At 35.7% G+C, this 72,089-nt stretch overlaps 2 protein-coding genes and 2 pseudogenes across 4 annotated transcripts; 2 read left to right on the plus strand and 2 right to left on the minus strand.

Annotated features, from left to right (window-relative positions):
- Positions 1-7,234: 7,234 nt before the first annotated feature.
- On the minus strand, positions 7,235-9,733 carry LOC143602436 (heat shock factor protein HSF30-like; annotated as a pseudogene).
- Positions 9,734-21,460: 11,727 nt separating this feature from the next.
- LOC143609885 (uncharacterized) lies at positions 21,461-22,597 on the plus strand. Its single transcript, XM_077084537.1, has one exon. The coding sequence runs from the start codon at positions 21,461-21,463 to the stop codon at positions 22,595-22,597; it is 1,137 nt and encodes a 378-aa protein (XP_076940652.1).
- Positions 22,598-32,579: 9,982 nt separating this feature from the next.
- Positions 32,580-37,267, minus strand: LOC143613632 (protein FAR1-RELATED SEQUENCE 7 pseudogene; annotated as a pseudogene). The gene is made up of 2 exons (XR_013150161.1): positions 37,154-37,267; positions 32,580-35,548 (listed from the first exon to the last, which is right to left on the minus strand). The product of XR_013150161.1 is annotated as a protein FAR1-RELATED SEQUENCE 7 pseudogene (transcript).
- Positions 37,268-49,458: 12,191 nt separating this feature from the next.
- LOC143613727 (cysteine-tryptophan domain-containing zinc finger protein 3-like) lies at positions 49,459-55,843 on the plus strand. 2 transcript variants are annotated; one of them, XM_077087430.1, is made up of 11 exons: positions 49,459-49,865; positions 50,418-50,490; positions 50,562-50,686; positions 50,769-51,089; positions 51,171-52,183; positions 52,263-52,519; positions 52,595-53,937; positions 54,020-54,177; positions 54,264-54,415; positions 55,171-55,319; positions 55,400-55,843. In XM_077087430.1, exons 1-11 carry the CDS (start codon positions 49,800-49,802, stop codon positions 55,616-55,618), a joined length of 3,876 nt encoding a protein of 1,291 aa, XP_076943545.1. In that variant the 5' UTR covers positions 49,459-49,799; the 3' UTR covers positions 55,619-55,843. The 2 variants fall into 2 exon arrangements, with proteins under 2 accessions (XP_076943545.1, XP_076943496.1); XM_077087381.1 differs by having other exon boundaries at positions 52,263-53,937.
- Positions 55,844-72,089: the final 16,246 nt, after the last annotated feature.

A 72,089-nucleotide genomic window follows, 5' to 3' on the forward strand; every position in this document is an offset into this window, starting at 1 on the left:
CAACTTTGCAAGCACCGCATGGATGAAATCAGACATATGGTTTCCAGGCATACTGGAGGAGGAAGCTCGGGATATGCCTTTAAATATCTCTGCGAGTGTAGAAGGACATCGGGTGGCTCGAGTCCACGTGGATGGAGGCAGTGGGGTAGAAGTAATGTATGAACATTGTTTTGTTAGGCTCCAAAAGGAAATACGAAGCAGGTTGGAGGAAGATATATGTCCATTAATGGGGTTCTCAAGGGAGGTGGTGGAGCCCCTGGGATATCTAACCCTGCCATTTACCCTCAGAGACGATGATAAAACCCAAACGGTCTACCGACGTTTCTCCGTGGTTCGAGCTCCATCAAAATACAACATCATATTGGGTAGGCCCGGGAGGAGAGCACTCCGAGCAGTCCCGTCCCTAGTACACGGGTATATGAGGTTCCCGACCCCTAAGGGAATAGCAACCATCCGGTCATCCACAGAGATAGTGGCAAGCATTGGAAAAGGGGTCAAGATGAAGAAAGGAACGGAGGAATGGGTCATCAACGGGGAACACCCGGACCAAACAGTAAGGATCGGGTCCCAATTTTCCGAAAGGGGTAAGGCGAGGCTGAAGGAAATGTTACTACGAAACACCGATGTGTTCGCCTGGAAACACGAAGACATGACGGGGGTTCCACGAAATTTGGTGCAACACAGCCTGGACGAGTTCCATTGGATGGAACCGGTCAGACGGAAGAAAAGGAGTCTGGGCCCACAAAAAAGCAGGGCAGTCCGAGAAGAAACGTCCAAGCTTGTGCAAGTGGGGATCGTTAGAGAAGTCAAGTATCCACAGTGGATTTCAAACCCGGTTATGATCGAGAAGTCAGATAACAGTTGGCATATGTGTATCGATTTTAAAGACCTGAACAAGGCCTGCCCGAAGGACTCATACCCCCTCCCGGAGATAGAGAAGAAGATAGAGTCCCTCACTAGGTACCCTCTTAGGTGTTCCTAGACGCATTAAGGGGTACCATCAAATCCAAATGGACCCCAAAGATGAAGAGAAAACGATGTTCTACACTAACGAGAGAACTTTTTGCTATACCAAGATGCCTTTAGGGTTGAAGACTGCGGGGGCAACGTATCAGCGGTTCATGGATAAAGTCTTCGATCAACAAAGGGAAAGAAACGTAGAGATATATGTAGACGACTTGGTCATTAAAAGCACAGACGAAGACCGGATGCTGAATGATATAAGGGAAACTTTCAACACCCTCAGGAGGGCTAACATGAAGCTCAACCCAGGCAAGTGCTCATTCGGGGTCGAGGAGGGGAAGTTCTTGGGAGTGTTGGTAACTAAGGAGGGGTTCAAAGCCAACCTAGAGAAGGTTGAAGCCTTGATCGAGATGGAGTCCCCAAGAAATATAAAGGAGATGGAAAGATTAAATGGAAGGCCAGTGGCCCTCAATCGGTTCCTCTCCAAGATAGCGGATAGGACGCTCCCGTTTATGGCAGTCCTGAGAAGGTGCGTGAAGAAGAATAAGTTTTGCTAGGATACCGAGGCAGAAAAGGCTTTCCAAGACTTAAAGGCACACCTCTGTGAGCTCCCGACGATCACAGCTCCTCAACCGGGGGAAGCCCTCATGCTCTACCTTTCGCACACCGATCAGGCGATCAGCTCGGTACTCATGGTTGAAAGGAAAGAAATTCAAATACCCATATATTTCGTTAGTCGTACGTTAAAGGGACCGGAGGAAAGATATTCTTCCATTGAGAAGACAGTGTTATCCCTCATCTACACTGCGAGAAAATTGAGGAGGTATTTCCAAGCCCATGTCATCCGGGTCTTGACAGACCAACCTCTCCAACGAATACTAATGAAGCTGGAGTTATCGGGTAGGCTCGCCAAATGGGCGATAGAACTGGGTGATCATTCCATTGAATATAGGCCGCGGACAGCTTTCAAAGGACAGGTGATAGCCGACTTCCTCACGGAAGGTCCGGCAGTTGAGCAAGAAGAACTATCGTCCCAGGAAGACCACCAGGGGAACGCGGTGGCTGACATTCTGGAAGGTCCAGAAGAGCCTTTTTGGAACCTATACACTGACGGGGTCTCCAACGAAGATGGGAGCGGGGGCGGGGCTAATACTTGTCAGCCCCGAAGGGATAGAGCTGACATATGCAGTACGACTGGGTTTCCCTAGCACTAACAACGAGGCTGAGTACGAGGCCTTATTGGCGGGGCTAAGGATGGCAAAAAAATATGCCAGTCCGACGCATCAAAGCTCACGTGGATTCGTTGCTCGTCGCCAACCAAGTGAAAGGGGAGTACGAGGCTAAGGACACCAAAATGATACAATAACTGAAGAAGACAAAGGAACTGTTACAGAGTTTTGACAAGGCTGAGGTCATTCACATCTCCAGAAGTTTGAACAAGAAAGCGTACGTCCTGAGTAAGTTAGCATCCGTAGCCTTATATCATTTGGCAAAAAACGTCAAGGTAGAAACCATCAAACAATCGTCGATATTGGAGGAGATGGTGGCCAGGGTGGAGACGCCGGAGCATTGTTGGATGACCCCGCTGCTACGATACTTGAAAGAAGGGATTGTGCCTGAAGACAAACAAGAGGCGCGCAGGCTGAGGATCCGAGCTCTCCAATATGAAATAATAGAGGGGGCTCTATACCGGAGGTCCTATTTTGGGCCTTCTCTCAAGTGCATTGATTATGGAGAAGCCGAATACGTTATACGGGAAATCTATGAAGGAATCTGTGGGATGCACATGGGGGCCAAAATGGTGGCAGCCAGAGCCATGAGTGTCGGATACTATTGGCCAGCCATGTTCATGAGTGCCTTGGGGGAAATACGAAAGTGCGACAGCTGCCAAATCTATGCCCCAGTAACCCGGAAGCCCAAACTGAACCTGGTACCGGTAAGTTCATCCTGGCCATTCCAGAAGTGGGGTATCGACATAGTGGGCCCCTTTCCTGAGGGGACCGTGAAGGCTAAGTTCCTGGTGGTGGCCATCGATTATTTTATCAAATGGGTGGAGGCCAAGCCGTTGACCACGATCACGGGGCACCAAGTAAAGAGATTCGTATGGGAAAACATTGTTTGTCGTTTCGGACTGCCCCATACGATCATAAGCGACAACGGGAAGCAATTCGCGGGAGGAACGTTCAGAGAATGGTGTAAGGAACTGAAAATCAAACAAGTCTTTACGTCGGTAGCCCATCCCCAGGCAAACGGACAAGTGCAAAGGGCTAACAGAAGCATAGTAGAAGGGATAACCGGCCGCCTGGGCCGACAACGAAGTTCATGGGTAGAAGAGCTACCTCATGTCCTATGGGCTAATCGAACCATGCCCAAAGTTAGCAACGGAGAGACGCCTTTCAACCTAACCTACGGGATGGAAGCCATGATACCCGTCGAGATCGGTGTACCGACCGGCAGAACCCGGTTAACTGAGGAAGAAAATGAAAACAATCTCAGGCTGAATTTGAATTTTGCTGAAGAAAGAAGGGAGGCAGCTGCCAGGCGAGAAACCGAGTATAAGAAAAAAATGGAAAAATACTACAATGTCAGGGTGAGAGAAGTCAGGTTCAAGGTGGGAGACCTGGTTCTTCGGAAAAATGAAGCAATCAGGCAAGAAAACCAAGGAAAACAGGGACCACACTGGGAGGGCCCTTATCAAGTTATCTGGGCAGGGGACAATGGTGCATACAAACTGGCGTACCACACAGGGGAGGAGGTACCCCGTACGTGGAACGCGATGTAACTTAGGAAATATTGTGCGTGATATCCCCAGGAGGGGGGACGCATAGGCAACACGCAAGGGGCTACTTTTTAAAATATATTTTGGAGAAAACTAGCCGCGTGTGCTCGAGAAGGTCTACAGACCCATAATAACCTCTCCGGGAGGAAACCAGCAAAATAGATCATGATTTTCATTCTTTTTGTAACTTATCCATGTAACATGATCAACAACTAATGACATGAAGTTCATTTCTTTTATGCAAAACCTCTCCGAGAGTCCCCACATAGGTCATTCGTGGCCTAAACGCTGAAGTCATCATCTAAAATACAAATTCTCGAAGAAAAACGTTCAAACAAACTCATGTCAATCACATACCTCCCATCATGAAAAGTGGGAAGGCCTCGCCGATAGGCTATCTGGTTAACCTAAACTATTAAGAGTTTCTAAAACATGCATGCGTAGTCAATACTTTAAACAAGTGAAACAGAAACATCACTTAATCATACAGCTGGCCCCCCAGGGGGAAGCAGAAACAACGTCCATATTTAGACCCACCGAGGGCTAACGACACAAATATCCATAACAAATATACAAAATATTGAAGAAAGTCTTGAAAAAGGGGACAAGCCCCTAAAAACACCAACTATGGAAGTCATGGAAGGGGGGTGGCCAGGTCTACAACGGAAGTCAAGGCTTGAATCTCACACACCGACATATCAGGGGTGGAGGAAATATGTGCCAAGATCGGGGGCTCAAAGGTGTTATAGGCAATGTAAGCCTTCTCCTCCTCCGCCTCAACAGTGTCCGAAAAGGTGGGAACCTCGAGGATAGGAACTCCCTTCACCAGATAATCATAGCCTGACTGCAACCCATGTTGAAAACCCTAAGCGAAGATAGCCCTGTTCAAAACATCCCAGACCTGACAAGTTTCTCGGCAAGATTTAGCTCGTTCGTACACTTATTTAAACCCATCTACCACCAGCCACACCCGATCAGCCTTCAAACCGTCTCGCTCCAGCTCCAAACCATCGGGTTCCAACTTCTAGCCGTCATGCTCCTGTTTCAATTCATCACACTCCTTGTGAAAGCTTTCAATCACCTGATCCTTATGAGCCTTGATCTCTTCCACGGCAAGCTTCAAACTTTCATGCTCTTCCAGTTCCCGTTTAAGCTCAGCAACCACCTACAAGCCAAATCAAAAACAGTTCATTCAGTAACCAAAAGAAAAAGAAGGGAAGGGGTCAAGAGGAGGAGAAACAGGTACCTCTTGATATTTCTCATGACTACTTTTGACTTCCACACATTGATTCTTCAAGAGGGCAAGTTGTTTCCAGGATACGGAGAGATCGGCTGTCAGGTGGGTGACCTGATCTTGGGATTTCTTCAACTCTGTCGCCAAACCCAAGCAAAGCCGTTTTGAACTTCTCAAGCGATTTTTCATGGAAGCATCAAACATAGCAGCCAGCGACTCCTTTCGTTTAGGAGTCTCCCCGATGTCAAGGGACCCATCGGGATGAGGATGTTCCAGGGAAACCGACTCCGTTCCAGAATTAGTTGCTGGTGCTACGGGAAGGAGAACAAACGCGGCAGACGTCAAAGGCCCTCTCTGCAAGGCCTCCTTCAAACTCATCTATGCAAAAAAGAAAAAAAAAAAAAGAGGGAAAATCAGTCGTTTTCAAAGCAAAGGGGGGGCTTGAGAAAGAAGAAAGTCAATAGGATGCTAAAAGACCTCGGCCATTCTCAAGTATAGTCGGCCGAGTAGACGGGTCCGACCATATCTGGCTCATTCCCACCATATACAACAATGGTTCCGGATAAGTCATGGCTTCTGTAGGGTTGTTCACAAGTAAATCATGAAGATCGTCTTGACTAGTGGGAGGGCGAGGAGCTATATCACGAATGATCGCATCCGTACAGCGGCGACCGTGAAGACCAGGAGAAAAATCGGGGGAAATAAAGAAAAAGCTATCATTCCACTCTTTAGGGCTAAACCCCGCCGGCATCTTCGAGTAACAAGACGGTTGTTTGTTCATAGGACGGTGTTCAAAAGTAAACCAATCACCATCCACCTTCAACCAATAAAACCGACGGAACAAAGGGACTGTTTCAAAACTTCCCATTGTTCGACAAGCCACCTAAAATGAGTCACTCGCAAAAAGCCTAAAGGATGGACCTGAGAGGACGCTAATTCGTGGTATTTCAGTAAAGCCGTTTGAAAGTCGGTAAAAGGGTAACGGATATTGGCGCATTCTAAGTTTTTCGTATACAGGGTAATGAGGTGGGGACAACTGATAGCCGTTTCGTGAGGTTCAGGCAAAACGGGAGATATCGATAAGGAAAGTGTGCCTAGTTTGCACGAAAGCCCGGAATACTCTAAACTACCAATTACGAGACACAAAAATAGAGGTGAAGCTGGGCTTGAAGTAAGTCTATCATCGTCGTCATAAATAACAAGATAATAGACTGGGGGACTTGAAGAGACTAGGTCGGATGAAGCCCAACAACAGCCCAAGAAACCTGGCCCAATGGCAGCCCAAGCACTCCAGACAAAGTCCAAGGTCAACCACCGACATGTCCCTATTAACCTGAATATCTCAAAGGTGAAGTGGACAAAATCTTGGAGGGAAAAGATTGTCCAGCGTATAATAGCCGGCCTCTTGCTCCAGTTAGAAGAACCAATGGTCAATAGAGAGAGCCCAAGGTGCAACGATCCTAGATGAAGATTCCTTTAGGATATTATATATATGTGTACATTCTCTTTATAAGGATCAAATTAAAACGTAATAATATAACTCTCTTTTGCCCTTTGGCCATCTCACTGAGAATCCTACTAAGAACCTCATATTCATACACTTCCACACACACACTGGTATACATCATCATTCGTGCATTTCAAGTGAGGTTTCTACATGGGGAAATGAAATATGAAATGTGGTTTGACGTAAGGTAGAGTGAAATTATCAATTATATTATTAATTAGTAACATAAGATAATAGTTTGGTCGGAGTAGGCACTAATGCTTTAGTAACATAAGAAAATAGTTTGGCCAGAGTGAGCAACGACGCTCTCCACGTTAGAGAGTGCAATAGCCTAAACACAAAAAAGAATATTGTCGTTTTAAGTTGGCACCCACGGTCCCTGATCAAATCTTTACACCTTTGTCCTTCGTGTCGCACATTTGGCAGTGTTCAGTGCCCTTGCTGCTTATGTGACGAGAATCAACACCCCGCTCACACCTCCAACAAATAAATAGCCTAACCGGAATCATTTTCGCAAGTTAAGCAAAGTCCAAAACAAAATAAAAGAAAACAAAGACTTGTAAATGAAATCCTCTACACAACATCAAGAAAAACTAAGCATTAACCATGAGGTCATAACATCTCAATAAACCCAAAAGGTTGGCCAACCTTTTGGTGGGGGTCGTCAATTTAGTAATTGTTATATCAAAGACACTTCATTGATGCTACCTCATGCCAATGCCATACACACATGAGACCCCTCATGAACCAGTACCACTGTCCTAACAACAGTGGACAAAACATTAAATAATCCTACTTAAAATCACACTCATCAGTTAAGTCTCACAAGAAACAAAGGAGTTACTTGCAAGATACAATAAAAGTTTAAACCCTAAATCATAACAAACTGGCATCCTAAAGATTTATGCACAACACCAACTTCATGTCTTTCATTCAATGCCTCCAATTTCTGATTGTTGTTCTTTGACCCCTGCATATAAAAGATGAAACAAACATAGGTGAACAATAACATAAAAGGATACAAGATAACAGCAGCTTGGCCTCCTCACAATTCCACCATCTCCCCTATAAAACACATACAAGATCAGATGCATATACAACAAATACCCATAATTCAAATACCAAAAGCGAAAACAACATACACTAGAATTGTAGAATCATATCATATGCATATGCATCATTGGCTTGTACTCCAAGAAAGAGAAGGTGGATTTGCAGAGACCCACAATATTACACTATAAAATCTCAACAATCACTTCAATTTCAATCAAGTATTTCAAGGATTTGATGACCTTAAATACTCTATCTGATCCACTAATTCCTGCAAATCTTCATCCCAGACAACCTTTTCATCATCTAAATCATCAACAACAGGTAGAGTCTGATCATCCGCGTCCACGTTAAGCAGTTCGTCCCATAGATTCTCAAGAGATTCATCGTCCACCAAGCTTGAAACATCTTGATCACCAGCATAACTACTTGAGTCAACCTCAACATTAGCCGCTGCAAGAAATGGATCTTGTAGATTCTCCAAACTTGGTGTCATTGTTAACCGCCTTTTGCGCCCCATCTCAATATGCTCATGTTCTTTCTGTGCATATTTATCCATGTATTTCTGTAAAAACTCCGGGTTGCTAAACGCTTTTGCAAGAAATACCATCATGTTTTGTTGTTTTCTCTCGGTGGTTCTTAACCTGTTCTCCATGGATATGAGTTTATCTTTTGATTGCTGTTGTAGTTGTCTTAGTCTTATGATTTCAGCCATTAATACGCTTCGGTCACGTTTAAGTGCTTCGAGTTCTTCTTCGATCCCGTATTGGCCTACTTCGATGCACGGACCGGATTCTTGCTTCTGTTGGGTTAGCGGGACCACGTTTCTTCTTCTTATTGTCTTTAGAAGATGCCTTTGACCACCAAGAAACCCTTCATTTGCAAATTCCCATCTGTCTGGATCCACTTTTCTGAAACCCTAGTTATGAACAAAATTTCATAATTTAGTAACTCATAATATTTTGTTACTTAATACATATGAGCAATGTTAGAACACTGAATCAGTTAACTCCAATTAAAGATCAAAAATTCAAAACTACTTCTAAAGCATTCAATTAAATTCATAAAATCAAGAGATCACAGACTACAAAAGTATGATAGTTATCAAAAGAAAACCTGGAACAGAGTTCAATGATGAAATCAATCATAGCATCATTTCAAACAAAAAAAATTCACAATGAATCGCGAAATCCATATATATTTCGAAAAGAAACCGCCGAAAAACTAGTTATACAGCATTGAATTGAAGTAATCTAACTGAACAATAAGATAATAATCGAAAACCTAGAACAGAGTTTAACGATAAAATCAGTAGTTGCATCATTTCAAACAAAAATACACACTGAAACATGAAAATCCGCATTCAAACGATACCGAATAACAAATAATCCTATCAATTAAGACTAGATATTACTAGCAGACTGTTCAGTCGGATGCCGCAAGTATCAAACTGAAGCAATTCATTTGAACAAAGAGAGAACAATCGAAAACCTAGAACAGAGTTCAGTGATGAAATCCGAATATAGTCGGAAGAGAAAATGCAGAAAAACTAGTTATACAGCATTGAATTAAAGTAATTCAGCTGAACAACAACAACATAATTATCGAAAACCAAACAGAAATGAATTACGAAATCAATCGTTATCCGCATTCAGTCGATAGCGAATAACAGGTGATCCGATCAATTTAATCTAGAAACTACTAACAGAAGGTTCGATCGGATGGCTCAAGTATCGAATCGAACAACAAAACAATTATCAGAAACCTAAAACAGAGTTCGACGATGAAATCAATCGCAGAATCAATTCAAACTAAAAATCACACAGAATCGTGCTAACAATTTGATACCAGAGCATTCGATCGGAAGCAAAATGAATCCCTACCTAATTATGAACAGGGATGAAATTAGGTTAACAAATAATAAATAAACACTTACATAAGTATTGAGCTGGAGAAGTTGCTATGTTTAAAGTATCTGGGAAGCAGAGTAGTGGAGAACTTATGCGAGTCCCACACAGCGAAGCTGTTTCTCCCTCTGCTCCACGAAACCACGGCATCGGTGGCCGGATCTTCCACCATATCGAATGTTTTTGTCAGGAACGGCGGTGGTCAGGCCTTCCTTTGGGCGCGGTGAGGTGGAGGATATGAATGTGATTTCTTCTTCCTTTATGGTTGGTTTTGGTTTTGTGTTGAACTCCATTGTTGGTGGTGATTAAGATTAAGGAGAAAGGATTTGGAAGGTGAGATGATAACAGAGTATTTATTAAAGAGTGAGTGGTGAAGAGATGGAAGAAGAAGAAGAGTGGGTGGAAGGTTCTAGAGACACAAGAAATGGATGCTTCTTAGAACAATCTTATATTATAAATAATATAAAATGGCAAAACTCGTCCTTTATGTTTGTACATTTTTTCAGTTATCGTCCTTTAACACAGAAAGCATCCTTTATGTTTAAAAAACTTTGCACGGTTTGTCCTTTTCATTAACGAGGATTAGTTTTTCTCGTTAAATCCAGTCATGTGCACCTCATGTGAGGGCAATTTAGTCTTTTTACTCCCTGTGGGTTATTTGTGTAATTAACTTAAAATTTTGGTCTTTGAATAAATAAACATTTTTCTCTTTTTAATCCTCATCTTTATCCCCAAGTATTCATAAACACCACAACCACACACCAGTGCACCCACCACCCACCATCATTATCAGCCACCATCATCATCATTTCAGAAACCCTAGATCTACCGGTGGTGGGTTTTTTTTTCGAGGTAAACGGAAGAGGTGGAAGAACAGTGAGGTAGTTCCAGTCGGAGTTTGGATGAAGTTTGTGGCAGCGGAGGAGAAAACATGAAATTCCCGTTATTCTAGCGTGGTCGTCTTCTCCGGCCAAAAACTAGGGCTCCGACCTGCCGTCGGCATTTTCCGGCGAGAAACGACAAAATCAAGACCCGATACTTTAGGGGAATGATAGATTGAGACTTGCACAAGCATTCCCCTCTAACCAAGTACCATTTCGAGCGTTCCAAAAACAACATCGACTTTCTGGGTTGTGGTTTCCGACGAGCGACAGTTGTTGGCCGCTGACAGTGGTAAGGTCGCCATCTTTGTCGGGGGTAGACGGTGGTGAGGTCCCTGACAGTTGTTGGTCTGGTGTGGTGAGGGAGGTTGTGGAGGTGGGTCGATTGTTTGGTTGGTGATGGTTTTGTGGTGTGAGAGAGGAAGAAGAGAATGGGTGGAAAGTGGTTGTTTAGAGATGGTGGAAGAAGATATATTTTTATTTTATATTTCTAATTATTAAATAAAATATGTAAATTTACTAAAATACCCTCATGTGTCTTGCACATGACTGGATTTAACGAGAAAAGGTTAACAGCGTTAGGATCAAAGGACGTAATGTGATAAGGGTTTTAAGCATAAAGGATGCTTTCTGTCATTATGTTTGCTAAAGGACGATAACTGAAAAAACGTGCAAACATAAAGGACGAGTTTTGCCATTTTGTCTATAAATAATGAATAATAATACTAATAATACTTCATTCACTTAAATATCTGAATAAATCTAATAGATATAGATATTTAGATACTTGCCATTTTTATAGCATAATACACGATTTATGTGTCCCGGAAAAAAAAATCTATGGAAGTGGTATAAATGAATCATAACCCGACATGTGGCAGGGACGGGTGGTTGACTGACCCTAACCTAACACCCCTATAAGCTCGAATTTTAATTTGTTTTTTAAATCATATATATTCTTTTAGGAAAAATATGTATTCTTAATATTTAAACTCAATTACTCAACTAATCTAAAGGCAAAATTTGTTTTCGTCTTCGGCTCAAAAAGTTTTCACGATTCTCAGAGATTGCCCTGATTTCGTGACCTAGCTAACTTGATATGTTCGGTTTGTCTTTTTCAAAATCGTAGTTTGCGTTTCGGAACTAGATTCTCTTCAAGATTGATTGAACTAGACGTTAACTATACATCAAAAATTGTTTTGGTAATTAAAGTAGTTATGAAACATTTTTTTTTATATTTTTAACTTTTGTTATTTTTAAATACATTATAGAAGTGTCACCTAAAATGTTTAGGTTAGGAAACTTAGGTGTAACTAGTTTAACGGATAAACTCGAACTTGATTCATATATTTATTCGTGTCACATAAATCAATTATAACTAACACATTATTAAGAAAAACATTTAACGCAAACACAATTCATATAAGCCCTTAATTTGAACAAGTCGAACAAAACAAGTAGACAATTAATCTTATAAAAATCTGTATTTGGTTTTATTTTAATTTCAAAACCTTTTGACGATTCGACTTGCTTAATAAACATGACAAACTAAAAGATCTCATTTGATTAAACCTATTAAAGAAAACATGTATGCTGAACATGTTGGATAAAGCAACCAAAAATCTTAATATTTTTATATTTGATTGATTTAAAGTTAGAAACCGAACAATTTCCTCACCTATTTCTCTATTTTTAAAAGAAACTAAAAACACGGAATTATCAAGATATTTTGGTCCCAACTCCCATGTGGAAGATATTTTCAAATCATGCTGTTCTTACTTGTACTGTATAAACACTATAGCCAGTGGGCAGTGGGCCCTTGAGGGAGTGTCATCTAGTGGGCTAGGTCCAGAACGATCTAGACGGTTCGGAACATTTTTTAATTAAAAACGGAGTATATTTTACACACTTTCTATCAATTATATAATTATATATATTTTTTTAACGGTAAACAAACATAAAATACATAGATACTTGGTACGAATTGAGTCAATGGCAAAAGGTCACTGTCAGCTGGTACGACCCAACCATACCCTTTAAACTCCTACAAGTTATCTCATATTTCGGGAAAAACCCACCCGCCTGAAGGTCCACTAGTGGTAAAATCCGGACGCCCTCAGGAACGAACTGGAGATCACTAAGTGTCAGCTTTCCTTCATTGATTCATCCATGTCCCCCCAAAGTGTTGTAAGTGGAATTGAACTTGTGTCTCGATTGAAAAACTCATGTTTCCTAGCATTACACCATATTGGAAATGACAGTTATATACTTATACTAGTTTTTATCTCTCGTATTACAGGATTGTTTTACATTATTTAATCTAATATTGATATAATTTTTTGGATTTTTTATTTTATTTATTATAAGTTAATAATATATTTAGGTTTTTTGATGAAAGGGTTTCACAAATTAATGAGATGTTGTAATATGATTTAAAAGTTATGGGCTTAGTGAGACCCATGAGCCCCATATTTTTTACAATAAAATAGTTTCTTAATTATAAATAATAGCATTTTTTTAATTGAATATTAATTTTTAGTGTATCCATGTTTTATAGGATTTTCATATCAAATATTTGGCGAAATTAATATTTAATTAATGAGATGTTATAACCCGTTTAATGACTATTTGGGTTTGATGAGACTCATACCTATGAATACGGGTCAAATGCATAAGAAAACTCCATTTACAAATAAAGCAATCATGTGACTTAAAATAATGTTATTTATCAAAATATGTGATTATAAAAGTATTTAACAAATTAGGGTTTCTCTCTTTGTTTTTTAAATTAAAATATACATATTCTAATAAAAGAAAATAATTGTGGACACACGTAACTTGAAGATTCATTCTTGGCCTAAATTTACGGCTCCAACTATGCTTCTATTTTTTAATGCAAACATATTTATGTCATTATAATCAAAACATAATAATCAATCCTTTAATAAAATAACTAATTACCTAATATATGTGGATTATAAATATGCGGGTATTTATGTCAATATAATCAAAATATTTATATCTTTAATGAATTCATATCTACCTTTTTTTTATTAAATCAATTTATATACATGTTTGAATGTAGTATATAGGGGTGTTCATCGGATCGGATAACGGGTTATTCGGATTTGAAAATTTTTAGACCCTATCCGAAATCCGATCCGATCCGATTCTATCCGAATTCAATTCGGATCGGATTCGGATAATATCCGAATAATCCGAATTTATCCGAATAATCCGAAATAAAGCTAAAAAAATTTTCTATATTTTTATTCCTAACATTTAATAGTTTAGAACCACAATAAACATACAAACTGGAAAATACGAATTACTCTTAACATAAATTTAAAGTTTAAACTTCAAATTATAGTCTAAAATATATACCAAACTGGATAATACCAATAAAACATGTTTTTTATTCGGATTAATCGGATATCCGAATAATCCGAACAATCCGAATCTTTTAAAATTCCATATCCAAATCCGGTCCGAATCCGAATTACTTATTCGGATATTCGGATTGATCCAATCCGAATATCCGAATAAGAATTCGGATCGGGTTATTTGGGTTTCGGTTTCGGTTCGGATTTCGGTTTTTTTCGGATTTCGGATTTCTTGAACACCCCTAGTAATATATGAATATGGTAAAATTCAATGAACGATGTTTATAGGTCTAAAATGATAATGACAGTAAAAAATTACGAATGAATAACAATTCATTCTCACATATTCATTCAGAAGTGTAACATATTAAACGTATTTGTGTGAAAAGAAAAAAAAAGTGTCTCTCAACATTTGTAGCCATGTTTTTATTAGATTCAGTATGGTTTCTGCCAGAACGGTTTTTATTGAGTTTTCAAATAAGTAAAAAAGTAGTTTATTTTATTTTTTTAGGTTTTTATTTAGATGGATTTATTTAGTTGTGTTTAATATTATCTTATTATAAGTGGTGTAATTGGTGAGATTAAACGAATAAGCTTTTTAAGGGTTAAAAATCAGGCAAAATGCCAGAGTTAACGTGGAAAATGTGAAATGCATTTAATTTTAACTCGTTGTAAGGGTGTAATTGGGTGATACTTGGGGGTAGTTTTTATTCCATTTAAGTTTGTACTTGATGCTACTAAATTGTTGCTAGTGTTGTGTGAATATGAATGAATTGACCTGGTAGGTCGTTAAAAAATGTGGTTTGATTATAGTATGTACCGGCTTAAACAAAAAAGGTTTGATTAAAAAACAAAATGAATAGAATCATTAAAATTATAGGAATGAATTAAAATACCAGATCACCGAGCAATTAAAATGATAAATGGTTTGATTTAAAAATATTTAAAAAATTATTAGATATTAGAAAAATGATTTATAAACACGTTTAGTATATTGTGATGAAATGAAAATGTGAAAGGTAGTGAAGATATAGTAATTTGAAAAAAAAAATGAAAAGAAATGAAATATAAAATATTATTTAAATCAAAGAAAGAGAAAAAAAACTTAATTTAATAATATTTTTAGAATCAGCTATTTTAATAAATAAAATTTCCCCAACACTATTTTGGTAAAAACAATTTCCTTATGTATGAATAGTTTAGGTGTAATTCAATTAGTTAATTTTTAAAAACGTAGATCATATCAATATTTGATAGTTAATAAACAAAATTATATGAATTTGGTCCATGTTATCATAGTTTTCAATACATTTTCAGCCATGGATATTTTTTCTGTTTTTTTAAATCCTCTTTCTTGAAAATGTTTTTAAAACTTTATTAGATTTAAAGAGCTATGATATGAATATATGTAATTCTGTCTTATGTAGGCTGTTGTTTTTTAAAGAAGACTAAACACCTTAAATCCGGTATTAATAATAAACAATTATTAAGGCCAAAGATCATAAAGGCAAGAGGAGCTCACTCAAGGTATTATTTTCCTAACAAATCCCATAATATCATGTCATTTATCACTACCCTAAAATTACTTAAATAATAGACAACACTTCTCTCAGCTATCCGAACTCTCCCTCTCTCCTCTCCACATATAGGCAATCATCAGGTACTAGTTAAACATATGACACTCTCTCTAACTACTCCTAAAGAATAGGGGGGTCGTACCATATGGAGGTAAGGGTAAGCAAGATAAGGGTCGGACCCTTAAAACCCGGTTACCCGACTCTTAAAACCCTTAATTAGACCCGAATAAATAATATGGGTAGGGTAAAGGGTATTTAAATTTCACCTTAAAGAGTAAAAGGGTTTCAAGGGCCCAACCCTTTTTCAAACCCTTGACCCGTTTACTAGATAGACATACGCCAGATTCACGATTAATATGAAATTTATGAGAGGTTTGTATTTCATATATGATTCATTAGAAATTTTCAACTACTAAGAAAAATAAAAATAAGGGTCATACTACTGAATGGAAACATATATATGGAAATCACTAAATTGTTCTCTACAAGTAATTTGTGAATGTGAATATTGTTTGCATCAGTTCAAATGATTGATAAACTTTCGAAATTAGACTTTACTGTGTTATTAAATGAAAGTATAATTGTTCTAAGATTCATATATTAAAGTCATTTATGATATATGGAACTATTAAATGCAGAAAAAGGAGATGTGATTACTGTCTTCAAAGGTAAACGGTTGGACCCTTGAAACCCTTATTTATACCCGACCCTTTTATTGGTTAGAGGGTAGGGTCTAGGGTCCACGTTTCTTCCTAAAAGGGTAAAGGGTCCGGGTAGGGTATTAAGTAAAAGGGTCGGGTCTTACCCTTTGAACAATCTTATATGGAGGTACCTACCTGATATATGGTTGCTGATGGTACCCACCCTTCTATCCCTAATTATTTGATTTATATATTTATTTAATTATTTTTGAGTGAAAGGCTAAATTTGAATATGTTTTCAGGCATTTAAACGGTTTGGTCGACGACCCTGCTACACACTACGCATTATCTTCGTAAAACATTATCATATTTCACTTTATTGCTTAGAGAACACACTCTTATGTGTTAAAGCCACGACCTTAGTGGGACTTTCAATCGCCTTTACAAAGTGTAACTCGTTTAGCATGATCTAATTAGGGGTGTTCTTCGGGTTCGTTTTTCAGGTCGGGTTCTTCGGGTTTCAAAGTTTTAAATCTTAACCCGAAACCCAACCCAAATCTTTCATGGGTTTTTCGGGTTCGGGTAATTCGAGTTCAAGTATAGTCCGCCTGGAGCGCACATTATCCATTGTATAGTCCGGGGCAGCGGGACCAGTACACGCTTAGTGGCTGACAATTTCATTGTCTTCGGCTATATGGAGGATCATATGATTTATGGCAGATGTACCATACCACCAGTTTATAACATTTTCATGTTATCTCAAGACAAAGGTTTCAAACATTTTCATGTTAGCTAAGGTTTTGACGTATTCGCGTCACTCACGTTTGGGCTACATCTCGGTTTGGGCGAGTCCCCAGTTAACATTCGTATATTTGGGCCAGTCCCCAGTTTTGGCTTGTCCCCAGTATTTGGGCTTGTCCCCAGTTCGGGCTTGTCCCCAGTTTATTTGGGCTTGTCCCCAGTTTACGGGCTTGTCCCCAGTTTATTTTATGGGCTTGTCCCCAGTTTGTTGGGTTTAACCCCAGTTAATTTCATAAGTTATTTGCATCAGGTGTCCTAAGTTCAACTATGAGGATCATAAAAGTAATAACACTTGTGGATTCAAGATCCTTAATTTAGCATTAAAAGTATCACGGAAGGATCAACGTTTATGGTAACTTAGGTCTAATTAGACCATATGGTCTGATTTCTACTTATCAATTTACGTTTACTCTACTAAGAGATTTCATTAATTCTTTTTGTAAGGACTTGATATCCTTAATATGTTTTGTAAAAGGATACTCTATCCTTAAAACTTTTTACTCAGAGATATTTTTTCAAACTTTAACGAGACTAAGACTTTATCAAACTTACTTCGAAAATAACAAACAATATGCATTTAGACAAAAGTTTTAAATTTTCATTAATAATAAGTCACCTGGACATACCAAAAAACCGTAACCCGGATTTCACCATTCGAAAGATGGACCATCCACCCGGGTTAAGCAGATGTTACTAGCTGTTCATGATTTGCAGGGAAAATAAGAGGAGTTGGATTCATAGCCGGAAGAGAAGTTCCCAAGGAAACTCTATAGATATATGATATCTATATCTAGCTTGTCAAATCTCATCTGTTTTTACAGGAAGTTTGAATTTAAAGGCAAAATGACAACTGTGATCTTATCACAACCGCCATTTTGGGGGCAATTGTTAGGGCAAGGAAATTTGACACTGTGGATACGTTATCCTGGCGTATGTTATTGGATCAGTTATCCTTAGTCAGATCATGTCAGGATCAAGGATCCTGATGTATAATTATTTATACATCTTTATTGCATCATTGTATACCCGATTCATGTTATTTTCGTGATAATATTATTAAGAATCGGTTCTAATAAGTCTTTATTTGTTTTCATAGGAATTATGAGCTTAGGAAACCAAAAATGGCGAAAAACAAAGAAAAGAATCAAGAAAAATGAAAGTCTGTCAGCTAAGCATGGGGCTGTGCCTCAGCCAGGCATGCCCCATGTCCATCTGAAGATACATCAGCTAAGCTTGGGCCATTCCTCAGCCAGACATGCCTCACGCCTCCTCAGAAGATGACAAAATAGAGTACACAGTACATTGTCCCCCTTTTTGAAGGCACACAGGGTCATGCCTCACCCAGGCACGCCCCATGCCAATCAAGCCTTCCAAAGAAAGTACCAATCAGTTGCATGCGCATTAAATGATGAGGGACCAACACAGCCCACGCCTAGACCAGACATGCCCAGTGCCTAGCTATATGCCAAATAGTACATCAGGGAGCACGTGGTGTACTACATGGGGACCAACATGGGTCATGCCCTACTAAGCATGGGTCATGCCTTGTGCTTAAGTGAGCCTATATAATGACTATGCATGTTGCTCATTTGGTGTGCACAATTTTGGAGAAAAACACACTCATTTTCACTCTCATAATCCATAGAATTAAAGAAAGAAAAGCTCTTGAACCTTCATACAACATCAAGAAGAAGTCTTAGCATCATCATAACTATCTAGCTTGGTTAGATTATATTAATATTAAACATGAATGCTAATTTCTTCTATTTTAGTGTATCTTTTATAATTATCATGAGCTAAAACTCTTTATATCACCTTAACTCGTGATGAAACTTGACAACTTTTGATGGTTGGAATTAATATATGAGAACTTTATGTTAAAATAATGACTAATTCTTAGTTATCTTTTGATAAAATATTGTGTTTAAACAATTAAAAGTAATATACAAGAATTATAAATGGTACATCTTGTTATGTTGAAAGACTCTTGATTTTATCATTTATTTATAAATGTTTTTCATGCAACTTTATAACTTTTAATCTAGAAATAGTTAAAATAATTTTTGTATGGTACATGAAAATTAGTTAAACACATATCCTCGTGTTTAGATTTGAAAAGATTGAACATTTGTTATGAATTGATATTCTTGTTAAGTAATATTATAAATAATTTGTTAACACAACTATTTTAATATTACACTTGGGTTGAAAATTCATAAATCAAAGGAAAACTTGAACTTAGTCTAATTTAATCAACCATAGGTGGATTATGTGTTGTTCATGTAATCTTTCCGACCGGTTGTTAGATTTGAGTTTCGTAATTGAATGATAATCTATATCTTTAAATTTCAACATAAAGGTTCACTTACATTATAGTATGATTTGAGGTGATTAGTTTGTATAATTCATACTTATTTTTTCCAAAAAATCATTTGGATGGTTATCTATAACTAGAAACTATTCTTTTTTAAAACAAAATAGTGAATTTATCATATATTTAAGTTTACCATCATTAGGAGTCAAGTGGATTCTAAGTTAAGGTGATAGCTTCTTAATTCTTGTTTATCTCCATTATCGTGTACTTGCTTTAATTTATTGTTACGAGTTTTTCTAAAAATTAATCTTAAAAACAAATCAATTAAGCTCATTTCTCACGGTTATTATATTTGCAAATGTTTGATATTAAAATTTACGTGTCCATGGATGATACCCGGTTCTCGTCGTTACTATATTACCACACGACGGGTACACTTGCCTTTGTGTGTGTGGTCAAGTCTAGGTGAAAACCATTTTTAATACCCGACAAAGTGTGATAAATCTTTAATAAAAAATATATATATCTCACACCACATCAAGTTTTTGGCGTCGTTGCCTGGGACACGCTAAAATATTAATACTAATCCGAGTTTTTTTTTTTATTTTAACCGTTGTTTATAATTGTTCAAAAAAAATTAAATTAAATTTTGTTCATTTTAGTTTGTTTAGTTTAGTATAAAAATAGTTTAGTTACTTTTAGTCTAATTAAAAAATTTCTTAGTTTACTTAAAAAAAAACATTTTCTGCTTTACTTGTAGTTTACGTTTACTTGTTTAGTTTCTTTATTTATTTTCTTTAGTAATGAATGTCCACCACGCCACCACCTGAGCTTGTTTCACCGCTTTCGGAACCCGAACGTCACCTTCACCAAAGGTTACGCAACCGTTCACGTGTAGTAGCTGAGACAATCGAAAACGAGGCGTTTGTGGACGTAACAACCGAAGAAAACATGGCGGAACAAGATGGTCCAGAAAACGAACCTAACATGAACCAATACGGCAAGCCGACCCTCGAAGGTTATGGAAGTGGCGTAGCACCACCGGAAATCACTGTAAACTTCGAAATCAAATCCAGCATCATTCATATGGTGGAAAATTCTGTTCAATTCCACGGGCTTCTCGATGAAGATCCCTTGTCTCATATCGCTCGATTCTTACGAATATGCGGTACTTTCAAAATCCAAAACTGCTCTGAGGACCAAATCAGGCTCAAGCTTTTTCCATTCTCCCTCCGAGGCCATGCCTTGGATTGGCTATAGTCACTGCCATCTGGCACCATTACCAATTAGGACCAGATGGTAGAGCAGTTCCTCCTGAAATACTTCCCACCAGACAAAACCGCAAAATACCGAGCCAGCATCACCGGATTCAGAACCGATGAAGACGAGTCACTGCATGCAGCTTGGGAGAGATACAAGGGCTTGCTAAGAATATGCCCACACCATGGGTTGAACAAATGACTCCAAGTTCAAACATTCTTCGACGCCCAATCCAGCCAAAACAAGCAGGCGATTGATCAAATCGCCGGTGGAGATCTCGGAACCAAATCTCCCAATGAAGCATTTGAGGTTCTAGAGAAAGCAGCCAAGAAAAGCTTCGCGTACAACCCACCACGATCAACCCCATCACACAAGGGTATGCACCAAGTTGACTCCAACACTCTTGTCACTGCACAACTTGAAGCACTCTCAATGAAATTTGAGCAACTACAAACAGAGTTGGTGAAAGCCAGGACCAAGTGTGACACTTGTGGGGGCGAACACAAAACGAAATATTGCCAGCAAAGCATGATGGTTGAAGATGTTGATTACGTGAGCCGACAAAACAACACCTTTGGGATCACATATAAACCTGGTTGGAGGAATCATCCTAATTTCAGCTGGAAGGATGGAGCAAACAATCAAGCACCTCATGGGTTTGACAAACGTCCTTTTAGCCAAACTCATCCATCCCAACCAAAACCTCAATACCACAACCAAGGGCCAAGCACCAGTCAACAACCAAACAGTGGGGATACTGTGGAGATTCTTTTAACACGACTCTTAGCCAGTACTGAAACTTCAAACAAACTGACTGAAGAAAGGTTCCAGAAGAATGAGGCGGAGTTAAGGAATCAGAAGGCATCCTTACAAAACATCGAAAATCAAGTGGGTCAACTAGCCCAGTTGCTTTCTGAAAGACAACCCGGTGGTCTTCCAAGCAACACAGTAACAAACCCAAATGCTAAGGTAATGCCATAACATTAAGAAGTGGCAAGACCACTCAAGAAGTGGTATCCCCATCACATCCAGTTGATGATGAAACTGAGATTCCAGACAAGGTGCACGATCGGCAAGTCCCAGCAAGTACCGCACAAGTCAGAGAACCAGTAAAACCATATGTCCCACCCATTCCTTACCCAAACCATCTTAAGAAAGAAAAGATGGAAGCCCAGTATGGCAAATTCCTTGAACTATTTAAACAATTACACATCAATCTTCCTTTCATCGAGGCCATCTCACAAATGCCAAAATATGCAAAGTTCTTGAAAGATGTGTTGACAAACAAGAGAAAGTTGGAAGAGCTATCACATGTGACTCTGAATGAAGAATGCTCTGTTGTCCTCCAAAATAAGCTACCGACAAAGAAGACCGATCCAGGGAGTTTTACCATCCCTTGCTTGATAGGAGATTTATTTGTCAGCAATGCCCTAGCTGATCTCGGAGCTAGCATTAACTTGATGCCTTATGCAGTTTTTTCTAAATTAGGACTAGGAGAACCAAAACCAACCCACATGAGCATTCAGCTAGACGATCGATCAGTGAAATATCCTAGGGGCATAGTTGAAAACATGTTAGTCAAAATTGATAAATTTGTTTTTCCGGTAGACTTTGTAATCCTCGATATGGACGAGGACAAATCTGTACCTCTCATCCTAGGAAGACCATTTCTAGCAACCGCTAGGGCTCTCATTGATGTTTGCACAGGCAAACTCACACTAATGGTTGAAGATGAGGAGGTAACATTCGATATAGGCAGATCCATGAAACACCCGCAACACACTGATGATTCAGTTTATTATATTGACGTGTGTGAGTCTATAGTAAGTTGTCACCTTCGCGAAACCATTGAAAAGGAAGCATGCAACACTCAGCTGATTGAGAAAAAGGCATACTCCATCATCCATGAGGAGCAATCCACTGAGGATCAGGAGGCAAGTGAGCATCAAGAGACGTACGAGACCGTTGACCGCAAATTGGAACCAAAGGCAAAACCCTCCGTTGAAGACCCGCCGGTTCTTGAACTTAAGGAACTTCCCTCCCATCTCGAGTACGCCTTTCTCGATGGTGAATCTCAATTACCCGTCATCATCTCTTCCTGTTTATCAAATGAGGAAAAGAAAAGATTGCTTGAAGTTCTCAAACTCCACAAGAAAGCAATTGCTTGGAAAATCATGGACATCAAAGGAATCAGTCCATCATTTTGCACTCACAAAATCCTGATGGAAGAGGACTTCAAACCAGTCGTGAAGCATCAAAGACGTCTCAATCCAAACATGCAAGACGTTGTAAAGAAATAAGTCATTAAGTTGCTCGATGCTGGATTGATATACCCAATATCCGATTCCCCTCGGGTAGCCCAGTACAGGTGGTACCAAAAAAGGGTGGTATGACGGTTGTAACAAATGATAAGAATGAATTAATTCCTATGAGAACCGTCACAGGCTGGAGAGTTTGCATTGATTATCACAAACTGAACGACGCCACAAGAAAAGATCACTCCCCCCTTCCTTTCATTGATCAGATGCTTAAGCGTCTATCAGGGAAGATGTATTATTGTTTTCTTGATGGTTTTTCTGGATACTTCCAAATTCCTATCTCCCCTGAAGATCAGGAGAAAACGACATTCACATGCCCTTATGGCACATTTTCCTACCGGCGAATGCCCTTTGGACTGTGTAATGTCGTGGCCACTTTTCAACGTTGTATGGTGGCTATTTTTCATGACATGATCGAGGACTCTATGGAGGTATTCATGGATGATTTCTCTGTTTTTGGAAATTCTTTTGATCATTGTCTTGAAAATTTGAGAAAAATGTTAACAAGATGTGAAGAAGCCAATCTTGTTTTGAACTCGGAAAAATGTCACTTCATGGTCAAAGAGGGCATTGTCTTGGGACACAAGATATCACAAGCAGGACTTGAGGTTGATAAAGCAAAAATCGAGACCATCTCAAAGCTTCCGCTACCCACATCTGTCAAATCCATCCGAAGTTTTCTTGGCCATGCTGGTTTTTATCGCCGCTTCATAAAAGACTTTTCAAAAATAGCTCGGCCAATGACACGACTTCTAGAAAAAGATGCTACCTTCGTGTTCTCCGAAGAATGTCTAAAAGCATTCCAATTTTTAAAAGATAAGCTTGTTGATGCCCCAATCATGGTCGCTCCAGACTGGACACTCCCGTTTGAACTCATCTGTGATGCAAGTGATTTCGCAGTTGGGGCAGTGTTGGGTCAAAGAAAGGATAAACACTTTCGTCCAATTTACTACGCCAGCAAAACTCTCAATGATGCTCAAGAAAACTACACCACCACTGAAAAGGAGCTTTTGGCGGTAGTATTTGCATTTGATAAGTTTCGTTCTTATCTTATCCTTTCCAAAACCATCGTCTACATGGACCATGCAGCCATTAAATATCTTTTTAGCAAACAGGATGCTAAACCTCGATTAATTTGATGGATTCTGCTTCTTCAAGAATTCGATATTGAAATCAAAGATAAGAAAGGCGTCGAGAATGTAGCAGCCGATCACCTCTCCCATTTGGAATGCCCAGCTTCACAAGAATTAGTAGGGTCCCATATAAATGACAATTTCCCCCACGAACTTCTTATGTATATCCAAACAAACAAAGAGGAATGTCCATGGTTTGCTGACATTGCCAACTATCTTGCAAGTGGGGTCATGATCAAAGGTTTGACACATCAACAAAGAAGAAAATTATTTTCTGATGTCAAACATTATTTTTGGGAGGACCCACACTTGTTCAGAATCGGAGCCGATCAAGTCGTTCGTCGATGTGTGTTTGGGGATGAAGCAACAAAAATCCTCCAACATTGTCATGAAGGACCCACGGGAGGACATCATGGGGTCACGTTTACCATAAAGAAGGTTTTTAATGCCGGTTTCTTCTGGCCCACCATCTTTCGAGACGCTCATGACCTTGTAAAATCTTGTGATGCATGCCAACGGGCAAGCAACATTTCTGCACGAGATGAAATGCCCCAAAAGGCCATACAAGTCTGTGAAGTTTTCGATGTTTGGGGGATTGACTTTATGGGACCATTCCCGACTTCATTTGGAAACCGGTATATCCTAGTTGCTGTCGATTATGTTTCGAAATGGGTGGAGGCTCAGGCTTTACCCACCAACGATGCTAGGGTAGTTGTCAAATTTCTAAAAAAATTGTTCTCACGTTTTAGAGTCCCAAAAGCGCTCATTAGTGACCGTGGAACACATTTCTGCAATGTCCAGATGGAAAAGGCATTGTCTCGCTATGGTGTCCACCACCGATTCTCAACATCATACCACCCACAAACCAGTGGGCAAGTTGAAGTCACTAACCGGGGCATTAAGCGAATTCTTGAGAAAACAGTCCGGCAAAATCGTAAGAATTGGTCTGAAAAGCTAGATGACGCATTATGGGCTTTACGAACCGCTCATAAAACTCCTATCGGTACCACACCGTTTAGGTTGATTTATGGAAAGGCTTGTCATCTTCCTGTGGAATTGGAGCACCGAGCTTACTGGGCATTGAAAGCCGTTAATCTCAACTTAGTCGATCCGAGTGAGTCTCGGTTCATGCAAATTCATGAGCTAGAAGAATTGAGAAATCAAGCTTATGCGAATTCCACAATATACAAGGAACGCACCAAGTTGTTGCATGATAAAAGTTTGTAAGAAAACAAAGATTTCAAAACAGGTGATCGTGTTTTGCTTTACAACTCTAGGTTGCGTTTATTTCCCGGAAAGTTAAGGTCTCGATGGTCGGGTCCGTACACGGTGCGAAAATTCTTTCCATACGGGACCGTGGAAATCGAAAATGGAGATGGCGAGTCATTTAAAGTCAATGGTCATCGTTTAAAACTCTACGTTGAAGGACAAATTGGAACCATCTCGGAGGTAATGCTCCTCCATTCCAAGAACCCTTGAAAGAAAGTCTCGAGTCTATCCAGGACCCTTAACCAAAAACTTGGCACTTGCACATTGTTTTTGCTTTAAAAAAAAATTAGGAATTGTCTAGACAATTTTCAGCTTATCTGGGGTACTAGTTGTTACGTACCCAGGCTAGACTTTATATTATCTTATTGTTATGATTTTTTTATGTTGTTTGTTTGGATGGTTGTTGCTTGTTTCTTTGAAACATCTACTTGGAAGAGAAGTGTGGATTTCGGGCGCAACCCATGGCCGCCGGCATATAGGGGAGTTGCTTTTCATCATTTCCCTACATTTTGTATTACATTTTTATATTTCTTTTCACATTGAGGGCAATGTGAGATTTAAGTGTGGGGAGGGGTTTACTTGAACTTTGTTTTGTCTAATAAAATATTTTCAAAAAAAAAAAATCTCTCCAAATATTAATTTTTGTGTAAAAAAAAAACAAAAAAAAAACAAAATAATAAATAAATAAAAGACCATTAAACCTTTTAATAGTTTTTGTCAAAACCAAGGGTTAAGGTTGTATTTCGAAAATCGCTCGTTCAAACCAACCACCGAATCAACTTTAGCTTAATGTGAAAACCGAAAATATGGTTTGTATTTCTTGAGAAAAACTTTATGCAAAATGTGGCATTTAAACCCAATTCCTCCGTTCCCGTGAGAAAAGCTTCAAGCCTTATTACAATATGTCATCGCTTACGTTTTCACGGAGTGAGTGGGTCATTTGTTTCGTGTGATTTAGAACTTGTCTTGGGAATGCTTTTCGAGGTCACAACGAAATGTTGCATAAAAATGGAGGTAATATATAGCCAACCTAACCCTTCTCTCAAAACACCATATATAACCACATACTCCATTTCACTTCAAATTTCCCCTTTCATCCAATACACAATCATTTACCCATAACAACCCTCTCAAACTTAGTCAAATCTCAAGAATGACCAATGCTAGTCAAGACTTAATCTTCATATTTTGGTCAACATTTTAACTTTAAAACTCTTTATAAAAAAAAAAGGGTTTCAAGTAAATCACCACAAAATAGGTGATTAAAGGAGCAAGAATTTGTGAACTCAAGACATTGAAGGCAATCAAAAAGCTCCCGATTCAGGATTGTATATATTCCTCTTTCAAAATAAAACAACTCCAAACCACCAATCATACCCATACCTTCACAACATAAAACCCAAAAACCAACCTATATTACCTCTTCGTTTATGCAACATTTCAATTAGTTGGTGGAGAATAGATCCCATGACAAGCTTATTTTTCACAAGTTGCATTTTGACAAGAGTGTTCATAAAAACATACAACATTACATGTATGATCAGATATAAAACCGAGTGTGAGTGAACATTGTGAGAACGTGTAATTTTGCATAAAAAGAAACTCATAAATACAAACCATGTTTTCCTATGTCACTACATATATTCATACGATCTCTGATGGTTGGGTTGTTCGTGTGTCTTTCTTCGAGGCCACCTTAACGTTTTGGGGGTATTATAGCTACGGTCTCGTTATCTATTACCATTTGGAGAATTTTAATATTTAAGTTTGCTTGAGGACAAGCAAAGTTTAAGTGTGAGGATGTTTGATGTATAATTATTTATACATCTTTATTACATCATTTTATACCCGATTCATGTTATTTTCGTGATAATATTATTAAGAATCGGTTCTAATAAGTCTTTATTTGTTTTCATAGGAATTATGAGCTTAGGAAACCAAAAATGGCAAAAAACAAAGAAAAGAATCAGGAAAAATGAAAGTCTGTCAGCTAAGCATGGGGCTGTGCCTCAGCCAGGCATGCCCCATGTCCATCTGAAGATACATCAGCTAAGCTTGGGCCATTCCTCAGCCAGACATGTCCCACGCCTCCTCAGAAGATGACAAAATAGAGTACACAGTACATTGTCCCCCTTTTTGAAGGCACACAGGGTCATGCCTCACCCAGGCACGCCCCATGCCAATCAAGCCTGCCAAAGAAAGTACCAATCAGTTGCATGCGCATTAAATGATGAGGGACCAACACAGCCCATGCCTAGACCAGACATGCCCAGTGCCTAGCTATATGCCAAATAGTACATCAGGGAGCACGTGGTGTACTACATGGGGACCAACATGGGTCATGCCCTACTAAGCATGGGTCATGCCTTGTGCTTAAGTGAGCCTATATAAAGACCATGCATGTTGCTCATTTGGTGTGCACAATTTTGGAGAAAAACACACTCATTTTCACTCTCATAATCCATAGAATTAAAGAAAGAGAAGCTCTTGAACCTTCATACAACATCAAGAAGAAGTCTTAGCATCATCATAACTATCTAGCTTGGTTAGATTATATTAATATTAAACATGAATGCTAATTTCTTCTATTTTAGTGTATCTTTTATAATTATCATGAGCTAAAACTCTTTATATCACCTTAACTCATGATGAAACTTGACAACTTTTGATGGTTGGAATTAATATATGAGAACTTTATGTTAAAATAATGACTAATTCTTAGTTATCTTTTGATAAAATATTGTGTTTAAACAATTAAAAGTAATATACAAGAATTATAAATGGTACATCTTGTTATGTTGAAAGACTCTTGATTTTATCATTTATTTATAAATGTTTTTCATGCAACTTTATAACTTTTAATCTAGAAATAGTTAAAATAATTTTTGTATGGTACATGAAAATTGGTTAAACACATATCCTCGTGTTTAGATTTGAAAAGATTGAACATTTGTTATGAATTGATATTCTTGTTAAGTAATATTATAAATAATTTGTTAACACAACTATTTTAATATTACACTTGGGTTGAAAATTCATAAATCAAAGGAATACTTGAACTTAGTCTAATTTAATCAACCATAGGTGGATTATGTGTTGTTCATGTAATCTTTCCGACCGGTTGTTAGATTTGAGTTTCGTAATTGAATGATAATCTATATCTTTAAATTTCAACATAAAGGTTCACTTACATTATAGTATGATTTGAGGTGATTAGTTTGTATAATTCATACTTATTTTTTCCAAAAAATCATTTGGATGGTTATCTATAACTAGAAACTATTCTTTTTTAAAACAAAATAGTGAATTTATCATATATTTAAGTTTACCATCATTAGGAGTCAAGTGGATTCTAAGTTAAGGTGATAGCTTCTTAATTCTTGTTTATCTCCATTATCGTGTTACTTGCTTTAATTTATTGTTACGAGTTTTTCTAAAAATTAGTCTTAAAAACAAATCAATTAAGCTCATTTCTCACGGTTATTATATTTGCAAATGTTTGATATTAAAATTTACGTGTCCATGGATTGATACCCGGTTCTCTCCGTTACTATATTACCACACGACGGGAACACTTGCCTTTTGTGTGTGTGGTCAAGTCTAGGTGAAAACCATTTTTAAAACCCGACAAAGTGTGATAAATCTTTAATAAAAAATATATATATCTCACACCACATCAGATCCTCAGTACTTATTATTTACTAACGATTGTTTCTCATGTGTAGCCTTGTATTTAACAGGTGTAATGACTATAAGACGTGGTCTACCTATTTTTTAGCTACCGGACTTATTCAACACGTGGTTAAAAGGAATGGGAGCAACTAGTGGAAGAGTGGCACAAAAGTAGGAGTGTTTGTTAGCTTTTATTTTTGTTTATAAATAAGATCATGATCAATTAGGAAAACACACAACACAATACACGTTCAACATCAATACTCAGAGCAAAACACAGCAATTACCACATACACACTTAGCATTCTTGTACACATTGATCATATTCTCAACACCTTGTAACATCCTTTTTGAGATTAATAAAGTGGTGATTGACAATTTTCATCACCCGAGGTTTTTAGCCGGCGATCCTCTAAAGATCAAGGGCTTTTCCTCGTATAAATCCTTGTGTTTGTGTTTGCAACCGAATCACAATCGTTATAATCAACTTAGCACTAAACCTCACCTAACGAATTTAGTTATTTTATCCTTTGTTGATTTTTTACCAAAACAACTACCCTAAAACGACTTAAATAATAGACAACACTTCTCTCAGCTATCCTAACTCTCCCTCTCTCCTCTCCACACATAGGCAACCATCAGGTACTAGTTAAACATATGACACTCTCTCTAACTACTCTTAAACAATAGGGGTGATGTACCTTATGGGGGTACCTACCTGATTTATGGTTGCCGATGGTACCCACCCCTCTCCCCCTAATTATTTGATTTATATATTTATTTAATTATTTTTGAGTGAAAGGCTAAATTTGAATATGTTTTCAGGCTTTGAAATGGTTTGGTCGACGACCCTGCTACACACTACGCATTATCTTCGTAAAACATTATCATATTTCGCTTTATTGATTAGAGAACACATTTCTTGTATGTTAAAGCAACGACCTTAGTGGGACTTTCAATCGCCTTTACAAAGTGTAACTCGTTTAGCATGATCTAATTAGGGGTGTTCTTCGGGTACGCTTTTCAGGTCGGGTTCTTCGGGTTTCAAAGTTTTAAATCTTAACTCGAAACCCAACCCAAATCTTTCATGGATTTTTCGAGTTCGGGTAATTCGAGTTCAAGTATCTTAGAAAACAAAACAAAAACAAAAAAAAATAAAAAACTTTAATGCTAAAATTAAAACAACATATTCTTCTTTGCTCGTAACACAAATAATCAAATAAAAAACCAACATAACTTGATAAAAAAAATTCAAAAGAAGAATAAAACTAAGTAACTAACTCAAACCATAATCTTCTTCAATCGGACGTGATTTGGTTGTTCGATTACGGTTGTTATTAGTAATAAATGGAAAACATAAACTAACAATAAGCAATTGATCCATAACAGTTGAAATGACAACAATTGATTAGGGTTAGATTTTGATAACTATAGTGGCTAAGACTAAGCCTATTATACCTAAAAATATATTTAATTACAAAACTAAAAGTTTATTTGGGTTGACCCGAAACTTATAAATCAAACCCGAAAACCAACCCAAATTACTTCGGTTTGGGTTCGGGTTAGTTTTTTCTCGGGTTCACGGCTCGAGAAAAAATGATTATAGTTTTGTCTATGGATAAAATTAGAATAAATAGGAAAGGACTCCATAAAATAAATTAGTCTATAATTTAACGCATAGTCATTTTTTTTAGCTTTGTTCCTGAAAAAAAATCATTTGTACTCATAACTCAAGTTCAAGAATTCTAAAATATCTTTAAAATATCTTAAAGATGTTCATATTTTTATTTTTTTGAGTGGTCTTTAACCCCCCCCCCCCTTTTTCGTCTCGTTTAAAATAGATTTGGATTCTGTATTTGGATCTGTGAGACAATTGAAGTGGCGTTTCCTTGTTCTGGGATCCTTTATCTTGGTTTTAAATCATTGGGTTTAGACATTACTTCGGTGCTTCTTAATCCTTTCAAAATGGTAGCAACATACCCCTTTTTGTGATTTCTTTCTATTAAAGAATCATACCGATGGTTTATTCGTGCGCGATACACCGTGAATCGAAAAGTTTTAGCCGTTCCAACAAAAATTTTGGGATTTAAAATTTGCTCGAATCGGATCCTTTCGATTTCTATTTCTATATCGAAGATATACTTACGAAGTTGTTCCAATTTATTGATTGGCATTAACCCTAGATCGTTGCCCCTGAGAAATTAATCAATAATAAACAGGTTTATATAAAAAGAATGCTATAAATATTCCGAAAGAGGCTATACTGACTGAAAAAACTGCATCTTTACAAAATTCATACCAATCTATTGAATTGTTTGAATTTTTATGTAAAAGATTTATAGACGGGGTTAACCATTTGGATAATATATCCACATCTTGATTGAAAGGAATTCCTAAGAATCCAACAAACAAAGTAAATAGAATTAATATAAGTATTGGGAATAACATCGTATTATCGGATTCATAAGGATAAAAAGAAGTCTTGGTATTGCCAAAATTCGAAATAGAAAGAAAGAGTTGGATTAGATTTCTTACACTTTCATCAATTTTACATGCTTTATTTGAAAAAAAAGGACGTCCATTCTTCTTCATTTTTAACAATTTTACCAAACGAAAGTTTTTGTTACTTATTTTTGAACCTTCTTTACCCCATAGAGATATTGAATCCAAGGGGGTATTCCTTTTTCCACTGTAATTTTGAAAATGAACGTTTCGGGTTCGGGTTAGTTCGGATTCGAGTACGGTTTTTCTCGGGTTGGATTTCGGGTTCGGGTAAAAGTGACAGCCCTAGATCTAATGATATTGTTGTGTGATTGTTTTCTTGATTCTTCATGCAGTGTGTCCATATCTCAAAGCATTCCTTTTTTATGGTGTAGTGTATGATGGAACATTGTTATCGGCCTATAACACAATGAGAAAAAAGGAAAAATTCAAGTTTCATTTTTTATTAACATAATGACCCTTAGCAGGATCTGAAAATTTGTGATGTTTGTACAATTAAAGAAAGTTAAACAGTGAGGTTTGTACAATTAAATAAGGTTTGAATTAAAAGACTTTGGGTAGTATAATTGTATAACAACTTTGGTTTGATGCGACCAAGACGATTGCGTGAGTTATCACCGAGTTAGAAATTGTTGAATCAACTGCTCCTCTAGAATTGCGGTGTAAATCTGTTCGTTCGTTACTTAATATTTTCATTATTTGTCTTCACTCTCCCTCTCTCAAATCACACCGGTTCTGATCTTCATTCGTGTTCGAGCTTTGTCGAGACATAGATGAACACGATTGCTTCCGATGAAAAGTAGTAATCGGTTGTCCATTTTCATCAAGAATTACGTGATCTTCATCCTCATCCGGGATTCGACATTTCCCCCCGAGAATGATCGTTTTTGACAAAAGCGAATCGCTGCGGGTCATTTTATCATTTTCAAATACTAGATCATTACAATTCTCATCATTCTTCAACACTTTCTTTAACCCTTTCCATCTGCCTGATAATCTCATGCTCAAACTTGATGTCAGTTTTGCACCTTGAGATTTACTCGAGCTTCCCCCCACATGGTAAGAAGCCGACTTTATGCTGACCAATCGTGGCGGTGGTGGAAGTTCTTTAATTTCCTTTGGTACAGGAGAATCGTCGTTCTCATCTTTAATTGTTGTTGTTGAGACCAAAAAATCGGTATGATCGATTGCTTTGGTCGTCTGAATATTCAATGAATGTGATCGTTTATGTTTATTTTTCTTTTTACCGCACAAAAACAAGTGCATTGCAATAGTAGCAGCGATGAAAGCAAACGAGCCAAGAACCTTGTGTGGTGGTTTGAAATGTTAAATGATAATTTGGTTTCAGAAAAGACTCGGATAACCAGGACTGGAAATTGTTTTACTGGATGCTGTTTCAAAATTGTGTTTTTGAGCTAAATAAATTGCTTGAATTGTGGATGAAAGGAGTGGACAACAAAGAAAGCTTCTTCAACCCACATTTTATGATATTATTTTTAGAAAAAAACATTGATGTAGTGTTAGATACAGCCGTGGATGACGATATTTATAATAGGGCGTAAAACTATTTATAACATCGTGTAAAAACTATTTACAACAGTGCCAGAAGACAAAAAAACAATGTTGTCACAACTCACAACCAGACCAGAGTGGCTGGTCTGACAAGGAACTAGGTAAGAGACCAGTCCGGACGTTCGGTTAAGAGCAAACCGTCGTGTATTTTTATTTTTAATTTTTTTTCCTTAAAACACATCTTTATTATTACATTAAGCCCCATATTTTATCAACTTAAGTTTTCATTTATTACTAAAACTGCAAATCAACACTAAAACATGTTCTGCCGGCCCGCTTAGACCCACAAGAAAGTTAGAGCATACGGTTCAAAACAGCATAACTTTGTATTACATCATTTATCTTAGACAACAATGCAGTTAAAGCCAACATGAAGCTCAACACAAACAGTTACTACCTTAAACCACAAAACATTAAAATCTTTAACCCTACACTGAACCGACAATTTATAAATAACAAAAGATGAGACATTACAAACCTTCGTTCGTGATTCATCAATTCTGCCAACAAAGATTACGCCTACCTTCTTGCAATATCTCAAATGCCAATTTATATCTTTCAATAGACGCTGCACCCGCATCAATATAACTATGAGCTTCTTCTCTTAAACTCCACATCATCAACGCCTTAAAATCCTGGGACCCACCACCCGACTCAGCATCACGAAGAATCCCATATTTAGCATTTTTAGTCCACCTGTGCAAAATATAGCGAGACGGGATTTCTCTTATGTTCATTATTTGAAAAACCTTTAACGCATGCCGACACAATATACCCTCAAACTCAAACATCCTGCAACTGCAACTTATGTTAAGATTCGAAGCGTTAAATGCAACCGTGTTTCGTTCATCCCCGTTCCCACATCTTTGGACTAAGTATCTGCTTATTGCACCCTCGATGTTGATTTTGATCCCGACATAACTGTAACTTTCTAGAAGTTCCTTTTGGAAGACTTTAAACACGTTTATCGTGTAAAGGCGTCTGCATTGTTCTTCCAACGGGTCTTTTGTATGAAGAACGGTTTGCAAGTTAAACGAGTTGAAATCTTCTTTTCTTTCTTCTTCACGGTTATGCTCGATAGCTTTCTCGTATCTCATAACAAATTCGTTTAATTGGACTTGTGGCGTTAAAAGCGTTCCAAAGTATGATTTCATGGTTCCGTCAACTGGGATGCCAGCGAAAAACGTGCCACGTATGTATAACGGAACCCAGCTTTTTCTCATTTTGTACATGTCTTTTAACCATGTGTTATCTTTTAAGTTATATTTTGTGATGAGAACACTCCAAGCGGAATCGAATTCACTCGCGGTTTGACTCTGTGAAATACACGTTTCGTATTCGAATTTGAATTCTTCCATGGAACGTAATGCCCCTAGGTTTTCGTGCTCTTTAGCAAGTATCTGCCATATGGAAAACCTGTGATGGATTCCGGGGAAAACGTGTGCAATCGCGTTTTGAATGGGTTTGTCTTGATCCGCAATTATGGAAACAGGTCGTTTTCCCGACATGGCCCGAACCCATGCTTGGAAAACCCATGTAAATGATTCTTCTGACTCGTCTGAGATTAAAGCACATCCTAGAAGCACGGGTTGTCGATGGTGGTTAACGCCAATAAACGAAGTGAAAGGGACCGTGTAACTCGATCGCCTGTATGACGTGTCGAAAACGATTGAATCACCAAATTGAGTGCACAAGAATCTCGACCGTCCATCAGCCCAGAAAACGCTCATGCATCTTCCGTTATCGACTTCAAGTGCGTAAAAGAAACCAGTATCTTCGGCTTGACGGGTTTGGAAATATTCAAGAAGCACGTTATACCACCGCGAACCAATTGCGGTTCCTCTATCTCGTTGGACTAAACTAAGACCACCATTTGTTTCAAGTAAATCCAAATTTTCCAACCCGTTAGTTAATTCCTCCTTAAACGGCTTTTCATTTTTCTGATTTGTGTCTTCGGGTGAACCGAGTTCATGATTGTGTTCTTTTGATAAACGGTCAACAACCCATCGACCTGTTTCTTGTCTTTGTATTCTCATGTAGGCCCCACACCCAACTCTTGACGGGTGTTGATGGCCTTCTTTGGAGCACACGAATCTTCTAGAAGTAATCGACCCGTCGTTTTTCGAACGAAATAACTGACCAATTCGGACTTTAAAACCCATGCTAGCCGCATACGTGTGGTAAAACTTGTACGCTTCGTTAGCGGAACCGAACTCAAGACCTTTGCACGGTTCACCTCTCGGTGCATGTTCGAGTTCGACCCGTTTGATCCGTTTAAGATCAATAGCACCCGACAGGCCATCATCTTCAAGTGATCTGATTCCAGTTCTAGATGACACGTTTGATGTCGGTTTTGGGGTGGGCACGGTTTTTCTTTGAATAATCGGGGGACGTATTTCACCTGAGATATCGAGTTCATGATTGTGCTCGGTTTTTATGTTGGCTAAAACCCATTTTCCAGATTCACCCTTTTGTACTCTTATGAAAGCGGGACAACCGGTTCTTAAAGGGGTCTGAAACCCTTCTCGTGAACAAACATATCTTCGTGAAATGACTGACCCGTCAACTCTTGATCTGTAGAGTTGACCGATTCTGATTTTGAATCCGGCTTGAGTTCCATAATAAGTATAGAATTCTTGGGCTGCTTCTGCTGAGTCAAATTCTAAGCCAACATACGGCTCCATTCTAGAATCTTCTCCATCTCCATTAGGTTTAAAAACTGCAGGCGCCGGTTTTGCTCTTACTGTCATGGTGTTGCCTTGAGCTTGCCTATTCATATCAGATCCTGAAACAAATAATAGTGGAAATTATAGGACATGTATTAGAGCTGTACAATATATTAACCACATGAAAATATGCGTATATATTTTATATTGAAATGTTCCCAATAGGATGAAGCATTCATATAGGTTATTATCAAACAGTTGTGCAAATATATAGAATGAATATATATGATGCTGGCCACATTTTCTTACTTAGTCATGCAAAAATTTAGCCAGGATTTTACTTTAAACACCTTAATTCAAATTTTGATGGATGTTTCTATTTAAAGTTCCAAAAGTTGGAAAATATAGATATTGAAAATGTAAATTTGGCTCACATGCGGCTTCTTGCAGATTATCAATCTTGCATTTAATCCATTGAGGATCTTAAACTTAATAGAGAATCATCACTTAACAATTATCAACCTCCAAAAAGGTCACTTTCTATAATGCTTTAGAAATTTCAACACGTATGGTCAACTACTGAGGTGACAGTTTATTAAACTCAAGTCAACTCCAAGATCCAAAAACAGTTATAATTTAACCAAGCATGCCATCTGTGAGCTAAACACACATCACCATCATCTGTAAGTCTGTAACACTGTCGTTGATACTCGTGCTCGCTTCTAAGGCCCACACATTGTGGTAACTCACATAATAATGTTAACAAGATTTTGGGATATAGGTTCGATCACCCTCTTAAAGAAGGTACAATACAGAAAACATAGATTTGTATTTAAATGTGTTCAAACTTCAAAGTAAGTAAGGTGTATTGTACTCTCAATTAAGTAATGCCGTAATGATAAAGCAAGAGCAATGGTCAATGGCTATAACATCATGCGACAAGCATTATACATTATCAAAAAAAAAAAAAGAGTTAACTATCAGGCGTCTCGTTTATCTTTTTCACTTAACTTACATAAACTCAACCCAGATCATTAAAGCCCTTATCAAATCATCACCATGTATGACACTAATAGATACCAGAAATCTAAAGTACTGAAATTAAGATAAATAGCTACATTAGAGATAGGCCTAATTTTAATTAACATAAACATCGGCATTTTAGAAATGAACAGAACCCTAAACATTCTGCAACACTATTCCTATTTCTGCAAAGCATTTGTTTAAGCGGGAACTTGAATAACCGGGTTCGTATCAAACACACATTAGTCAAAACTAATGAACTTTTAAAGTCCCCGTCGGTTACAAAAACCTATCGAGCCATTTCCCATAAGATTAACAAGAAACTTAAGCCTCGTAAGAGAACGAAAAGCTAAACTGGTAACAGTAATATCATCAAACAGTTTCACCATTTTTCGAAACAAAGGAGTTAACAAACTAAACAATAACACAAAAATATCTGTTCTTTAACAATTTGCAGATTACAGTGACAATTTTAGTTTTATAAACTGTAATATTATATGCCATTAGGGTTGGTTTACTTTTCAACTTCAGCAATTATACCCAATTTTAAAACAAAAATTAGTGCTTTAATAAGAAACTCTTAAGACAACACAAAAAAAAACCCTAAATTTGCAAAAACAAACACATAAACAGCTAGAAACACAAAAAAAGCATCAAATGCAGCAATTTGACAAATGAATGAAAACCTAGGGTTTACTGACCTTTGCATATCGGTAGCAAGCATCAATCGTCACTGGTGGTAGTTGTGACGGTGAGAAGACGAAGGAAATTGAAGCAGAATCTGTGCATATTTGCAGGCGAATTGATGTGAACAAGTGTTTGTGATGTAGGAATTGAACTGAATTGAATTATTATTAATTTGAGTGTGGAGAGTGCGGGTATATTTGGGGGTGTTCTTCGTCTTTGCGGTGGGATCGTTGGATTAAGGAGCTGATGATGTTATCATATCCCTTGATTATTATAAGCCTATTATATTAATTGTAGAAATGGGTCGGTTTTTTATTAATCTTCACAATTTTTTTTCTTCAAACTAATATACGTCAAAGATAAATAATTATTCACTTTTTCATTTATGTTATAACTATAATATGATTAAATCATTTACTTCTCTTTTAAACTCTATTTATATCTATCTATCTATAATATATATAAACGAAAACATAAAAATCTTACGTGTCACGATGTGGTCGCTCCCCCTTTTTTTGGAGTCACCAAATTTGCTTGATTTTTAAATGAAGGCTTCTCATGCATTTGACCCGATTTATGGGTATGGGTTTTACCAAACCCAGATATTCCTTAAACGAGTTATAACATCTCATTAAATTAAAAATTACTTTCACCAAATTATTAATGTGAAAATCCTATAAAGTAGGATATACTATTAATTATTATATGATTTTTTTAAAAGATATTATTTATAATTAAAAAACAATTTTATAGTAAAAAAAATAAGTGGGTCTTGTGTCTCATCAAACCTAGATAACTTTTAAACCAGGTTATAACATCTTAGTTATTTGTAAAACTCTTTTATCATCAAACTTTAAGTATATTATAAATTTCCTGACAATAAATAAAATTAAACTAAAAAAAAATATATGAGTATTATAAACGAGTAATGTAAAACAGCCCCCGTAATACAGGGGACAAAAACTAGTTATATCTATATATTTTTATAAAAATAAATATTTACATATTATACTACTATACATTGTTAGAATATATTTCACAGCGTACTTGATGAAATCCAAAGATAAATAACAAACCATGTTTGTTAAATATTGAAAAGAATATAATTTTAAATATTATTAACATATTATATTATGTACATTGTTGAAGATTGTAAATAAAAAACAAAAAAAAAAAAACCTAATATGCTTTTAGTTTAAAAAGTAATTTTTTTAAACATTAATTTATAAATATATGTTTAAAAGTCGATCTATTTTTTAAAAATTCATTTATCTATTGGTATTTTTGTACTATAAGTTTATAAATTATAGTTATGTAATTTAAATCTATCTATTTACTTTTTCGGTTAATGTAGTAAACTATACATATATATGTATTAAATTGTAAGGATAATATATACCAATCCCTTTCAAATATAATAAAGTTTATCATATTTAATTTTTTGAGTTTTTTTATCAAGGATTACTTCGGGTTTTTTGTGAAACTTAAATTTGATTGTTATGGGTTAAAAGTTGGTAAATAGATAGTTTGGTACAAATTAACTAAATTTGACTCAAATTTGTTACGGGTAAAAAAGAGATAATCAGAATATTTTAAAAAATTTGAGAATGCAAATAGATTTAGCGTTAAACTTGTACATGTTCAAAGTTTTGACTTGAAAATGTAAAATAAATGAAAGTTAGAATTTTAAATGTGATTGGGTTTCGAATTTATTTTTAAGGACATTTTTGTAAATAGTCAAAAGATTCGGGAGTTTGAACATTGAGTTTTTTTTTCCATGACTATTAAAATTTAAGAAAAAATGACAAACACTTCTGATATGCCACCTCCAAGCCTATCAATGCTTCTAACTTTTATCAAATTAGAAATATTTGTATTAGCATTAACTTTTCCTTAAATAGTGATCAAAATGTTATATTTGAAGCATGCCGTACAAAATTATGCTCAAGTGAAGCAGAAAATTCACAAAATTAAATGGGTTAACCTGTTTTTTTTTGTCAATTGGCAAAGTCGATAAGCCCCTAAAATTATCAAAAAAAATTTCATGATGTGGCTCAAAACTATTATTATATGATAAGTATTTTCCGAAATTGGCTCATACCCAGATTTTCTTTCAATTATACATATATGATACTCAAAATAAATTTTCAGTGGATGGAGTGTTCTTGGGTGTTTCATGTGCATTATTATTTTTTTATTAAGTTCATTTTTTTTAAAAAGCATTTTGTGATATAAATAAAATCAATTTATGTATAATGATACATATATAAATGTAATACATTTTTCTATATACATTATGTATTGTTCTATTTGTAACTTAATTATTCAAATAATCACGTGTTTTACACGGGCTCTAAAACTAGTTATTGTTTATAATAATCATTTAATATTTTTCTAAGAATGGAGCAATTTTACGTTAACCGGTTGAAACTAGAACGTTCGGTCATCAATCATCACAGGAAGTGTAAGAATATATATTGTCACTTAAATAATTTGATTAAAAGAAGTAGTTGGGATCCGTTACAAATAAAATTAATCTGGTAAGTATACAAATAATTAGTGTAATTACAGTTTTAAATTATATTAGTTATGTTATAAAAATAAAATATAATAATAATAATTCTAGTTCAAAGTTATAGAGTAATAATAATTACATTGGTATTACCATAATTATTCTAGTTAGTTGTGCAGTTCTCATGATAAAAGTCATTTGTTGAAATTTGACTCGGGGCACTTTAAACTTTCTCAAATAAGACAATCTTTCTCTAACGAACGAAGAAATAACTTTGCATACTCATGACACGAGTACGTATCTATTTGGAAGTTTTTACTTTTACATCTTGTATTTTAATAATTCGAAATATGACTAACTTGTTGATAATAGTTAGTGTGACAATCGTCAATTTCGGGTCCGATTTGTATTCGTTTTGTAATCGTTTATTATGTAAACCGACCTGTTTTGTAAACCGAAACCCTCGATATAATCAAAATGATGGATTTTATGTTACAATATTGTTTTACACTTGTTAGGTCTCTAAAACATCATTTTCGGTCCTTAAAACGCCTTAAAACGCTTAAAATGAACTTCAGGGACCATTTATGTCATTTTTGAAAGTTTGAAGCATGATGGCCACCCACCCCATAGCGTGGTGCGATGGGGGGAGCCTTATACCCATCACATGGCACGATGGTGGCATCAGACAGGTCTGCCTTTTGTGTTTTCTTCTTGGTTCCTTTATCCAAAATCCGTTTTTTACCCCTAAATCACCTGTTTAACCCTCCAAACCTTGTCCTATAAATACAAGAACCTTTCCTACATCCATCCCTGCTCTCATTTCATTTTCTTACTCAAATTCAAGAGTCTTTAAGCTTGTTGTTCTTTGTTCTTGAAGGTTTGACTTTCAAAAGTCAAACTGATCAAGTTTTGCATTTTAATTTGTTTGCTTAGTCTTAATTAATACTTGAAGCTTATAGCACAACATATATATAATATACACCCCTTGTTACCTTTGGTGGTCACTTCCCCGGTCTCGGTCGGTGGAGTGTCGGGCCTCGTAAGGCAATGCTACATGGAGACCTTTCGTGGTCCTTGATATATATAGAATTATATAACTTGTTTATGCTTATTAACCATGCTTAACTTTTGCTCATTTTATTTTGTATATCATATTTATGAAGTTCCATGGTTATGGGTTTGTAGAGACTAGCCTCGGTCTAACTGTAAATAGCTCTAAACCGTAAACCGAATTTTGTTTACTATTTTTGTTAAATAATTGATTAAAACATGCTTATTGTTAGATTTAAGTGTCTAAAATCATTTTTATAAGTTTTATAGTTATGGGTTTGTAGAATCTTACATCGGTCTTAACCCGAAACAAGATCCGAACCGAAAATCGAACTTTCGTTTAAAGACTTTATTGTTAACTTTTTGGTTGTAAAACTTAAATATCATCATTTATACATAATTATACAAGTTCTTTGATATTTGGGCATGTGAAAACCATCCATGAACTTATTGGGAGATGGAAACCGAACCGAACCGAACTAAACCGATTTTCACTCGCTTAAGACACACAAATGTGTTTTTAGCTATCAAGACTTGTATAAAAATCTTTATAAATACTTTACAAACTGATTTTAAATATTTTCTTAAAGTACTTGGAAAGTTGGATCGAACTTGATCTCATAACAAAGTTTGGACCGACAAAACCGAACACTCGCTTAACAAAGTTTGCATCTCTATAAGTAGCACACACTTCACCATCAACAGTACGAATATCTTCAAAGCACATAGGGTCTCTAACCTTGTTTAACAAAATTCTTAGATAGTATGCTTCATTAAAAGCTGGAGGAACATGATGAACACGACCAATAGAGAAACCTCGTTTATGTAGGTCCCATTGTCGTTCATCTTGTTTCCAAGCAAATTTTTTTGGAAACTCAATGTAAGTTAGTGTTTGAGAAAGACCATATTTCTCATTACACTCCATCCAAGCAGTGAATCTTGAAGAACCAACAGTCGGCTTGTTTAAAACATCTTCCACATCATCATCATCTACGAACACAACTGTTTGTTGTCCAGGTAAATGAAACGGAAGCCGGGTAACAGAAGGAACTCTATAACGGACGTCAAAAGAAAAAATTCTTCATGCAGCCTCACATGCAGATAGATATCTACAATTATAAAACGCCTTAGCTTCGTCTACCACTTCATTTTGATTGTCAGTCTTTTCTTGTACAAGTGATATAGTAGCACGATCCGGGCCTTTATTAATGTACTTAAACAAATACTTTATAGAACCCTCTTGATCACACCATTCAACATTGATATGAGCCTGATATTGTTTTTAACAATTTCTTGTTATATGGAACAACATGTTTGTTGTCTAAATTGACCACAGACTTCACAACAACATTACCCAAATCTCTTCTTCGATAAATAGGAAACCCATTATAATCAATTGACGTCTCATTCTGAATTTTTTTGGGAATTTTTTAGAACATGAGTTATCGACCATGCAAGAGCATTTATGGTTAGCAACACCACAAAGACCATGCATCATGTGGTCGCTTACAAGCGAATAAAACTCCAGGTCTTCATTCTTATCTGGAATTTGGCTGAGATAAATTTTTCTATATTCTCCGGATTATAAATTTTGTGATCAGAATGCAAAAACAGGCATATATTTGCATGGGGCAATCCACGTTTCTAAAATTCAATTGTGTAAACAACTGCACATGACAAGTAGTAGTAGTAGATTATATAAGTTATTGAATACCAATATAATATATGTTAACGATATATGGTATACTAACATACTTTTGACAATGGTAATGAATATTAACATTTTAAAAATTATGATAATGAACTAAAACCACACAATTACCTGCTTGAGGCTTTCCAAACAAAGCTCTATCCTTCAAGTCTTTCATTAACGAATCAAGCTTCATTTTGAAAAACCTACACAATATATCTGGCCTGTATTTGGAATTGCGGTTTTTCTTTTGTAAAAATCGTTTGATTTCGGGCCGGTTTGGGTGTAGACCCGTGTTACACACAGGTGGAAAAACATGTCAACAAACATGATAAATTTAAACAACAAATTAAGCAACACAAAAGTTCTTCAACTTTCAGACCAAAACGTTAACCATTTACAATGTCTAGATATTAAAAGTTTAAAGTTACAATAAGTTAGTGTACACCAAACCACCCAAAAAATCAACAAAAGACCTAAACATGTTCTTTCATATTAAACCGCCATCAACTTCTTTAAATATTCTAAAACTCATTTTGCTTCACCACCTGAAACTTTAAAAAACCAATATCATCCAAATTAAATATACCATTAATATAATAACATATTTAATAATGAAATCTCATGTTACACACGGATGAAAGTTATAATAAAAGTAAAAAAATATTACATGTAATATGTAAATTGAGTTATATTATATAATTAGTTTTATTTATGACTTTTATAATAAGTTTTGATATATTTATATACTATTAATTATAAATTATAATTTGCAAACCAAACCTTGGTGTTTGATTTATTTTAAAACAAAACATTCATACCGATATTATTATACATTTTATGTGTATAAAAATGATTTTTAGAAAAAAAAATGTTGTCACATATTAAAAAATGTCTTTCTATCTATAACGTTGGAAGAATTGGAGACGAAGACTCAAACAATAATAAACAATTTCAATATCTTTCAATGGCTAGTAACATGTGTATCATACGCGTGAAAATTGTATATAAATATATATAGCGACATTGATGATGATGATGATGATGATGATGATGATGATGATGATGATAATAATAATAAATTGGTAGTGTAATATTTATAAGAACAAATAATTTTACATTCATTAGAAGGTATTACAATGTTGTTTTTAGTAAAACAAAATAATGTACAAAGTAAATTGCCAACTTAAAACATCTTTCTAACTTAAACCATGAGGCCAAAAAGATATATCAGTAAATACTACATCATGATATATGAAGTCATAAAGTCTTATTTATTAAACAATCATCGAAATAGAAAGAAATGTGTTGTAATTTTTATACTTGCAAAGAAAACTAAAATCACCACAAAATCAAATTCAGTGTATTGTTAATAAGAGAAATAAAGGTACAAATACAATTCACAAGCTTATAAACAAATCATAAATCTTTATATACATCCTTGGAATGAAAGAATGAATTTTATGATAAGAATTAATAGAAGTTGTTTGACAAAATTATTACACGGTTTTTATTTATAGATGATTTAGATAAACTTTGTAAGGATGTGATAGAATTAATTATGATGTCAGTTTTTGTCTAAATCTGAATATTAAATTTGAATATTAACGTGTGTCAATTTTGGTTTAATTTGAATGTTCATATTTTGTCAAATTTGGTTACGAAATGATTTATATATGAAAAATGAATATGTCTTTTTAGTTAAAAAAATAGTATATCTTAAAAATAACTTGTGATGACACGAATTCATACCGAACAAATTTGATATTCTTTTAAAATTAAAACAACATGTTTCAAAATAATTAAAAAATATAAAAAAATGGTTAATTAGTCAACTTCAAAAAATTATGGAAATGTTTTTGATTTTTGAAGCATTATAATCGGGGGTTTAGTTTATGCATTATTTTTACATTTAGGCATAATAAAAATGGTCATATATAAAAGAATGGAAAGTTTGTTGAGATTGAAGACTATGAAAATCTTTAAAATCTTGTATTTAATTTGTAAAATTCCGTATTTAATCGGGTTTAAATATGTTATGACTATTAACCATAAATTAAGCAATTATAGTGACTATTTAAAATTTAAATATAAATTCAAAATGATTTATCTCAAATTCCGTATTTAAGCAACGCTTACTATATTTTCAGTAACCTTAAAATTAAAAGTAAGTTATAATAATGATTCTAATTTGAATTTCGAATAGAAAATTGAAATTATTAATTTGGGGGTTTATTTTTAGACATTAATTTTAACATTTATGCGTAATTAAAAATGGTCAAATATAAACAAATGAAAAGTTTGTTGACATTGAAGAGTATGGAAAACTTTAAAAGTTTGTTAGCATGTAATTAGTAAAATTCCGTATTTAATTGGAAATATATATGTTATGAATATTAATTATTTATTAGTTAAGAATAAATTAAGCAACAAAGATAATACTTATATTTTGGTTAAGCTATGTATTTAAAATCATTAATGCTGGAATTCGGTAATAATGCTGGAACATATTTTAGGCATCAAAAATGCTTTAATTTTATACGTACTTAATCTTGATTAATTATGTCATGAATATTAAGCAAAATTTAAGAAACAAAGACTTGTATTTTAAGTAAGATTTTAAAGAAAAATTAAATGACTATCTTCATTTGAAATTTAAATATCAATTGAAGTCATTAATTTGTATTTTAAAAGGTAATTCTGTAATAAAGCTGGAAAATGTTTTATGTAAAAAGCATATTAAAAAAATAATGACAAACATGTTTAAAATTGATAGAAATTTTATATAACATCCACGCATATTAACAATCAGAACATGTTTACAATTAGTAGAAATTTTTAATAACATCCACACTCATTTGAAACAATTTGCTAATTCACAATCTTGGACCATCAGAAGCTGAAATGAGTAAAATTAAATTAATGTTACATAATAATTTTATAATTTATATATACTAAATTAAAAATTTAAAACACATATTTTGGTTTAGCAAGAACTAACAGTGGATTTAACCGGAATATGTAAGACAATAATTCTAATGACCACCTAAATCAACCATATCTAAGAGAATAATTGTAAATAGCACCTAAATCAGTTTAGGAATGCAAGGCTTCCTTACATAGGCTTGCATTCTGTTGCCCTGCAAATTATTATTAAGATTAGTAAAAAGTTGTATGAATAATATAGTAAATTAATGAATGTGTTAACAATACCATTTCGTCTTGAACAATCATTTCGATGGACCAATCTTGCCCGGGCTTTGAGTTGTCCTTCAGCCGCCAAAGTTTCAAAATACGGACCTTTAGGATACACTCACTGTTAAGAACATCAAGTTGGTTCAACATGGTGATATTTGTTGGCTCCATCTTGCTAGAAAAATTTAACAAAAACACAAAAAAATTAAAATTAAATAACAATAACACTTTTAAGCCTCAAAAATGAAATATGAAAATGGAAGATATATAAACAACAAAAACTAAAAACCTTGTCACAAAGCTACTCGTTTTTACTAAAGAGGCTTTGATGGTGTAAGAATTAGCCTATCAAATGTATATATTTATACGAAATGAATTAGGGTAGAGAAAATTATAGAAGGAATGTATAAATGTAGTTGATTAGAAACATAAATTTAGGAAATTTCAAAAATTTTCAAAAAAATTATAGTAAGAAGGAATAGAATTGATATCGTAATTACTAGATTTTCAAATAATATGCAATCTTACATAATTAGATTCGAAATACAAATAATATATTTCCAAATTTTTGAAAATGGTAGTTCTGTAAAATGCAACGTTATATAATGTAAAAATGTAAGTTACTAATTATATAGTATGTATTGTAATTCATATAAGATGTGAAAATAAAAATTTACTAATTAAGTTATATATATGTAGCTCAATTGTTAATTAGTAAATCGTATTTATAAGTCAATGTTGACAATAATAAGTGAATAGGTGAATGGGTCAACAATGGATTTGTAACTCAATTGTTATTATTAAACAATAATAAGTCAATGGATTTGTATTTTAATTCTTAAAAGTAAATGAATATAATTAAATCAGTGGGTCAATGGGTCAATGAGTCAACTAACGTAATTATAGTAAAACTTAATGATTGTTAATTAAATAAAATTTACATTCAAATTTAGACTATAATTTAGACAATAATTAATTCAAACAGGAAGGGGGGAATATCAAATTTACAAATCCGTAATTCAAACTTTCCTTAATAAAATGGGCAATCCTTTCTTAATTTTCTTAATTTCCTTACGAGTTTGACAAACATAATTTAAATAATATAATATTTTAACAGAATTATAATATTTTAAATCGGTATCTCTATATATTATATATATATATATATATATATATATATATTATCCGTAATCTCTATATTAAATCCGTAATCTCTTCTATTGATGAGATAACAAATAATTAATTAAATTATTTATTATATATTACCTATAAAATTAACACAAGTGGTGAATGAAATAAACCAAAAAATAACAAAGGTGGTGAATGAAATCGACTAAAAATAATAAAATTTTAAAAAATAAATTTTGAATATTTAGTATTTAAACTATAGCTAAGATTTTAAAATATTACATTAATTAGAATATTTTGTGTTGTTATTTAATTAATCTAAATTTACACTTTTAACTAAATGTAATATTAAAATATTACATTATTACATTATTATTTAAGTATTCAAAATGAAAAATTAAAGATTAAAGGAAAGAGGAAAGATAATAATTAAATAGCATTGATGAATCTTATTTTAATATATTATTGATTTATTTTATTCATTTGAAAATTAGAGAAGACATTGATATACATAGAAAAGTATGAGAATCAACCAATAGGAAGAGGGTATATGGACTTAAAGCTTATTGCTTTAATAGTATAGTTAAATATTTACAAAGGAACGTAGTAATATACAAAAAGGAAAATTAGCATACAAAGGTTATGAATCAAAGTTGCAAAATTAGTGAAATAATGTATTCTCATGACGTATCATATTTATTTGATGTGATTAATACATGCATATACGCAAATGAAAATTATGGTAAATACGTAGAATTAAAGGAGATGAAATGGTTTTTTGTGTTCTCTATTTTTCTCCGATCATTGTAAATTGTTAAATACGCTCAGGCACTCATGTTTCGAAAAAGTTAGGACCATTTAGAGAAGTATTACGTAAATGTAGAAAAAATATCTTAAAACAAATGTTGGTGGTACTTAAAACATTGTATTTATCTATATCAGAGAAGCCAATAAATAGCACCGGTAGTGAAAGATAACGTGTTAGATGTTGTCATATGTGAGGACATTGACTTGCCTACTATAGATCTCCAAAATGTTTTTTTCCTAGATAGTATAATGTTATGCCCCTTGTAAATAATCTCACACAGCCAAAAAAACAATTAATTAAGAGCTTTCAGGTTTTACAATGACTAAATAACTTTGTAGACAACTTTGATGTTGTTTTCAATAATGATAATGCTGTCAACGTTAACCAAAATGTACAAGTGTATGATTTTAGATGAATTGGTACTGAGTGCAAGGTATATCTTGAAACTGAAGAAGCCAGGTGTGTGAGGGACCTTTAAAAGGCTACAAACGTATTTTTTATCTCGCTTTAACTTGTAAGCCACTTATATACGACATTAGTTAGGGACACGATTAGCAAGTGTTTGAATATCGAGTTGGACAATGATCTATTCCATTTCAAAACATAAAATGATTTTGAAATTAAAATGCAAGAAGAAGAAAAAATTAAGATTTTTGAAAGGTTTAAAACATATCTATTGCAAGAGACACGACTTTTACAAAAATGGTAAAAACAAATCCATTTATCTAACATACAAAAGCATGCACCCACTTTAATACTAAAAAACCTCTTGAGTTGGACTTATATGATTTAGTAGCTCATTGCACTCAAAAGAAGATTCAAATAACTAGAAAAGGTGTTGTAAAAACGGACCAAGCATAACGGTCACAAACACTAGGAGACAGACTAGGCGAAGCTTGTCGCACGCGACCGATGGGTTAACCATCAAAGCCTAGTTTTGGCTTTGGGATTTGTGGTTTTTTTTCTTATCAATGTATATTCTATCTTCTCATTTAGTATTAAGTAAATCCAGCTACTATAAATCTACTGAAGTTAGCAACAATCTCCAGATTTTAAAATAATTTAATGTATTGTCGTTCACGAGTTTGGTTTCCTTTTTTACATATTTCTTGTTTCTTAATTATTACTTATCGCGTGTTGATCTGGTTCTATATTTTGTCTAGATCTTAAAATCACCAACAATCCCTAGATCTTAAAATAATTTAATGTATTGTTCGTTCACGATTTCAATTTCCTTTTGTATATATTTATTGTTTCTTAATTATTACTTATCGTGTGTAGATATGGTTTCTATATTTTGCCTGTCTTGTTAATTTAACCTAATTCTAAAGATGAACATGGAGAACAAACTTGATTTCACATTTTTTTGATTGTAAAGTTAAATGTAATTATGAGTATTTTGTACTATCAAGTGATAAAATTTATACATTGAAGAGACCTATATATAGTTAGTTTGAAGGTAGACGACTAGTGATAGGGCTGCGCATAAACAAAGTAAAACCTGCAAGATCTGTGAGACTTGGATCAGACTCAGTCATTTACATTTTGTTCATAGATCCTAAAAAAACACTAAACGAGTTAGAGTTAAATCAGGCCGGGTCTCACGAGTCAGAACAGTTTGCACTCTCCGTCATCACCAAGTAGACAATCTTATATTAATCAACATCCGGAATGTTTTTATTGTTTTAAAACCCTTTTGTTTAGGCCCAAGTACAGTTGAAGAAACCAAAATAATAATAATAATAATAATAATAATAATAATAATAATAATAATAATAATAAGATTTGAAAACAAAAAGCCCAAAATACCCCTCCCCCTCTCATTCTGTAACACCTCAACAAATGTAATAAAACCAAAATCAAAACCAAAATCAAAACCAATTTCCGGAAATCACAAATCAAATTCTTCTTCTTCTTCTTCTTCTTCTTCTTCTTCTTCTTCGATCATCTGCACACCGATTCATTCATCTCTCTGTACCTTATTTCACCAACACTCAAACCGAACAAACTTCACGCTCACGTAATCATTATCTCACACACACAAACACGTCAATCGTTCTTCCGTTGTTGTTAATTTCGATCTTATAGGTTCAATTTAGGGTTTTCCAACACTTCGGAGGAATTTGTAGGTTTTTAAGATAATTGTTTGGTGTAGGTTCTTATATTTCCAAGTTGTTTGTGATAATGTGTGTTGTGTGATCAATTATGTTGGATTTTAGGATACGCCGCTAGGGTTTTGGGCTTAGGGTTAGGGTTAGGGTTTGGTGGTTAGAGATGGCTTCGACTGAGGTTGAAGATGGAGCGGCTCGTGTTGACCCGGATACAGCTCTCTCTTACATTGTAAGACTTTTATATTATTATTATTATTATTATTATTATTATTATTATTATTATTATTATTATTATGTGTTAATAATAAGACTGTTGGAACTTGATAGTGATTACTGTTGCTGGTAAGTATTTGTGGTTTATTGAATTGAGAGTTATGTACGGTTACTGCGGAAGCTTTGGCTTTGAGAACAGAATGTAACGAATAATAAGCTGTAATTCGAGCTTGACTTGATTGTAAACTGTGGGATAGTTTATTCTTTTGTAAATGTATGTTGTATTTTTCATTCTTCAATCGCTGGTCTTACTCGACTTGGAGATTACTGTGAGATGAAGCTTGTGTTGGTTCATTCACCTATCTATGGTGTTGAGTTTCAGCCTTTGTGAATTGAATCTGATTTTGTGGTGTTGTCTGCACAATCTGGATCATAATTTTAATTATTTGAAATCACATTTGCTCAATTTTGTATGAAAGCTAGCTTTATCTTTATAAACTTTTATGTGCAACTTAATGTATGCTTATTATACAATGACTGGTAACATTTAAGTTTCTGGTTCTTTTAGGACGAGAGGCTTCAACGTGCATTGGGTCATTTTCAGAAAGAGTTTGAAGGCAGCCGTTCTGCAGAATCATTGGGTAAGCCACCCATAACAGAACTGTTCTATCTGAAAAGTGACGGGACAACTCTATAACTAATTTCTTGGCAGGGCCAAGATACGGTGGGTACGGGTCGTTTTTACCCTCATATAAGCTTCCTCCACCGGTCCATCATTCTCATAGCAAGGGTCCGAATCCCAATAAATCAAGTCCACTTAATAGTTTCCGTTTGGAGGTATATCGTATATCGTATACAAATAGCAACACATTTTGGTTATTTTTTTTCATTTTTATCGAAAACTCGTGTTACCATTTAGGGTGCTCCTGCTGCCTTAAATCCAGTCACATTTGCAGACCCTATTAAGCCAGCTGCATCCCAGCATAAAGATGTATTTGTTGATCAAAATGTGTCATCTGCTGATAACATGGCAAGCAAAGATACATGCTTTATTAAAAGGGAAACCCCTAGAAGTAATTTGGTAAATCCAACTGAGCAAAGATCACTAAAGGTACGGATTAAAGTTGGTCTTGGACTTCTTACTCCATCTTCCTCAACGGGCAACAATGTTGAGGATAGTGGTGGTCCGCCAATTGAATCTCGTGATGTCCTGTTTAATTCTCCTAGTGGCATACTTGGTGTAAGTTTGATTATGCTGATCATACTCTTGTTTCGTGATTGTTGTTAATCTTTCAACAATTATTTGTTTACAATTTTGTAGGATATGACATCTATTTTTGTCCCTGGAAACAAGCTGGTTTCACCACTAAATGAGAGCCTAATGTGCTTAAAAGTTAAGGTCAAACCGGTTGTTGAGAGAAAGACAAGTTTTTCAGTTGTTGAGGATGACAAAGCTCCAGTTTCAGAAAAAGGTATAAAAACAGAATCTGCTGTCAGTAAACAGGGTTTGACCAGCGGTTTGAAAGTCAAACTGTCGTCTGACTCTACAATACCTGAAGCAAAACGAGCAGCTAAGAAAGACGTACCTTTAAAGAAACGAGAAACAAGAAAGGAACCGATAAACGTCCTATCTTTTGGCCCTGAAAGCTGTGAGCAGAAAAATGTCAAAAAGCTTTCATCTGATTCTATAATATCTGAACCAAATCGAGTGGCCAAGAAAGACGTACCTCTAAAGAAAAGAGAAACACAAAAAGAACTTTTATCTGACCCTGATGTTACAAGAAAAGAGTCAGATGAAAGCTTTAAGCAGAAAAATGTCAAAAAGCTTTCACTTGATTCAAGGGGAATCAGACAGATTGCTTGTAAAAATGACCCTGATGCTCTTAAACATGAACCTCAGGAAGTGAAAATACCTAAAAATATTGCAACATTACCATCTGAAAGAAAAAATAAGTTAAAAGATGTTCAAACAAAAGAAATCTTGAGGTCTAGTCTCCCTGGATCAATGAAAAACAAGAAAAGTGCTTTAAAAGATATTGTAGAGGTACGCAATAGCTATAAAGATATATTTGACACCAACAATAGAGCGATAGAAGTAGCAAATGTTGGGAGGAATGAAATTTCCGCTGAGGTGGCAGTCCCTCAGCAAACAGAAGTGGGTCCTGCAGCATCTCTTGCTGAGGTGGCAGTCCCTCAGCAAATAGGATTGGGCCCCGCAGTCCCTCCAGACAATTGGGTAGGATGTGATCGTTGTGAAAAGTGGCGACTCCTGCCAATTGGTATTGAGCCTGATAATCTGCCTGATAAGTGGCTGTGTAGCATGTCAACATGGCTGTAAGTTCTTCTTTACTGTCTTTTATGTTATATTATAAGTATTTCAGGAAAAAAATAAGTAGTTTTTATCATTGTGTAGGCCTGGAAGGAATCATTGTGATATCAGTGAGGATGAAACCACAAGGGCAGTTCAGGAAATGAACCTTCAGTTAATTTCTCAGAATCAGAACTGTCTTCAATATAATGTTATTAGGGGTGATATTGGGAATTCAGACCATACAAACTCAGATGTGAATTCTGAGACCATGACTACTAAAATTAAAAAGATTAAGTCCAAACCTGAAGGGAGCAGTTCCATTTTGATTGAAACCAACCAACCCTTGGTCGAGAAAAACGGTATATATCCAGCTGTTGCTAAACGTGATAATGATTATGTAAAAGTATTAAATTTCTTTTTGAATATGCTTGCAGATGTTGTGAAGGCTAAAAGATTAATAAACAAGACATGGTCTGATCAGCATGAGACTAAGGACAAGCTGGTAGTTTCAGTCAAGATACATACTGAAGACACTACAGGTTCCATAAAGAGTGAGTCATTCGATAAAACGGTGGAAGTTCCTGCAAAGAAAAGGAAGTTGAAAGACTGGCAGGAAAGTCAAAGTCAACCTTATGCAAACACTTTGGAAAGCAGTGAAGATAGAATAAAACTGAAAGATAAAAGATTGAAGACCGAGCTGAAGGAGTCCACTGATGATGTGTTCTTTAACAAAGGAAAAACAATGAAAATCAAATTATCGGCTACTAAAGAGAATTCGGTTGACACAAGTCACGAAAAATTATTGGATAAAAAGGTGGAGATTCCCGCAAAGAAAAGGAAGCTGAAAGACTGGCAGGAAAGTCAAAGTCAACCTTATGCAAACGCTTTGGAATGCAGTGAAGATAGAATAAAAATGAAAGATAAGAGATTAAGGACCGGGGTGAAGGAATCTGCTGATGACATGTCTTTCGTTAAAGGAAAAACAATGAAAATTAAGTTATCAGATAGTAAAGAGAATTCAGTTGACACAAAACATGAACAAAGTCAGCAGCATAGAGAAAAGACTACAACTTCAAGTTCTTCAAAGATTTCTGGTTCTTCTAGAAGGGCTAGCTTGCAAGAAAGAAAAGGGTCACCAGTAGGGTCGGTTTCGTCGTTTTCCATTAGTGCTCCTAATCCTTACAATAATTCACCTGCTTCTGGAAAAACCATTCCAAGAAAAGCTCATGCTAGGACTGAAATTCCAAGAAAGAATATTGATACAAGTCAAAGAAGTGGTGGCAAAGTTGACGTAAAACATAAAGAAGCCTCAAAGACTATGAGCACGAAAGGAGATGCTAATGGTGTTAAAGATAAAGATCAAAGATCAAATTCTCAAAGAACAATGGTAAGGGCATTGACTGATTCGTTGACTGGTCAACCTAATAAGATGAGAAGGGTTGAAGTGGATCTGAAGCATGCTGGATCGGAAGAAATATTGGGTGATATGGGTAGCCCAGAAATGAATCCAACTGTTAAAAAAGATTTAAAAAAGGTAAAAGCGGGCGATATGTCAAATGTAAAGGACCCCGTAGAGCCAAAGGTTGAGTTACAAACAGTTGACAGTTCTGGTCAAAACAAGTCAAAGGTTATGAAACATCCTGGAGATGCTGCTAATCAGAATGCTATAAACGATCTGAGTGTTATTAGCTTTTTGAAGGAGTATTCTTCTGGTCAATCTGCTTTGACTCCCTTTAGAAGAGCTGAGGAGTCAAAGGACTATGCTGATCGTTTAAAGGTTTGTATAGTTTTCGTGTTTTTTTTTCTTTTAACTTATTTGTATGATTTTTATATAAGTTATTGTTATGTAACTTGTGCAGATTTCTGGATTTGATTATGAGTGTAACGACGCATACTTTGACTCCGCTTTGAAGTTTCTTTATGCTTCTTCACTTCTGGAGACCTGCACTGCTGACATCAGCAAATCGAAAGGAGTGGATCCGGTTAGTGGTTACACCACTTCTGCCAAACTTTCTAAGTAAGTTAAACTTAAATATTTATTACATAATCATGATGTTAGATACCATTGTTTAACCAGCAACTTTTGATTTTGAAAACATGCAGAATTTGTGCTCAAGAATATGAGAAACGAAAAGAATATGCTGCAGCATCACTGGCCTATAAATGCATGGAAGTAGCATGTATGCGGATAGTCTATTGCAAGAGTTTGCTGACTAGGCAAGACTTGCAAACAAGTATGCAAATGGTTACTCAAGGTATGCCCAATTTTTGCATTCGATATACCAACGACTTGATACAAAAAAATTACCATTTTCTTATATGGGGACAGCTCCATTTTTCGTTTCCATTACGATATGTACCTCAACCTAATCTTTTTTTCTTTCTTTTTTTTTTACAAAAAATCACTGTAATTTCTTACTTTTTACAAGAAGACTTTAAACCTATTTTTGGTATTTTTAAAGTCTTTCAACACGTAAAAAGGTACACAAAAGTCACTAAACTAATTGTTGTAATAGAAGTCCTAAACTTGTCTAAAATGCATTTACTTTGGATTTTTTTTCTCAATAATGACTTGTTAATTATGCAGGTGAGTCACCATGGCGTGTGTGTGTGTGTGTTGTCTTGGGTTAGGTTGAAAAGTTAATTTTGCCTAAAAGGTGTGAAAAATGTTTTTAGCCATGGTTTTCTATTTTTAAAACTTTAAAACATCATGGAATTTAAACATCATGCCTAAAAATTTAAAGAACCATTCCTAGTGTGTGTGTGTGTCTGTGTATGTATTTGCAAAAATGTTGAATGCCACTTTATCATATTTTGATCAACTTAATAGTTAACACGTAGTTAGATTAAAATAATTCGCAAGTACTTGCATTTTAGACAAATTTAAGCATTAATATAGTGACTTTTATATGTACTTTTTACAAATTGAGAAATCATATGATAATTAAGTTAGGTGTTTTTTTCGTGAAAGACAAGAAAGTAAGATATTAAGATTTTCTCACTCATGCAGGTGAGTCACCATCATCTTCAGTATCAGATGTTGATAATTTAAACAATCAAGCAACAATGGATAAAACCATGTTGTCTAAGAACATTGCACATCCAGGAAACCAATTAGTGGTTAAAAATCAAGCCAACTTAATGAGGCTTCTTGATCTTGTAAGTTCATATTTTCTAAAACACATACATTCAAATATTATTGAAACTAATTATCTGCCTTTGTTGTAATTAATCTGCAGACAAGTGATGTAAGTTTTGCAATGGAAGCTTCTACAAAGTCACAAAACGCTTACAAAGCTGCTAGTGCGATTCTAGAAGAATCTAAGAATGAGATGATGATTTCAGTCAAACGGGTCGTTGACTTCAGCTTTCAAGATGTAAAAGAAATTGTGTGTTTGGTACAAAACACACGCGAGGCCATTAATCGTCAAGGTATCAAAGGTAACAACAGGCGGTAATTGGCAGCTGGCAGAGTTGTAAATAACATTTTGCCATCAATTTTGACCTATCTGTACAAAACATGATCGAGATCGGAATCAAAACGTTAAAATGTTTTTTTTTTCTTGACCGAGGCGAACGTTTACCTTTTAGCACTTAGTAATGGTGTTTGGGTATTATATCAGATGAAAATATAGAAGCTTTATAGGGGGATAGCATGGATGCTGATGTTATAACTTTATACATCTAAAATTCTAAATTGGTGTTGGTTTTTTTCCCAAATGATATCTTTAGACTTAATATTTTGGTAATAGAGTTTGGACTATGTAGACTTTGATGTTGTTTGATGATCAAAACACAATTTTAGTTACAAGTTTTCTAACTAGGACCTTTTGGTATATGATGTTTGTTTTGTATATAATGAGAGATGAAGAGAAGAAAATTTCTACATTTTTTTTATATCACCCCTTGCATCATGATATACTTTAGGATTTAAAATTTGATATCCATGATATGTAACGATAAAGTGAATATTACCAAGATTTTCTCTCTCTCGCATTCGATTAAGAGTTTCAACGACTTGATATGTCGAGGTCGAGGTAGAGGTGCAAAAAATACCCGGTTCCGGACCCGACCTGGAACCGGTTCCTACTTGTACCGCGGGTACGACCCGGCAATGAGTCTCTCTCTAGACTTGTACCTGGAACTGGACCCGACTCCGCTAGAAATGGTTCCACCTGAACCCGCTCAAAACCTGACTCAAAACCCGGAAAAATCCTGACCTGACTATACCCGAAGCCGGTTCCTACCCAACTCGGTTTTAACTTTTGTTGACCATATCTAAAACCGTTTTTTACTCAGTTCCGATTCCTAAAATCACCCAGATTGTTCCTCTATGTCGAGGTATTGGTTCATGTGGATATTTTTTTAAACTCATGAAATCCACAATGTAATTAATATTTTGTTATAAATTAGTGTAATATAAAAGTGAATTATTATTAATTAACTCTGTTCACCTCATATGTTTTTATTTGCAAATTGAATTTTAATAAAACCAATTTAATGCAGTTGGCTGATAATAATCTAACTTAGAAAATAGATGTTACTGGTACCAACTTTCACACTATTTGTTTTCATTAGACATCCGTTAAAAAAAACTTAACGACGCTAAGTTTTTTCCAAATTTCAAATTGATGTTTTAGGGTTTTTGATCGGAATGAGAATACAAATTGATTTATGTAAAACTTAACTCGAAACGATGCTCTAAACGACTAAATGATGTTTCAATTCCGGTGTTTAAACATTTAGTTAACAAAATTCAAGCTGATTGGAGATTTGGAGCAGCGTTTCGAGTTAACCTTTACACCAATCGATTCATATTCTCAATCTGATCAAAAACCCTAAAACATCAGTTTGAAATTTGGAAAAAACTTAACGCCGTTAAGTTTTTTTTAACGGAGGTCTAACAAAAACAAATAGTGTGAAAGTTGAGACCGGTGATAACTATTTTCTAAGTTGAGATTATTATCAGCCAACTGTATTAAGTTGGGTTTATTAAAAAACAATTTTTCATTTTTTTAACGCATGAAATCCACGATGCAATATTATTGTATCATTGTGGTGATTTTAGAACATTCAAGTTAAAAGAAAAGGTAAGTGAGAGGATTGAGATGAAGAGAACTTGGAAATAATACATTAATACATAATGTTGATAGATAAAACATTGAGAGGTCAAAGAAGTTTATTTATTCATTTAATAATTTATCTAAATATGTTGGACGCTGTTGTTTAATATATTACGAAACTCTCACAACATAAAACACAAACGAAATAGTTCACACTTAGCAATTACATACAAATATTGATGTCCGAGCGGGTTGTAACAAAAACCACTTCAAAAATAATTCAAAATTAACAAGAAAAAAAGCGTTATTAAAAACTAAATCGCTCTAAAAAAAACATTTCCAAAACTTTATGTAGTTTATTATTAAAAGATGCCCAATTTAACTTTAATGATGAATGTACCAAGACCTTTAACTTGTTGAAATATAAGTTAGCTGAAGGCCCAATCTTGTAATCCCCTTACAGGAACCTACCTTTTGAAATAATATGTGTAAAACCGCGTAATTTACCCTAGAATAAATATAACAAATATACTAACTTTATAAGTTTAGGGACGAAACTTAGAAATTCTGAAAAATTTATCCATCGCGATACGCGATGGGACGAGCCTTATGTCCATCGCGTAGCGCTATGGACTTGCACAAACACCCAGATTTGGGCGGCTTAGCGATACGCGATGGCTCATCCTCAAAGACCATCGCGTAGCGCGATGAACATGCTGAGTTATTGGACACGTGTCCAACCACGTGTCAACACGTGGCACGATATGACATGCCACATATTATGATCTGGAAAGGCGACGTCAAATTGCGGCGTCACGGTACGCGGCGGGTTAAAAAGAAACCCATCGCGTATCGTGATGGGGCACGGATTTCACCTATAAAAGGGGGTGACGGGTTGAGAGCCATTCTCATCCCACAATACCTCCACATTCACACACTCAATATAGAAAGGCGTGCCCTGTTGCCGTAACGTGCCGGCATACTATTAGCTCGAAGTTCGTGCAATTTTTGAAGTCACAATTGAGTAACAATCACATAAGCGAGTAGATAAAGATCCTACCTTATTCTTATTATTATTCTAAGTATCCGTACCAAGGTAGGAGTTATGTTTAAGTTATTTGAATTATAGCTTAGATATCAATCGAGGCTATGGCCTTTAACCTTGAAAGTATTTTGTAAACATTCACATTCATAAACGAGTTTTCATAAACGTTACTTCATAGCAAAGTAATGTTAACTAAAGATATATTTTGACGGGCATGTAGTAAACTGTAAGGGTGATATCACTAGTAATAAGTTTCTTGCCTAAGGAAAAGTAATTCGTACAAATCCCAATCAACTGAGGGAACCGTTTTCTTACCTGGAGAAACTTACCAACGTGTTATAACCTATTAAGACAAAGCATGCTATATCAAACGTCACATTAAAAACTAAGTGTTTTCATTCACAATCAAATATAAACGATTTCAAGGTTAAGCTTAGAAATCATAGCTTAATCAAAACAACATTCAGATATTTATACAAACCTATTTATGTATAGGTTAAATATCATTCTCAATCACAGTCAAGGTTTCAAACGCGCACCGTCGGTACAGGTGAATACGCTAACCTTTACAATCAGTCAAAACATATTTATACTCGATAAGATGAACGGGTGTTTGTCTTAAAGAGTCAGTCAACTTTTGCATGAGATTACGTGATCTCTAAAACGTTATAATACAAAGTAGAAAATAAAATCAACTCAGACCGATTAAGGGCTACGTGGCTCGGGAACAATTGTGTGTGTAGGGCAGTGGTACATATACCAGAAGTAGAAATACTTTCGCTGAGCTTGTCAAGAAAGTTATATCTGTATTGTAACTGTTATTCAACTATTTTTGAAGTCACATGTGTTCACCAGCATATAGCTGATGTATTTTTCCAACCCATTGCAGGTAATTAAGCATTAGTAGCAATAGCAATGATTGGAGTCTTAATGAAGATAGAAGCGCGTTACAAAGATGGCTCCGTTTTTGATAAACTAAATCCTTGTAATATGAAACACATATTTTGTAAACGAATACTTGGGTATTTTATTCCCAAGTAAATTTTCAGTGTAAATTAATATTATATTCAAACCTAAAGTCTTCCACTAAAATTTAACCATAACTTTGATATAAAACAGGTACCAACTTGTGGTCATACGCCTAGGCACTAAGGCGGGGTGTGACAATATGTGATGCGAGTGATTGCGCGGTTGGGGCTGTTTTGGGTTAACAGGTTGAAAAGCAACCCATTGCCATGTATTTTGCAAGTAAAACCCTCTCAAATGCTCAACTGAATTATACCATAACCGAGAAGGGGTTACTAACAGTAGTATATGCTCTAGATAAATTCAGGTCTTACATATGGGGTAGTAAAGTAATTAATTATTCTGACCACCACTCTACTGTCAGGTACCTCATGGACAAGAAGGATGCAAAACCGAGGTTGATCAGATGAGTTTTGCCGCTGCAGGAGTTTGATCTACAGATTCGGGACAAGAAAGGGAGCAAAAATGTTGTTGCAGATCACTTGTCCCGAATCATGGTAGAAGATGCAGACGAGGACGGACCCATTAACGAGTCCTTCCCAGACGAACAGATCATGGAGGTGTCCCAAAATCCTTGGTTTGCTCACATTGTCAATTATAAAGTTCCGGGTGATATACCGGAGCATTGGCCAAGGAGGAAGAAGAAGCACTTGATGTCAAAGGCTAAACAATACATATGGGATGACCCAGATTTGTTCAAAGTTGGTGCTGATTAGATGATCAGACGTTTCATACCCGAGGAGGATGTTCGATCCGTGTTGGAACACGTCCATTCGTCCATGTGTGGGGGTCACTTTAGTGGCCAAAAAACTCCTAGGAAAGTCCTCACGATTGGCTTTTATTGGTCTTCATTGTTTAAGGATGCTCACGAGTTCGCGACACATTGTTTAAAGTTTCAACAAGTCGAGAGCATTTCTAAGAGGGATGAGATGCCTTTGAACTCAATACTTGTAGTTGATTTTTTTGATGTATGGGGGATCGACTTCATGGGTCCATTCCTGAATTCATATGGTAACTTATACATCCTAGTGTCCGTTGACTACGTGTCTAAATGGGTTGGGGCGATAGCCACTAGGACGAATGATTACCTTGTCTTTTGCAACTTTGTGCAAACAACTATTTTCTCGAGATTTGGAATCCCCCGGACCATCATTGGTGATGGGGGATCCCATTTCAAAAATTTTAAATTCGGGAAGTTACTTAAATGATATGGGGTTGATCATAGAATTTCAACTCCTTATCATCCACAAACGAGGAGACAAGCTGAAGTATCAAATCAGCAAATAAAAACAGATTTTGCTGAAAACAGTTCGGACGGACCATAAGGATCGGTCAACTAAGTTGACTGGTACTTTCTAGGCCTACCGAACGGCCTATAAAACGACAATTGGTACTACTCCTTATAGACTTGTGTATAGAAAGGATTGCCATTTACCGGTTGAAATTGCACAAAAAGCTTATTGGGCCACTAAATAGGTTAACATGAGTTATAATGATGCAGGTCAAGCTAGGAAGTTGGCTTTGTGAGAGATTGAGGAACTAAGGGATGAGGCATTTGAGTGTGCATCTGCATAAAAGGAAAAGATAAAAAAGGTACACGATGAAAAGATACGGTTGAAAAATTTTGAAGCGGGTCAAATAGTTTGGCTCTACAACACATGGATGAAACTCTTACCGGGAAAGTTTAAGAGCAAGTGGATGTGCCCGTACTTGATTGTCGGAGTTGGAAACTATGATCAATACGAAATTGAAGACTTTGAAGACCATGTGAGGCAAGTGGTGAATGATTTTAGGTTTGAAGCCATATTTTGTGATGGAAGATATTCATAACATGGGTAAGGAATCAATGAGTTTAATTCTAACCTCACCGGTTTATGAAGACACTTGATGGTCAATTACATGTGTTTCCAAGTTCGTGTATATTTTGTTATATTTGGAACTTTGTGGGTGTAGATCATTATAAACCCTCACGAGACCTTACTCGTCCACCCGGGCTACTGGGGGGGGGGGTTTAAAGAGCTTGTTGCATACGCTAAAATGCAACCGTGATTCCTTCAAAAGTGAGTTAGGTCTTTTAACATTTTATCTCGTTTAACAAAATTCATTATGAAACTAAATAAATCAGCTCGATAACTAGTTTTATTAAATTAATTACAAATTAATTTCTGCAAAATTCTTAAAAGACCTATGTCTTACACATGGTGAGAAGCTTGCTTCTACACGTCTTGAGATTTTGCAGATTCAGTTTTTGTCTTTGGAGAAGACGGGTGTTTATGAGCCATGTTTCACACCGCATAGTCATTTATATCAGGTGATCTCGGTTTCATGGTTTATTTTTTTTTATTTTAGTGTAAGTGTTTAAAGTGTAATTGTAGATGTAACTGATAGAACCATCACATTAGAGCCCAGGTTTTTAAATTGTTAAATAGTCAACTTCAACCCTGTCCCCTAAATGTTCTTTAAAAGATTTAATATTTAATATTGAGGATAATGTCAACCTTAAGTGTGGGGATGGGGGAAAATTGAATTTTTTAGCCCGATAGTACCTCGAGGGTGTTCAAAAACCAAAGTTATTAACTGTTAATTATTGTTATTAATGCCAAGTTAGAGGTCTTTGGTCATGGTTGGTTTTTCAACTTCTCGATAGTTTTCCTAACAAATGTTTTTCAAAAGGGAATTGAAAATTGGGTCGTTTAAGCGGATATATTGAGTCAAGGGGACATGTATACATGTTTCATATTGGAAGCCCTAATATTGTAAGGCCCCGTTCCCTGTGGCCCTACTTCAGCGTTGGATTTACTCATAAACACAGTTCTACAAATCAGAGTTTATTAAAACCTTTCGCGGAATATAAAACAACAATCATTTATTACGAAACATTCAATCTTTCCTTTTTAAACCATAACGTAAGACCACATATTTAAAACATCATTTCTTCTATCATCAGATGCCAGCCGCTCAATCCATGCCATGTGTCATCCTCATGCCATCTCGATAAACATGTATACCTGCGTGCATACTAAAAGTCAGCTACGCTGAGTGAGTTCTAGTTAATCAGGCGACATACAATACATACACATATCATACATACATACATATCCGAAGATACATATCCATACTTAACCAATTACCCTACTACCATACATACATACATATCTACAATCACTAACCCTGGTCTACTGAGAGTACGATCATAGTCTGCTGTCTATACCTATACTCAAGGTTGTGAACACGTAAAATGTCCGCAATCCTTACCTATGTTCACCAGTTATGGTATGTGCAAGGTCCGCAGTCCTTCCCTATACCATCCTATATTGACAACACGTACAAGGTCCTCAGTCCTTCCCTATGTTGCAACCTAAACCATAGCACGTACGAAGTCCGCAGTCCTCCTCTATGCTACCACAACACAAATATAGCACGTATAAGGTCCACAGTCCTTTCCTGTGCTGGCGCCTATCTACATTACGTATAAGGTCCGCAGTCCTTATCTACGTTGGCGTCTATCTCCTATAACACGTATAAGGCCCACCGTCCCTATCTACGTCTACATCTATCATCTACATCACGTATAAGGCCTGCAGTCCTTAACTACGCCATCACCAGCCGAGTCTATGTCCAACATAAGTTAGAGGGATTCGCCATCCTAACTTACTATGTCGAACGTAGGTCTCACATACCATTAGTGTACCTGTATACACATACTTCACATATACAATAATTACATTATAGCATAAGAACACTCTAGGTGTTCTTTACATCATTCGTTTAACAACCATACCCCTTGTCGATACGTGCAATATCCGAAGATCGTTCACGCCCCGACAAGTGTTCATTTGTAATGTTCATACATCTTCCATATATAATATTCATACATTTATTTATAACCTGATAGTATGCGCAATATCCGAAGATCGTTCGCGTACAAGACAAGCAATCATTCATATCTATCACATATATCACATATGGCATACACTTATCACTTAGGATAAATGTATTAACAACACATCGAGTATGCACACAACCCCAAAAACATAACAAGTAAGTGGGGCTAGAAACTCACCTGAACTCGATTATTTCTTCTGCTACTAGTTACTCCTTCTCGAGCCGTGCGCGTCTAACTGTTAATAGTTGCAATATCAAATACCACTCTAGCCACTCTATTGCTACTTAACTAGCCTTACGCGTCTAAGCCGGTTTTACTTCATTGAATCATTACCCAGTTAGTAAATCTTTACTCGTTTGACTTTAAAGGTGTCTTTCATAAGTTATCAAAGTCCAAGGGTAACTATCTCATTCTTTCTAAGTCCAGGGACTGTTCTGTCATTCTGATAAAAGTCTGGTTCGTTACTTGATCCTTAACGAAATGGGATTCATTCGTTACTCCGTTCTCATGACGAATTTCTAGTTCGTTACTTCATAACGAATCGACCTTTATAACGAACTGAACCCTATGACGAATTGGACCTTGTACCGAATTGAACCTTTCTAACAAACTAGTCTCCTTGGCGAACTGGACCCTTTTGTAACGAATTGAACCTTAACGAAATGGGGGTTCACTACTTAATGAATTGGCTTTAATTCGTTATTATCCCTTAACGAATCAGAGCTGGTTCGTCATACCTTTGTTAACGAATTGGTTCACGAATTAAGGCTAGTTCGTTGATCTTTCGTTAACGAATTACCTTTAATTCGTTAGCTTCTCATAGCGAATTAGGGTTAGGTTTTGTCAGAGAATGTCAGAAACATTCTCTGACATCCTTAAATACCCACGCCGCCTTTCCGGCGCCGCCGTGCCGGAAAACCGTGCGGTGGCCGGAAAAACGTATTCCAGCAACGTTTTCACCATTTTTCGTCCCGTTCGATCCAGATCTGAGCTAGGGTGACCCCTAAGCTCATCTTAGGTTCGGTTTATACCCGATTCCACCCAGATCTCGTGATTTTAACGGTTTAACGGTGTAGGCTCGTCGTTTCGCAACTATATCTAATGGTTTTGGACCTCTACAATATCATATATCATTACCTCGGGTCGGAAATCGGTTCTCCTTCTTCTTCTCCTTGGTTTCGGCTTAGAGAGAGAGAGTAGGATGAGAGAGAGCTAAGTGTGTGTTTTGGGTGGTGTATGGAGTATGAGAAATGAACGATATTTGGGTAATTAAGGCTTTTATAATTTGAATCATGGGCTTAAGCCCATGGTCTCATCCTTCTTTCCTTCATGACCCAAGTCCATAACCCATCTCCATTAACCAACACTAGCCCGACCCATACTAACTCCTACTCTATTTCATTATTTCCCGATAACCCGAGTAAACTTTCCCTCCATTATTAAATAATATAATTTATATTATTTAGGAAATTTCGGGATGTTACAAATATCTATCCATATTATGAGATAACCCCTATACTTAATACACATATTATATATAAATATCAAACATGCCATATTATGATTTGAGTGTAGATGGTATGTTTCACAGAATTAGAACTTACTTGTCATATGCATATGGAGATCTTAATACCACCGCCTGTATGGATATTAGGACTTTAGAAACCCCGTGCATACATTTCCCCATTAAATAAAGCTCCTTACCCAACATTACCCCTTAGGAGCCCGCTTGGACCTTATTCCTTTTCGTTTGTTAAAGCCTACATTACACACCATGTCGGCCTTAGCATTTTATTTTAATCTTGTGTGATGAAATCCAGTTCGTTATTGTTTTGTATATAGTCAGTTGTAGAGCATACAACAAATTGTACATATTGTAACAACTCAGACTTCTCAAATTATTATCTTTCGTCATTTACCCGACCTGTTTAGAAGTTCAGAAAATGTTATCAATAAAATATCGCGTTACCAATATATTATTATATTATTGTCATTTAATTAATATATATTATTAACTTTCAAACTTATACAATTTCCTCCCCAAACCATACTTATCCTATTTTTGTTTCCATATTCAAATTTCAGGGGCTGATCTGCAATATCTGTAAACTTATTATAATATATCTTTTAACCAGGATCCAAGATCCAAACCCGTAACCCGTTTATGTTATCTTGCACCCTAATATTCGTTTAAAAATCAAGTTAGATTCGTGCATATCGTTTATCCCTATTTCACTGTCAATATATCTCAACTAATTGCGGAAAACGTATCTCAATATGTTTATCATTTCTAAATAACTTAACCACCTATATTTTAATCGGGTTGCCTATTAAGAGTTAATAATAATCAAATTAATATGGGGCACTCCATCTATTCAAATCCGCGACCAAAACCCTACAGTTAATTGAGTTATCATAACCTAGATCATCGTTTTTCTGGTGCACCAATGGTTGCGACCTACCTGTTAAAATTAACCATCAATCCTATATAGATACAGGTAATTGTTTATATGTTTATGATCGTCGTGATGTCGGCTTCAATAACCCTATGACTAATTAAACAAACAAACAACGGATTGATAGTTTGTGATTCTAGGGGTTCTTCAGTTTTTGGGAAACTGATATGTGTATATTTATTATTTTGTTTTCATATCATAACCAACTAACAACCTAGAGCGGCTGGTTTGGTTGGTGTCGGTGTTCTTGGTTACTCGGCTGCCGGCGCATGTTCGAGACCCGGCAGCTCGAGTTTTTAGTTTTATTATTTTTTTATGGTTTTAACTCGTTTCAGGGTTGTAAAATCAATGTTAATTCATATTAATTATTAAATAAATAATATTTTATTAAAACCGACATCTTGGAGTTATGTTATTGTCGAATCTCGTTAAAAGTCTTCGTTTATATATATATATATATATATATATATATATATATGTATTATAAGTATGTATTTTTTATATAATAAGTCATCGTTATTTAAACCCGACACCATCGTTTAGGATGCTTGTCGTCGAACGCCTATATAAACTTACTTATATTTATTATATATATATGTATATATTATATATTAAACGTATTAAATAGATTTTTCTTTAAAAGATTTAAATAAAATATTTATTTATATATTATTACATATTATAATTTTTATTTGAATATTTATATAATTGTATTTTATTATGGTAATCTTAAGTATATTTTATATTAGAACTAGTTATATAAATTATTAATTATTAAATTTGATTATATATTTTTCATGTCAAGTGTAAGCATAGGTGATATTATAAATAATAAAAAGTAATGTTTCTTATAAATAATGATAATTGATAATCTTAATCTTTATTACAGGAGTCAATCGTTCAAATCTGTAATATTATAATCCCAATCATAAATCAAATCGCATCAAAATCTTAAATCATTAAGTTGAGTATATCTTTTATCATTAATTTATATTGTATATTATCTTTTTAGGAATCCTTTTCGGTGAATTCCGAGGGGGTTTAACCGCTCTCATCGTCACATCATTCTCATTTATATTTCGTTCATCCGATCAGGTGAGTACCACATTCCCCGTATTTTACTTCTTTTCCACGTTTTGGGGACATGCGTAAATTATTTTTCTCATATATACTTATACAAAAAACTGCAACTATTGTCTTATGTGTTAACAGTTTATACCTACCTTACTTGTTTATATGCTTACATGCTTTACGTGAACCCCATTCGGAGAGGTCCAACATAATCTCAGAATAGTATGATTATACGCCGGTCGTTATATCTTTGTGCTTCTCGAGATCTCGGTTATACTTGCTCATTTGGTTGAATTTTTATCCTCATATGACTTGTTGCAACTACTTATTTTTTTATATATACTATTTGTACTTTTGAACTGGTGTGTTGCTCACTCAACCTTGTGTTGACAAAACTACTTTATTTTCAACGTATATGCAGGTTATCGTTTGATGTGAAGTAATATAAATACAAGATCACTTAAGGATTTATGCTAGAAGAAAAAATAACAAGAAATATTATTTATTAATTTTGATTGTTGATGCACTTTTGTTAGTTTGGATATTGTATGAATATTTGTTTCATTTGAAATTTATTTAATAGATACAGAAACTTATAATATTGCATAATAGTACCTTGAGAGCTGTGGGCAATCAGTTCACCCTCCGAAATTTCCGCCGTAGGTTGGGGTGTGTCACATATGTTTCAGTCAAAGTTGTATATATTTGATTCAGTATTGTATATCACTTTGGCATAAAAAATAAAACAAGAAAAAGCCAAAAATAGTTATCAGTTAATGTTAAAGCCGTCTGTAAATAGCAGTCGTTTGTATTTGAGTTTGTTTGTTTGTTTGAATAAGCTGTGCATTATCCACATTAGTCACTAAATATGCCTAATTCGCACCCGAATTTAAGCCACGACAAAACATTAGTCCGAGTCTCTATGCAACTGGTGGGTAATTGGTGGAGATATGACTAGCCTGCAAGCATATTAAGTTGTGACTCACATTTGGTATTTTAGGGCAGAGATATATACTAGCACATATTTTTCTAGTCCAAGTATAAAACCGAGAGGAGTGTTGATAGTGTGAGGGGTATGAACATGTATGCGTTAACCGGAAACAATGTACACTCGTCTGGGCGGCTCTCTTGTTTTTATAGCATCATTAATTATATTTGTTGGGTTTTTAATCTAGAAAGTGTGAGTATGAGAAACTAGGTATGACCTTAAATCTTACAAGTATTAATGGTGGTAATTATCATACCTATGATAGAGGTTGATGTTTGCATTAGCGTTTGCTTTAGGGCAAGCAAATGATAAGTGTAGGGATGTGATGGTTGGGTGTAAATCATGTATTTGCCAGTATTATTTGGTTTATTGTTTTAACTACGATACTTAAAGCGTGCCTTTTATATTTCAAGTCATTGAGTAATTGGAGATATCTATGAACATGCTTTAGATCGGGTTAATACATATGGGAATTAGATAGAATCAATAAAATAATAAGAAAAAAACAAATGGAAAAGCTGGCAATCGCGTGATGCAAGTAAGCGTAAGGAAACTATTCGTGACATGCGAACGACTTAATTGGTGAAATGGAGAAATTGTGCACGTGTCTACATATACTATTGAATTAGATAGTCTATTGTCACCTACTCTTACACACTATTTGAGCTTCATACTTGGACAACCAATCCATTCGCAAAACTACATCGAACCCTCTTAAGGTCATAACATACAAGGTAACAGGGAATTCGTGTCCCTCTAACTCTATCTTACAGTTCTTAACCATTCTCGTTATTTTAACCGAGGCAACACTAGCGGTTTCTACTATAAAAGTTTCAGACCCTCGGCAACATTTCATTTTAGATAATTTACTAAATGGGGTGGCTACGAAACTTTTATTCGCACCCGAATCGAACAATACGGAAGCAGAAATACCATTCACTAGAAACATACCTGTGACAACATCAGGGATCTGTCTAGATTGTTCTTGATTTAACATGCAGGCTCTAGTCCTCGTCCTTTCTTGATCAGCATATTTCTTTCCACTCCCTCCAGCACCACCGTCGGTGCATTCCTTGGCAAAATGGCCCGGCTTACCGCACTTGTAACATGCGGGTTTTGCAGTATAATCGGGAGCATAATGTCCCGCTTTTCCACACTTATAACAGACATTCGACCCAATCCGGCACTCTCCTCCATGAGCCTTACCACACTTATAACAAACATCCGATCCTTTACTCCACTTACACTCACCCCCATGTATCTTTCCACAGGTCTTACACGACCTCTTCTCCCAAACTCTCGGCTTCTTGCTCTTAGGGTTCCACAACTGAGTGACGGGTTGCTTAGCATGATTGACCCACTTCTTATCTTTCTTATCATCCGCCACCACATCATCTGCCGATAAGTCGTCGTAAACCAATTATGCAATCCCTACAGCAGAGTCAAAAGTACCAGGTCTACTAGCCTTGACCAAGACGCGAACATTCTGCGGCAGTCCCCTAATGTAACACTTGATATGCTTGGCTTCAGTGTTCACCATGTTTGGCACCAACCTTGACATGCGGTTGAATTCAGTGGTGTATTCGCAGTGTGTCATCTTACCCGCCTTCAGACTCAAAAACTTCATTTTGACCCTTTCAACCTCTGCATCAGCACAAAACCTCTTCATTACCAACTCCTTCAGATCATCCACCTCATAGCTTTGATCTCCTCTCGGGTCTTTCTCTGTTCAACAAATTACCACCAGTACATGGCTTTATCACCAAATGATTGGGTGGCATAACCCACAGCTTGATCAGGACGACACTTGCTAATCCGAATAACCTTATCCATTGCGGTTATCCGTTGGAGAGTAGCGACTGCGTCCCTTAAACCATTAAGCTTCGGCGGTTCGCAACCTTTGAACGACTTGTAGTTACACCCGCCTCCGCCTCTCTTCACAGAGCGAACTTCGCTCGAGTCACCCTTCTCTCATTCATCATCTTTTTAACCGGAAACAATGTACACTCGTCTGGGCGGCTCTCTTGTTTTTATAGCATCATTAATTATATTTGTTGGGTTTTTAATCTAGAAAGTGTGAGTATGAGAAACTGGGTATGACCTTAAATCTTACTATTATTAATGGTGGTAATTATCATACCTATGATAGAGGTTGATGTTTGCATTAGCGTTTGCTTTAGGGCAAGCAAATGATAAGTGTAGGGATGTGATGGTTGGGTTTAAATCATGTATTTACCAGTATTATTTGGTTTATTGTTTTAACTACGATACTTAAAGCGTGCCTTTTATATTTCAAGTCATTGAGTATTAAAGATACTAATTGGAGATATCTATGAACATGCTTTAGATCGGGTTGATACATATGGGAATTAGATAGAATCAATAAAATAATAAGAAAAAAACAAATGGAAAAGCTGGCAATCGCGTGATGCAAGTAAGCGTAAGGAAACTATTCGTGACATGCGAACGACTTAATTGGTGAAATGGAGAAATTGTGCACGTGTCTACATATACTATTGAATTAGATAGTCTATTGTCACCTACTCTTACACACTATTTGAGCTTCATACTTGGACAACCAATCCATTCGCAAAACTACATCGAACCCTCTTAAGGTCATAACATACAAGGTAACAGGGAATTCGTGTCCCTCTAACTCTATCTTACAGTTCTTAACCATTCTCGTTATTTTAACCGAGGCAACACTAGCGGTTTCTACTATAAAAGTTTCAGACCCTCGGCAACATTTCATTTTAGATAATTTACTAAATGGGGTGGCTACGAAACTTTTATTCGCACCCGAATCGAACAATACGGAAGCAGAAATACCATTCACTAGAAACATACCTGTGACAACATCAGGGATCTGTCTAGATTGTTCTTGATTTAACACGCAGGCTCTAGTCCTCGTCCTTTCTTGATCAGCATATTTCTTTCCACTCCCTCCAGCACCACCGTCGGTGCATTCCTTGGCAAAATGGCCCGGCTTACCGCACTTGTAACATGCGGGTTTTGCAGTATAATCGGGAGCATAATGTCCCGCTTTTCCACACTTATAACAGACATTCGACCCAATCCGGCACTCTCCTCCATGAGCCTTACCACACTTATAACAAACATCCGATCCTTTACTCCACTTACACTCACCCCCATGTATCTTTCCACAGGTCTTACACGACCTCTTCTCCCAAATTCTCGGCTTCTTGCTCTTAGGGTTCCACAACTGAGTGACGGGTTGCTTAGCATGATTGACCCACTTCTTATCTTTCTTATCATCCGCCACCACATCATCTGCCGATAAGTCGTCGTAAACCAATTATGCAATCCCTACAGCAGAGTCAAAAGTACCAGGTATACTAGCCTTGACCAAGACGCGAACATTCTGCGGCAGTCCCCTAATGTAACACTTGATATGCTTGGCTTCAGTGTTCACCATGTTTGGCACCAACCTTGACATGAGGTTGAATTCAGTGGTGTATTCGCAGTGTGTCATCTTACCCGCCTTCAGACTCAAAAACTTCATTTTGACCCTTTCAACCTCTGCATCAGCACAAAACCTCTTCATTACCAACTCCTTCAGATCATCCACCTCATAGCTTTGATCTCCTCTTGGGTCTTTCTCTGTTCAACAAATTACCACCAGTACATGGCTTTTCACCAAATGATTGGGTGGCATAACCCACAGCTTGATCAGGACGACACTTGCTAATCCGAATAACCTTATCCATTGCGGTTATCCGTTGGAGAGTAGCGACTGCGTCCCCTAAACCATTAAGCTTCGGTGGGTCGCAACCTTTGAACGACTTGTAGTTACACCCGCCTCCGCCTCTCTTCACAGAGCTAACTTCGCTCGAGTCACCCTTCTCTCATTCATCATCTTTCTAACCGGAAACAATGTACACTCGTCTGGGCGGCTCTCTTGTTTTTATAGCATCATTAATTATATTTGTTGGGTTTTTAATCTAGAAAGTGTGAGTATGAGAAACTGGGTATGACCTTAAATCTTACTATTATTAATGGTGGTAATTATCATACCTATGATAGAGGTTGATGTTTGCATTAGTGTTTGCTTTAGGGCAAGCAAATGCTAAGTGTAGGGATGTGATGGTTGGGTGTAAATCATGTATTTACCAGTATTATTTGGTTTATTGTTTTAACTACGATACTTAAAGCGTGCCTTTTATATTTCAAGTCATTGAGTATTAAAGATACTAATTAGAGATATCTATGAACATGCTTTAGATCGGGTTGATACATATGGGAATTAGATAGAATCAATAAAAAAATAAGAAAAAAACAAATGGAAAAGCTGGCAATCGCGTGATGCATGTAAGCATAAGGAAACTATTCGTGACATGCGAACGACTTAATTGGTGAAATGGAGAAATTGTGCA

Source organism: Bidens hawaiensis, unplaced genomic scaffold (genome assembly GCF_021521415.1).
Source record: "Bidens hawaiensis isolate Kalapana, Puna unplaced genomic scaffold, B.hawaiensis_p1.1 tig00000237_1, whole genome shotgun sequence".
Classification (NCBI taxonomy): domain Eukaryota; kingdom Viridiplantae; phylum Streptophyta; class Magnoliopsida; order Asterales; family Asteraceae; genus Bidens; species Bidens hawaiensis.

Excerpts from the sequence above, each read along its gene's own strand:
- LOC143609885 (XM_077084537.1), top strand. The coding sequence starts at position 21,461 with ATGGAAGCCCAGTATGGCAAATTCCTTGAACTATTTAAACAATTACAC.
- LOC143613727 (XM_077087381.1), top strand. The coding sequence starts at position 49,800 with ATGGCTTCGACTGAGGTTGAAGATGGAGCGGCTCGTGTTGACCCGGAT. Across the intron at positions 49,866-50,417 it reads ATACAGCTCTCTCTTACATT|GACGAGAGGCTTCAACGTGC; the intron begins GTAAGACTTTTA and ends TGGTTCTTTTAG. Across the intron at positions 54,178-54,263 it reads ACTTCTGCCAAACTTTCTAA|AATTTGTGCTCAAGAATATG; the intron begins GTAAGTTAAACT and ends GAAAACATGCAG.